The sequence below is a fragment of the Periplaneta americana genome, chromosome 1 (genome assembly GCF_040183065.1).
Source record: "Periplaneta americana isolate PAMFEO1 chromosome 1, P.americana_PAMFEO1_priV1, whole genome shotgun sequence".
NCBI lineage: Eukaryota > Metazoa > Arthropoda > Insecta > Blattodea > Blattidae > Periplaneta > Periplaneta americana.
The window spans coordinates 58,952,717-59,024,805 of NC_091117.1; the positions used below are offsets into that span (position 1 = coordinate 58,952,717).

The window sequence follows — 72,089 nt, forward strand, 5'->3', positions numbered from 1 at the left end:
TTTTCAAGAAAAATGTTTCAGTCTAATAATTTGTCCACGTCTGTACAACTGTAAATAGGTCTACATATACTGTGAGTAAATTCCATGAGCTTTAACACAGTCCAACTAGGTAAATAGCATTTAACTTGGTAGATAAATAATTATGATATCTCACAGCGTGAGGGAACTACTTACATAATATGTATCCACTTTTAGGCATTTTACTAGAGCAACTCGTTATTCTCCATCAAATCCATCCTTCATAGTCCGCCTGACGTTTCAATTCGTAATGTCGTTTTATATTGTACTTTTTAAAAAAGAAGTCTGTTTGCATACTAAGCATTGAATACGATTTGCTACAACCCTACATAAGAATCTCCCATTCTACGTACTGTAAACTGGGCTTACTTTGAACACAGAGAAAACTTTGAACATTTTTTCAGAATATTTAGGTTTCTACATGCTCCACTTGTTATAGATGGAGGTAAATTTGGTATGAGAATGATTTTTATAATTTACCTCCATGTATAACAAGTTGCAGCATGTAGAAACCTAAATATGATTTTCTGAAAAAAAAATGTTCGGCAGCTGCCACCAGTGGCCGAGCTTGACATAACCACCTTAAGGGGCTGTCAGACATTGACTGCGGTACTTTCGAAAATCGGTTGTCAAATATATTGCGTTTCGTCTCTAGTATTTTTAAGTGGATATTTAACGACTTAGTATCTTCTACTCGGTTATTTAGCGTTAATGCGATTGAGTGATTATGAGATGGCATTTGGCGAGATGAGACCTCGGATGCGCCATTGCTTACCTGACATTCGCCTTACGGTTGGGGAAAACCTCGGAAAAACTCAACCCGGTAATGAGTCCAAGTGGAAATGGAACCCACCCCGGATCGGCTGACCTTTCTTAAAATACAATTTTTGTAATAAGTTACATGATTTATATTTGTAATATGTTTTTCTCTATTGGATTAAACATTCCTTTCATCAACATTATTTTATTATTATTATTATTATTATTATTATTATTATTATTATTATTATTATTATTATTATTATTACTTACTTACTTACTTACTTACTTACTTACTTATAGCTTTTAAGGAACCCGCAGGTTCATTGCCGCCCTCATATAAGCCCGCCATCGGTCCTATCCTGTGCAAGATTAATCCAATCTCTACCATCATATCCCACCTACCTCAAATATATTTTAATATCTGTAGTGCTCGGGAAAAGTGGCACAAGTCAAAATTGTTAATTTTACAGGAGAAGGGGAAAAACTGTCTTCACTGTGGTTTGTGTCAATTTGACTTTCGTCTTTATAAATTATTGTAATGGGAGGAATACGTATGTCTCTTCTCCCAAGCGAGCAGATGTTCCATAAATTGTCAATAAATTAATAAAAAATGTTTGTGGAAACTGACTTATGCCACTTTTCCCAAGCACTGCAGATATTATCCTCCTATCTACGTCTCGGCCTCCCCAAATGTCTTTTTCCCTCCGGCCTCCCAAACTAACACTCTACATGCATTTCTGGATTCGCCCATACGTGCTAAATGCCTGCCTATCTCAAACGTCTGGATTTAATGTTCCTAATTATGTCAGGTGAAGAGTGCAATGCGTGCAGTTCTGCGTTGTATAACTTTCTCCATTCTCCTGTAACTTTATCACACTTAGCCCCAAAGATTTTCCTAAGAACCTTATTCTCAAACACCCTTAACTTCTGTTCCTCTTTCAAAGTGAGAGTCCAAGTTTCACAACCTTAAAGAGCAACCGGTAATATATCTGTTTTATAAATTCTAACTTTCAGATTTTTTGACAGCATAATAGATGACAAAATCTTCTCAACCGAATAATAACACATATTTCCCACATTTATTCTGCGTTTAATTTCCTCCCGAGTGTCATTTATATTTGTTATTGTTGCTCCAAGATATTATTATTATTATTATTATTATTATTATTATTATTATTATTATTATCATCATCATCATCATGTTCCTGTAATTTTTATATTTGCTGTGTGTTCTTATACCGATTCATTGGACGTGAAGACCTTATGGCCTGAACTCTTCCAGTAACAATTAATAAATAGATAGATAAATGGATTGATGGAGGGATAGATGGATGGATGGATGGATGGATGGATGGTTGGATGGATGGATGAGTAGATAAATGGATAGAAAAATGGATGGAAAATTTACCGGTATAGATATTGTCCAAATCATTTTGAGACATAAAATTGTCTTCAATAACAAAGAGATTTATTTTTAGTTTTTTTCTGTTACAGGTAAGCTGGCTGTTAAGATGTGACAAAGGAAATATTACAGTGCTGACTGATCAATCATTTTGTCGTACGTCAGTTGAGGTAACAAACTTTAATGATCTGTAGAATTATTACAGCGATATGGGTACTACCACAAACATGCAAGTAACATATACACACCATGAACAGAGTCACGCAATTGGTTGCATTGTGCCTAATTTCGACATCATGAAACATCTCTTCTCATCGTGTAACATAGTGAGAGATCAACTGTTCTTTGAGTTACGAAGTGCCTTTCAGATGCGAAACGCTGTACAGTGGCGTACATTGATCAATTAAGCCATCAGTTAGAAATATTTTGCATATTGTTATGGACGAAGAATTAAAAACATTAGGGTCCTACACATGTTCGGATCAAATTTCTGAACATTTAAAGGACAAAACTAAAATTCTTTCTGTAATAATAGGCCTATTATCACAATACACTGCTGCCTTAAACTGACTGACCATGTTGGGAATTAAATCAATGGCTTTTCCAAAAAAACGCTATGAAATATTTCATATGAAACAATTTTTATCTCGAAAAGGAAGCAAAAACGAGCAAAACTGTATCAAGCTTTTTTGTTTAAAATATCTCAGACAATAATCCCTGAAATAAATAAATCGAAATACCTTGCTTATTATTGATTTTTATGAAACATATTATATAACAAAAGTTTCTTTAAAAATGATTTCCGATAAGTTTTATTCTACGCAAAAGTTTGTTAGGAACGACATTTAACGAGATACACGTGTTTTAAAATAATAATGCGTTTTATCATAGCCACCTTAGACTAATAGGCTATAATGAAATGAAAACAAATGACTTGGACTGTAAGGGGCCTTGCACAACAACAAATGGAAGCTATTCATTTAACACCATTTTATACGAATATAATTGCATAATGGGAATATATAAAAATATGTTTATCAATATTAACATACAGAGAATGTTTTTGTGTTTGTATGAAGTAATCTCAGAAGCTACTTAACCGATTTGTATAATTATTATTTCAGCATTGCAAAGTATAGATTCTCTAGATGGACATAATGTTATTACTGTAACTCCTGAGTCAATCGAGGACAGGTAAGATTAAAATAGATTATTATGCACAGAAAACTTGATAGGCTATTCTGTATATCGTTTCTATATTTTTTAGAATAATATTTATGTACCACATTCATTTTCATCTCAGAGAATTAACGAAACATGAGAGTGTATTGATTTAGTATGCAGTAATAGTACGTTAGCTTAGGATTCCATTATTTTATAATCCAAATGTTAACTATCCACATTTGAATTGTGTTAAAATAGATCAAATGAATAAACTATGCAATAAATGCAATGCAAAAAATGGGGTAATGAGCCAAACGGATTATGTTGGGGCTGTTGTAAAAGTTGTTCCTCCTGATATTCACGAGCCCCCACAACCAATTAAAAACTTACTTATCGGAGTACATCCGTTATCAACACATTTTTTAAATAATATAACACAATACAACACCTTATTTCAAGTGGCATCGTTTAGTGCAGAAGAAATATATAAAGTCAATTCTACGCCATCATTTAAAGTTCAAGCACAGGTTTATCATTTAATTGTAAATTTTCTTCCAGCTGAGAGTAAGAGCCTTCAATTCTTACAAGTATATTTCATTTCAGATGCTGACCAATTGTCTATTATGTCTAATATAGTATCAATCTTAAAAGTAGAATTCACTGAACAACTACAGAAAGTATTGCATAGTAATAACTGTTAAATTCACAGGTTTAAATACAACTTTCAAAATGATTCAGGAGCAAACGACTTACAGCATACAAAAAGCTATTATTCACTAAGTAATTACAAAACTGTATTTAGATTTAAGTCAATATTTCTTTCTAACAAGTGCAGCGAAGCACACGGGTATGGCTAGTACGTAAATAAATCGAGTTACTTCACAAAGACAGTGGGTGTCTGCTAAAAAAACGCCAAATGGTGTTTCCTAAACGCCAAACGTTCTATAGGCCTTCAGCTGGGCATAAAATGGGTGCGACTTTATTTTTTACTTATTAATGTAAGAAATAATTCAACGTATTCGATTCTATAACTATAATAGTGTTCATTCACACAGTGTTCTGCCCAAATGCGAGTCTTTCACTGCAAATCTAGCTTTCTCCAATCTTTCCTATTTTCTGCCTTTCTCTTTGTCTCCTAATTTGATCCATATATCTTAATGTTGTCTATCATCTGATATCTTCTTCTGCCCCGAACTCTTCTCCCGTTCACCATTTCCTTCCAGTGCATCCTTCAGTAAGCAGTTTCTTCTTAGCCAGTGACCCATCTAATTCATTTTCTTCTTCCTGATATGTTTCAGTTTCATTTTTTCTTCACCCACTCTTTTCAACACAGTCTCATTTCTTATTCTGTCTGTTCACTTCACTCGTTTGCCATGTTTGCAGTTTTTCTTGGAAAAGATAAATGCGGTAGCTTTCCATTGCTTTCCGCACACCGCTCTCTCTTTCGCATCTTAAAAGATTATAACAGTGTAAGAAATTCTATTTTTACTAATTTTACATATTAGGACCCTACCTTATTTCTAACTTCAGTTATTCATTTAGAACTGTTTGAGTGATCAAACCGGTGAACTGCGCAACTGCTCCGCCATTCTAAACGAAATTCGTGCATTGCCCTTATATATTTCAATAATTTAAGCCTAATATTATTCATAAAACCAGAGAATGAAATCAGGGAGATCTTTCATGCTAAAACCATAAAAGAATTGTTTCTGCAATCGGTGCTGTTTTCTTGTAATGTGAGATACATACTATTTTGAAAGACAAAACCCATATGCATTCTATAGTGCAAAATATGATATTAAATTTTCATTAGCTTTGTCCATATCTTGATTTCAAGTATGATTAATAGAATAAATTTATCGTGACATATTATTTTGATTGTTACATACCTGGCTTTTCCCAATTACAATTCATCCTTTAATATTATTGTTGTACGTTTGACTTCAGTGAAATACGAAACTATGACGACCAAGAAACCCGTTTCCATGTAACTTCCAAAATAAATACAAAGAAGCAGATAAAATGTCCAGCAAAAAGCAAAACGAACACTGGACTCAAATGAGAAAGTGAGAAAACAAAATACAAATCGCTTTCGTCATCGAGAGTTCTCTTTTCGCTGGTGAGACGGGCTATGTGCTTTGTCTCTTCCCAAAATTTATCTACTATCCCACCTTCAATAGTTCGTCTAATGACAATATTCAGATGTGGGAGCAAAGGACTGCCTTTAGGCAATAAAGCAATGTTACCGAAAAATGCCAGTCTCCCTTTCAAGAAGCACACAGCCTTGTTGTCATCATTCACTCCCAAAGTGCTTGCAGTGTAGTGGGCAGCTATAGGCGCAGTTATCGTAGCGATATCTCTGTCAAGCATCACCCTTTTCATACACTTCGTCACATCACTGCAATCAACTCTTCGGGACTCTGGAAATTTGGTATTATCTCTGTAATCTGAGGTGCTCATTGCCATTTCTATTGAGTCAATATACCCGTATTTAAGGTTGGAGTTAAGAAGTTCGTCAAATGTCTCCAGATTCTTCTCGTATCCTGGTTCAACGAGGAAAGTCACAAAATATGCCTGGAAAATGATGCTTATAGCAAAGGAATAGCACACATAAATGAAGAATAGCATCCTGCGATTTGTTGTTTCCGGCATTTTAGGAACAGATACGCTCATGAAAACAGCCCAAACGTCGTAGAAAGAACGAGAGACGGTCATTCTATTGCCACTTGAATCTTTTGAGGTATAAATTGAAGAGGAAAACACCAGAGTTACTACTACTTTAACGCATATAATAAGCAACCAGACTGATAGTGTAAACAGTGACATAACCTTTTTCACTCTAGTGGAATGTGACGGACAAGGAACTAACCAATTCATTTCCGTAAAGTCATATTGTATTGTGGGTTCGAAATCTGATAGATGCACCATTGGAATTGATGGTATGATTCCAATGGTGATATCAGAATTTCCTTCTGAAATATATGACAATTCTCTTAAGTATTCGTCCGCATTTAAATCTTGGGTTGGCGGAAGGAATTTGATTTCTATATTCATTCTCTCTATGGAAATCACAACTATGTCAATAAGCAAGCCTCTTACTTTATACACTCTCGTATGGTCTTCTAATGTATAGTTCTCTACGACGGTTACATAAGGATCAAATCCCACTGTCCCCACTTTTATTGGACAACCTTTAAAGTCCGTAGGAATTTTTTCAGGAAATAAATCGGCGTTACGATGAAAGGCAGAATGTTCGCCAAAACAGAAGTCGATTAAAACCACATCCGTCACTTCTCCGCAACGTTCATCTCGGTATGGGAAATATGTGTATAAATCTGAAGTTGGAGTAGTCTTTTCAAGAACATCTTGAACGCCGTTGTGAGGTGAGCTTGAATGAACTTGTGCAACCAGAACGATAACATTCACTACCTTACTCAAGACCCATAACATCTGGAGGATGTTCTTAGCTAGCACCTGAGGCGATTCCTCGGCGTGATTGATAACAAGGACAATGAACTTGCCTCTAGGATTCCACGAAGTAAGTTCTTTGAATGTATTCAGCTGATCCTCAAGCACTTGATATATGTCCACTTCATCGTGTGGCCAAACGAAAATAACGTAATTGCAGTAATCGTACACGAAAAATGTGTCCAGAACTTCAATCTCTGAATACTGCTGAAACACAAGAGTTGACCACAGAGAGTTCTCACTCATCTTCTTCAACATTAGTTTCACTAACTGTGTAACGTCTATCTGATCATCAAGTGGCTGAAGGGACTTCCGGTTGTCAGTTAATCCGTTGTCTGGAATTGCAAGGACCAGGGTCTTTGTATATGAGAAATATCTGTGCATGATCTTCAAAACACATGTTAGGTGATTGCAATTGGTGCTTAAATGAGATTTCCAGATTTCTGTCCCTGTTGCCAGACAGGTTCCACACAAAAGAATTACGAAAACTGTGACCATTTTATTGAAAATGTTGCAGACCCTGAAACAATAATAAGTTATATTAAGAACATTGGTTCCTTGTCTCTAACATCTCATATTCTAATAATTTTGGTCGCTTTTGGAAAAGTATCGAGTAAACGAATCTAACCCTTCACAGAGGTATACAAATCGCGCAAAATTAAAACATCTTCCATAATTTAATGGAATTCTTCTCAGTTTATTTTAATTTTATAAGGGAGAGGAGGGTCAAATTTGCTTTTTTTTTCTAATAAACCCACAATTTTTATTCTCTATATGTAAAAATATCATATTTTAACAACTTAAATTCGAGATTAGTTTTTATTAAAGAGTTTTGTGGGCCAAATTTTGAAAACGTTCCTAGATACATTAATTCACTAAAATTGAAAACACAGCCATTTTTAAAGGTAAGGTCAAAACTTTCTATGACTTTTACACCTAAAAGCACGCACTTTAAAATGTCTGTAGCACAATTATTTTAATATTGGCTTTAAAATTTTCGAGATAAACAATTATGTTTAAATATTAAATACTAAAGGAATTATAATATGAATATGGAAGCGTATTTTTTCAAATGTAACATGATAACAACTTTCTATTTTACTACTGGCGGACACTTGACTATTCGCCGTTCACCCTTATGAAGTTAGTTGTATAGACTAATTTACTGACGGGGTTGTTGCCCACGGTGCATCGTAGGAGATCGGTGTACATCCGCGATGAGATGAGGTGATGATGGAGATTTCTTGGAGAACCAGAGCTCCAGGAGGAAACTCCTGTGTTACCTGGACCACGGGATTGCCGAATACAAGTTATACACAGGTGATCGAACCCGGCTCCACAGTATTTTAAGTTCTGCGCTCGAGCCACTATACGAGTATATTTTTACATATTTGCTCACATCTTGTACCATGTATGCATTAGGGATAAGTTATTGAGGTGAGTAATAAGTAAAAAACTAATTAATTGTAGTACTATGTTCATATCAAGTTTTTTTAATTATTGACCGGTACAAATTATACCTCTAGAATAATTGGCACCAATTTAAATATATGTATCAGTTTGGCTCTTTTGGAAATTATTTTTGCAACTATTTACACATGAAAAAGTAGTTTTACATAACGGTGTAAGTAATTAATCAGATGAACTTGTAATATCTTATGAAAGACTTGTATAATACATAACAGTGTAGGCCTATGTAATCGGATGAACTTGTAATATCTTATGAAAGGCTTATATAATACATAAGTGTATATAATCAATCGGATGAACCTGTAATGCTCGTATCTTATGAAAGAATTGTATAATACACAAGGTGTATATGATCAATCGGATGAACTTGTAATATCTTATGAAAGACTTGTATAATACACAACGGTGTATATGATCAATCGGATGAACTTGTAATATCTTATGAAAGGCTTGTATAATACATAAGTGTATTTAATCAATCGGATGAACATGTGATACTCGTATCTTATGAAAGACTTGTATAATACACAACGGTGTATATGATCAATCGGATGAACTTGTAATATCTTATGAAAGGCTTGTATAATACATAAGTGTATATAATCAATCGGATGACATGTGATACTCGTATCTTATGAAAGACTTGTATAATACACAACGGTGTATATAATCAATCGGATGAACTTGTAATATCTTATGAAAGGCTTGTATAATACATAAGTGTACATAATCAATCGGATGAACATGTGATACTCGTATCTTATGAAAGACTTGTATAATACACAACGGTTTATATGATCAATCGGATGAACCTGTAATATCTTATGAAAAGCTTGTATAATAAATAACAGTGTATATAATCAATCGGATGAACTTGTAATATCTTATGTAATAATTTTATAATACATATCAGATGACCTTGTAGTATCTTTTGAAAGACTTGTATGATTCACAACTTCTTTATGAGTATACTCAATAATGTTATAACAAGTAATAAGCGTTTTTAATAATATAGATTTATTAATGTTATATCATTATATCGTACTACACTGCTACGTTTTGGTAGAAGCGTTCTTCGTGACTTTCAGTATTTCCCAATAGACTGTTTATATAAATGTACTGTAAATATGCACAAACATAATTTATTAAGCCCTCACCTAGCGAACGATGATTAGAAGAAAACACGGAGTTACTTTCGAATCAAACGCCTTTATATCTGAATGTTTTACAACTACTGTACGAAGTAGTCCTGACGGTTGGAGTGCTCAATCTGTTGTTAGGTTTCTCGTTGCGTTCCAAACTGTTTACAAAGCGGAGGGAGCAAAAAATGCTTCCATCAATATGACCACACTGCTCGGCCTATCACGTTCTTCTGTACAGTAAATAATATGTTCACGGACATTGTTGCCATGCGAGTAAGTTACTACGCAGCTATAACTACTATCTAATAATAGATTGTGATAATATATTATCTTAATAATGATGATAATAATAATAATAATAATAATAATAATAATAATAATAATAATAATAATAATAATAACTTACAAATGACATTTAAGGAATCCGCAGGTTCATTGCCGCTCTCACATAAGCCCGCCATTGGTCCCTATCCTGTGCAAGATTAATTCAGTCTCTATAATCATATCCCACCTCACTCAAATCCATTTTAATATTATCCTTCCATCTATGTCTCGGCCTCCCCAAAGGCCTTTTTCCTTCCGGTCTCCCAACCAACACTCCATATGTATTTCTGGATTCGCCCGTTTGTGTCAGTGAAGTTTTATAGTTTCTAGTGGTAGAGCAAAGTATTTGAACAGTGAAATGTTTTTGAAGTAAGAGTTAAATCAGGATAGTATCAGTGAAATGTGTCGTAGTACCAGTGTAGTGAGTGAATTAACAGCGAAATGAGTGTAGTGCTATCATACTCGTAGGTTTTAGTTCGAACTTAGGGCTAAGATACAAATTAGATTTACTTTAAATGTTATTTTAAGTGAACGTGCTTCATTTAATTTAGGATGCTTCTTGTTAATTTTATTATAGTATTGTTATTATGTATTATTATTTATTATTATTAGCATTAATTATTAGTATCATTATTAATTTATTATTAATTATATTTATTATTAATTATCATTATTGAGTGTAATTAGTTACCACTGCCACCGGGTATTTACCCATTTGCAGTGTGAATAAATAAATAAATACATGCATACATACATACATACATACATACATACATACATACATACATACATACATACATACATACATACATACATACATACATACATACATACATACATACATACATATTTCACCAATTTATGTATTTATATTCTATTTTATGTTTGTTTTTTTGTCTATTTGTTTACATATTTCTTTCTTTATTTATTTTTACTGGCAAAGTTAAGAATATAAGGACTTCTCTTCCACTCATCAAGTATATAACCAAATACCAAGTAGCCTAATGGAGTTCGGAAGCATGTCATTAAATTTACATTAGTTTGTCTGCGAGCGGATATGTACATAATTTCAAATGTCTGAGGTAAGATTAAACACTGTGATAGCATTTAACTATAATCCTTTCGCAATTAGCAGCGAAAGTTTTCTCTTGCTAACAGAAAAATGTGCAAATTTTATGGCGAATATCATACTATATTTCTTGTTTTAAGTATGAATAGGTGCTCATGCATACTGTTTCTAACATGTTTCCCTTTCGTATAAATATTATATTATATTCCTAAAGCGTATGATAAAATACAGTAAAGCAAAGCTCACGAAAAAAAGTAATTAGGCCTATGCTGAGTCATTATTCGAAACTATTCCCTCTCATTTGTTTTTCCAGTAGCCCTACGTTCAGTATTGCAACTGAATGCATACCATAAAGGATTCATATAAATCATTTCAGTCTTTAGTATACAACTTAACACCATTAAGTGACTTTCATTTTCAAATAGCATTTAAGAGGGAAGTACAATTTTATTTTATGTAGATGAACCACCCTTTGAATGCGGGCATGTAAACTTGTCAATCCCAGACAAACAACAGAAGTCAACCAGCACGGACATATCATAAAACAAAGGTGTGTATCGGTAATGACATTCTGAGATTTCTTTATTAGTAATACTTTATAAGTGGATTAGTAAGGGACTAGTCGTGGCTTATATCGAAACTAAGCTGTGACGTTACCCGGAAACAGGAATTCGGCAGTGCTGTCCACAGCAAGGTATTTTAGGCAGACAATCAGTTGTTGGATTGTACATAAATTACTTGTCACATTTAACGTTTCAAGTGTAATGTGGGCCTATACTCACATACACAACGTTCTCTCAACGAGTTCTTCTCATTTCTTGGATTATTTAGGGTGCATTCTGAAAACTGGGAAAAGTATTTACTGCGGATTGGTTTTGATGGAATTAGGAAAGGCGAATGTTTAACAGATTAGATATCCATTCACTAGTCGAGTGCCCTTTTTTTTTAGCAATCCAACTGTTAGCTGCTGTTATTTCGTTGTGCATCTGAACACCTCTCTCACGCCGTGAAAGGGTCTCCTAGGATTCATATTCACGACACAGCAATTCTCGAAAATTTCGAATTGTACCTTTAGTAAAGTTGTCGGGAAAAGAAAAGCAGAGGGAATCACAAGACATTTGAGTTCAACGCGTAACTCTATCATCGTACATGCACGGATTATCTGCTCTGATTAATGATAGATGTTACAATGTTGAAGAAAAGCTTCCCACGAAGCGCGTATTAACTGAAGTCCTTTTAACTTTTTACTAGCATACAGCATCCTATTTGGAATAACAGTCTGGAGGAAAAGCATTTCTTTAACTTTACTTCGAAGGATCTTGTCAATATATTTTTCTAAAAATCTTCTAGATAATATGTAAAAGAAACATTTGAAGGGGATATATAAGCTTGAGACAGACTTTTGATTAAAAGTATTAAGCTTTTGATCAGACCGCAACATAGGTGTCGATACTGGAAGTTCAAGATCTTGACGAAGTTCTTCAGAATAAATTAAATTCATTACTGAGAGTTACTCCTAAATATTTTGTGTTTTCTGATTCAATGGCCTTAATATACGAGTCATAGTGAAGAAATAAATCCTTTTCAGGCAGTTTTCCCTTTATCAGTATTAATTAACTCCGATTTCTGAACACCGTACAATTCCTTTGCAGAACGAAAGTCACATTTGTAGGAGGAAATTTCTGTTTACTTAAAGGAAAAACTAAAATTCTTTCAATAATTTATTATCATAGTACACTGCAGTCTTAAATTGACTGAGCATATTAGAAATTAAATCAATGGCTTTCCCAAAACACGCTATGAAATGTTTAATATAAAACAGTTGTTATCTCGAAAAAGAAGTAAAAGGAGGAAAATTGTAATTTTTTTTTTGTTTCAAATATCGCAAAGAATAACTGGCTGAAATAAATGACATTACTTGCGATTTATCTTATATAACAATTCACATGTATATGATCTAGTATTCGATTATTTATTTTATTATTCAATTACTTCCACTAATGAAGAATTAGTACAACGAGTATATTATTATGTTTTCAGGTACACCAGTCAGAAAGATGAGAGGCACTGTGGAAATTCTTCTCTTATTTTCCCTGTTTGGGCAGTTCCAACCTGTGTATACTGAGAAGAAACAAATCAGATTGTCTAACAATATACAGCAACAGGAATTTGTGCCTTGTGTAGACAGTATTATAAATACGTATTTCTCCCACTTTCGTTCTGTGCTAGTGTCTATGCCAAGGAACAGAAGAGAGACGCTACAGCGAACACTGACAGACGGTTCAGTCAGTGAAGATGTAATTCATATTGTAACATTGTTGCTGCAGAAAATGAGTGCTAACTATGTACCATATCGTATTCTTCCACTAGACGAAAACTTTAATCCCACTGGCGAAACTGTGTGGGGATATATAACATTCCTGTGGCCAGACGAAGACGGTGCCGTTATAGACTCTCTTCGGAGTCAATTGGACTCGTTGAAAGAGAGTGAAAGCGCTCAATGGGAACCGAGGGCGAGATTTATTGTGGTTGTGGTTTATCCTGATAACCAAAATTCACAAGAACTAGCTCTGGATATATACAAGGAAATGTGGTCGTGTTACAGAATCATCAACATCATCATCATCATAACAAAACAAGATGAGGGTGACAAAATCATACTTGGGAATGAACTAAATAAAAATATAGCTGATGTGTACACTGGGTTTCCTTATGAAGCTGGTAACTGCGGGGAGGTGAAAGAAGTCATCTTGCTGGACCAATGCCAGGCGTATAAATATCCGGCGTTGTCACAAGAAGTTAATCTGTTCCCCACAAAGAATCCAGAGGACTACCTAGGATGTCCTCTCAAAGTGAGCAGCATTGGTGTTCATCCGTACATTTATCTGAAACAGAATTCTACACAAAACTACGAACCTATTTCCTTAAAAACAGAAGGAACTTCAATCCAGCAAGTTCTTCTTCCGATTGAGAAAATGAATTTGACGCCGGTTTTCTTGCCTCCTAAGTTATCCATTACTGTGGATGATTACGTTCAAGTGGTAGCAGAATTAACCAATGGAGTAAGTGACATAGTAACTGGACTCTGCCATTGATTTCTGCTTTAATATCTTCAGATTTCGAACCAACAATTCCTTTTGAATTTTCTTCAGCATCGTGGTTTGTTCCTTGTCCAGATTCATCACGAAGAATGGAGAAGGTAATTTCTACATACTCAATATCTGTGTGGTTAACAATGGCTGTGGTTTACGTTTCGACAAGTTCTGTGTTCTGGTATCTGGCGAATTTCAACAAAGCCCATATGACAACTGATTCTAATAATTACAAAAACTTCCACTTGAGTTTATACAACGCTTGGGCAGCTTTTCTAGGAGTGTCAGTTCCAGAAATGCCCAAAACATGGAAATTAAGATCCATATTTCTACTGTACGTATGTTACTGTTTCGTCATGAGCACAGTGTTTCAAGCTTTCTTCACTTCTTTCCTCGTTGCACCTGGTTACGAAAAGAAAATGGAAACAATAGACGAAGTAATAGAATCAGATCTTAAATTTGGTTACAACTCTGCTCTAGAAATAGTATCTGTGAGCGCGGATTACAGAGAATTTGAAAGAGTTCATTACACTCGACGTGTAGATTGCAATGACGTTGAAATGTGTGTAAAACGTATGATATATAAACGCGATCTAACGGGCGTCTTCATAGAAATGTATACGAATTATTTGGTAAATCGTCTTGGTTTTGGCGATGAAAACAAAGTGTTGTGTACACTGAATGTGAAATTGATGTCTGGAGGCATGATGTTTCTACTGCCCAAAGGAAGCGTATATTTGAATCAATTAAATTGTTTGATTAGACGTGGTATTGAAGGAGGTTTGTTTCGTCGTTACTGGGACTTGATGTCTTTTGAAACAAGATTAAAGAGTCGTAATAGAAACGAAGAGGATGCTGAGACAGATGCGTTATATTTTGTGTTTTCTATTTCCCATCTGATCCCAGCGTTCTTTGTGCTCTTTGTTGGGTATATTGCTGGTAGTGTGGTATTTATAGGGGAATGCATTTTTAATTTTTTAAATATTTAATCAGAAAGCTGTTCATGTGCAAACACGATATTGCAGGGCTCTATATTTTCAACATATTGGACGCCATCCTATAAGAAATTGAGGTTTCGTAAAGGAATCTGAAATGTTGTATGACGATATTTTTAGAGAAATATAATCTAACGATATAGCTACCCATTCTAGAGTACGTAAAACATTCTACCTGCTTGTAAATCTAAAGGACCATTTAATAAACAAAAGACTAATAAAATAATAGTACATTATGCAACGAGCCTATAATGGTAGTAATTAAGACGCGAGTATATGTTCATAATTTTCATACGAGCGTCTTAATTACCATTATAGGCAAGTTTCATACGACTTTTTATGCTCGACCATATTTCTAACTTGAAATTATTCATAAGTATTCATGTTATGGTTATGTAAGTGAGGAGCGGAACTGACCTAAATTGTGAGATGTGCGCAGACGCGAAAGTATTGATTTTTTCCGAGGAACGAATGTCATTGACCTTGATATAATCTAGAGAATAACATGAACATTAATATTGATATAACCTGGAAATTGATTTAGAATTGAAAAACGAGATGACAAATTGAATTTATTTGAATATTATTTACAATTAACGCTATTATTATAGTAACAGAACATAACCTTCTGCGACAGTATTGGATTTCCAGCCTCCGTGACGTTTCGCTAGTTGTCTTTCGATTGCATATCCGAGAATAATCGATACTTGCTGTTTTATAATGGTACAATGGCGATTTCTCATTGGCTGAACAACTGAACTATAATGAATAGGTGTACTTTAATGAGGTGCATTAAAGGGCTACTACCAGGTGTATAATTACTGCATTTCGGCATGGTCGAGCATAAAAATTATAATTATATGTATAATTAATTTCGAGACATGAAATAAATATAATATTATGTTGCATGAGGTGCAACCACCTTTATGTTATGGTTATCTTTTATTAAAGAAGTACGAAATACATTGAGGACATGGCTCGAATAAGGGTGTTTACCGCTATACGTCCCTTTTCCGATTATTGCTGAATCTGTAAATAGGGTATCTTCAGTACATTGTAGTAAAGTTTTGTATCTGTAGGTCCATTACACGCGACAGGAGACGTGTTTTGTCATAGTGCTGCGCGTGCGTCATTGAACTGGGAACTTCAGTTTGTTCTAAGTCCAAGAAGATTGTTCACGAGTGCGTCTCTTGTGTTACACGTTAACCATGTCTGAAAACAAAGGTGAAAAGAAAGCTGTGGACAAAAACAAGTGGAAAACAGGAGAACGGAAAACTAATAGAAATAGTGGTAAATTATACACGACTTCTAAAGGAACTCAAGTAGCAGGAAAATAATTTTGTTTCGATAAGAATGTGTTGTATTAAAACTTATTATCACAACATGTCTGAAGATGATTATTTTGGAATATGGGTGCTAAAATTCAACAAGATTTCTTTCTTGCTTTTTGTCTGCAAACGAGTGCTCTTCCAGTTGCATAAATACCAATAGCTTCTGTATAGTCCATCTGGCATAGTTTCAGCGTCAGAGTCATACTTATCGTCTTTCAAACATTTTAACGTCTGAAAGACTTCAGTGGAGTTGTTAGGGATTATGGGTTTGAATCCACCACAAATTAAACCAGTACCTATTAACCCCTCCAAGGAAACGGACGTAAAATGTCTTTATCTATTCTTGGAAGAAGAAGGAAAAGTATGGTAGGATACAGTGTTTCAGCAAATGACAACAGCATTAACAACAGTAGAAGACACATCTGATGACCAGGGAAAGGAAGTTCATAGTCTAAAAACGTGAAGAATATGTGTGCATTTATGCCTAAAAATATATAAATATGCTACAAAATCTGCACTATCAGTCTGGAATTATTTTAAGAGAATAATAAGGTATAGGTAACTTACGTTCAGTCTATGGATTTTGAAGTGCTTGCCTCATTGCTGAATGCTCCATTTATGCTGTTACAGTTCACAACTAAGCAGTGACGTATGTGTTCTGTTGTCATTCTTCGCCTGTTGTCTCTCAGCATAGCTTCGTAGCGCGAAAAACTTCGTTCTACGTCACAAGAAATAAGAGGAGCTTGCACAAAATCTGTGAGCTGTTTGTTTGTTTTTGGGGTGTTTTTCTTTCGAGAATATTTTGAATTTCTTTAAGTTGATAATAGCCAGGGTTTTTGGAACGAATATTTGCTGTTTTCTCGTTCACTTTATCTCCTACATTTCCTGGAACTGATGTTAAACTGGATATTGTTCTATCGAAATCTGCTAAAGACTGCAGTAAAGGAATACCAATTGCTAACTTGAGAGGCTCCCCATGAGGGCGTCATCATTACGTTCAAAATTCATAAACATAAATTAGTCGTGTTTACGAGGTTACACACTTTTAAAAATGAGGGACAGAGAAATAGACATACATAATATACAGCTTACCTGCATAAATGTTAAAATATGATGCTTTTATAAACAAAGGCAAAATGTGCACTTTTATGCAAAATAAAAGTAATATCATTGTATTCAGAAGTTTGTGATTCATGTAGATAATCTTTCAGCATATTCATACAATGATAGAGAACAATTATGCAAATGCATGAACTTCCTTTCCCTAATGATGACGCATGATAACAAAGAAAAGTAAAAAGAATAAACCTTATATGTTTATACTTACACATGTTTAAGTTATGTGTTCTCTAATTCCATTAGATGTGCAATTATTGAAGTACAATAAATTCAAAGAGGAGATATGATTTAAGAAATTGTGATATAACTGATGTAAACATATGTCCTTCAAAAGACCAGTTTTCTGTATGTTTACAAGTTTGTTAAGCTTGTTAATTATGCAAATAACGTTGTTGTCGGAAAAAGGGCGTATAAAAGTTTCACCATTTTTTTTATTACAGAACCGTGATGCCGTTTCTCAACAGTCTCTCTTATTACTATACATTTATTTCAGAATGAATTTAAATAAGGTTATGTTCCTGAATATTTTGTCGTTGTTCCTGCAATAACTCCTATGTGACATATTTATCGATTTTCAGATTTTTGCTCTGTTAAGGGGTTAGGTACAGTTTACAGTAGTAAAATTTTGGACATATTCAACATTGTTTTCTTCGATTACTGTACCTTGTATAATAATGAAAATTAGTATGTCTAAAACACTGCCCTTGTGCTAAATGAAAAAATATATATATATATATTTTTTACGATTTAAAAAAATTATTTACACTTTTGTTTTCAAAATTCACTTCACTGTACAGCGATGAAGCGCTTTCCACATAACTCAAATACTATCCAGCATTCTGTGATGAAATTTTTTGTGTGTATTTACGCATGTCATATCTACAATATGATCCAAGATCACTTCTCTGCCTTTGATAAAAAAATTAATTCATTTTAAAAGATGGTAAAATATCAGTATTTTCTTCTAACACAAAATAAAAAAAATGTATTTATTAAGGAATGTAGTTGAAAGAGCATGATTTTGTAAACATGAATTTCAGCAATAAAATAAAAGAGAGCGAACATGAATAAGTTAACAAGTGTTTGAGTTATGAGGGAAACTCTTCATCACTGCACAGTGAACTGCCATCATTTTGAATTTTGAAAATATATATATATATATATATATATATATATATATATATATATATATATAATTTTTAATCGCAAAAGTATTTTTTTTTCATATAGCAGAAGGACAGTATTTTTTCATGTAGCAGAAGGACAGTATTTTATACATACCAATTTTCATTATTGTACAAGGTACAATAATGGAGGAAAAAAAACTTGAATATTTCCAAAAATGTTACTGCTATAAGCTGTACCTAACCTCTTAAATAACTTAAATAATGATACAGCATATAATAAAATCTCCTATATGTAATTATGTTTCTTCGTTTCGAAAATGTAACAATTCACAGTCTCCTATGTACGGCGGCCATAGGATAAATAAACGTGTTTTTTCTTCCTACTGAAAATTTTTATATTTTGTACACAGCAGTTATTGCAGGAACAACGACGATTTGCTTAACTTGAATTCGATCGGCGTAGCTCTTTAACATGTAAACCACGTTTATCTGAAAACACCATTTTTTGTTATACGCCCTTGTTCGAGCCATGTCCTCAATTATCATTGTACAGTTGGTTGTGTAAAATGCCCAAGGAGTCTCTAAGAACTAGTAAGGTCATCTCCTGTACGCGAACACTGAGACAACAAAGCTTGAAATCGTTCCACGAGCACCAAGATCAATTCCTATGGCTTTCCAGGATTGAATGCCGTCCACCGCTAGTGGAGTAACATTTAGCATGCCTGACCTTGAAGTAATTGATCCTGGGTTCAAATCCTGGTGAGGTTTTTTCCGGGGGTTTTCCCAGAATCCATTAAAAGAGCGTATTCCGAATCTCAGCGCTGAGCAATCTGATGGCATCACGGTGTTCCGAATTTCACCTACGGGCTCGTGGGAAGGATCTTGTGTACATGAGTTTGTATAATTTATTATGCATGAATAAATGCACTTTATCTATGTATCTATCACTAATGCTCCACCGGTGTCGCACCGGTGTCATCAGCTTGTGGAGGTGGTGGCAGTCTCCATCAGCCGCCATCAGTGAATCTGATTGGTTCTTGTATAGGGCGGGAATTAGCAGACGAATGCATCGTGCACTGTTGTGTCATAGCGATGTGTTCTGCTTTAGTTCTGCTGTATTGTTTGTAGTGAGCACAACGTCAAAAAATATGTTAATGGCTTATGAGCGAACATGTCAACGGAACAGTTATTACTACCGGTTCAAGAAATAAATTGTTTATGCTCTCTTTTCTTTGAACGAGATGGCAGTACGGAAATTTCGCAAAATTTTGCTAGCGTAGCACAGACAACAACTACATTCGCCTTGACAGCCATCGATCCTTCCAGCAGTTTTGTTCCGATTTCGCTGCAGCGTGACGTCATTGTTGTCCACCGGTCCGGTGAGATTCGGAACACTCTGAAAGCGCTTGACCCTGTACTCATTTCGCTGGCATTATCACCTTCATCTCACTTAGACGCTAGACAACAATAGCAGTTGGTAAAGCGCCATAGAATAACTAGAGAAAAAGGATTGGATGTCGATTTTTTTGCCGTGTAACCTCAGTTATTCTTCTCAACGAAGGAAACATGTATAAAATGTATTTCATGTGTTTATAGTAGCGTTGAACACTACCAATTTTGTTACTTAAAGAATTAGAAGTTCTATCAACTGTAAAAAAAATTTTATATATATATATATATATATATATATATATATATATATATATATATATATAAAATTATACTTATTCCCTAAAAATGAAGTAGTTCTTATCATTTTTGTAAATATTACAGCTTGTAGAGTTTCCGTGTGAATTTGATTAGAAAAATTGCAATAACTGCTTACTACTAAATAATTTGATACACGTATTATATGCAGGAATTTTTTTCAGGAATTGAGTGAGTTATTATTATCCAATGGTTGCAATGTTGCAATTTGTTTGTAGACAATTAATTACTTTCCAAACTCCCTTCTACAGTATACACATGTACCTGTCGTCCAACGCATCTTTTAATCAATATATCGGGTGAACAAAGTTTCGCCCAATTTCTAATCATGCAAGCACTAAGTACTCAATAGCTCTTCCAGTTTAAACAGTACCAGTAAATTTCATATTGAAGGTATACCGATAAGCTATCACAATTTGACTATAATTATGTGTGTGTGTTCCGCCTTTGCTTATCATACAATTAAAATGGTGAAACTAATAAATCATATTTTCAGTAACGTTTTCGGTATCTATGTACCATCTTCAGATGTATATATAATGCTAATTGATAACCAAGCCTCTAGGTGCATGTGTCGTAAACTTAAATAATCAGTATTTTTGTGCGTGCTGTGTTGTTGTGGCACTTCACTTTCAACATAGCCATGTCAACGATACCACGTCTAGCTCAACGCCAATAAACAAGATCACCATAACTGCCGCATTCAACTTCACATCGGCAAACACCGCACAACAAGTGATCTCCAACTGCATATATTTAAAGTGATGCACAAACCATGTGTTTTTAAACAGTTTTAAATAGTGTTTTAAATATTGACTGAAACATTTAATTTTAATTTTAATTCTGATAGTATATTGCACCAACAAATATTATTCATTCAATTATGGCAACACTTCATCGATATAACGCAGCACGCACAAAAACACTGATTATTTAAGTTTACGACACATGCACCTAGAGGCTTGGTTATCAATTAGCATTATATATACATCTGAAGATGGTACATAGATACCGAAAACGTTAATGAAAATATGATTTATTAGTTTCACCATTTTAATTGTCTGATAAGCAAAGGCGGAACACACACACATAATTATAGTCAAATTACCAGTAAACATTCCTTGTGAAGATGAGAGAGAGATGGAACGGAGAAAAATTCTCTCCGGCGCCGGGATTTGAACCCGGGTTTTCAGCTCTCCGTGCTGATGCTTTAACCACTAAGCCACGCCGGATACAATCCCGACACCGTTGAGAATCGTCTCAGATTAAGCTCCATCTCTTGGGTTCCCTCTAGTGGCCGCCCTCTGCACTACGTCATAGATGTCTATGCACGCAGGACCGAAGTCCATACATGTGTAGAGGTGCACTCAGATGAGTGACTGGTTGGCCGGGGTCCGACGGTAGAGGGAACCCAAGAGATGGAGCTTAATCTGAGACGATTCTCAACGGTGTCGGGATTGTATCCGGCGTGGCTTAGTGGTTAAAGCATCAGCACGGAGAGCTGAAAACCCGGGTTCAAATCCCGGCGCCGGAGAGAATTTTTCTCCGTTCCATCTCTCTCTCATCATCTGAGAAAGCAGAATATCTGCATGGAAATATCATATGTACTTCGGTACATCAAAATAAAAAAAAAAAAAAAAAATTCCTTGTGAAGCTGATTGTGGATTTCGAGAAACATTTTTCTGCAACTAACACATAGAAAAAGTAACCAAATTTCTACATACTCATACCTTCTATACAACTGATGATTTTATTGTTTCTGCTTGTAAACTTAATTAATCTACTTGCTATGTATTGTACAATTTTCTATACCTAAACTAAAAGATGTTGGTAAATTGAATTAGTCTGCTCACTGTGTATTACAGGATGTTAAAAGATAACGTTTAAAACATTTCAGGGGTAATAGAGGAGGTAAAAAGAAATATATTTTGTAAGTGACAAAACTTTGGCAGATGCGCCGTTTATTGTGTACGTAAGTGTTAGTATAATCCATAAAGAACAAGACCATTGTCGTTTTAGATGTGGTGTTCAAACTGCCGTTCATTGAAGGCATTGCACAACTGGTACCTTCGTACTATGGAGTGTCTGCAACGCTAAAAAATGCCAACATTTTCTCTAATAACATGTGCAGCTTCAACAACGCGAGCAACTAAGTCTTCTCTGTATCGATCGGTGTCTCATACACAAAACATTTCACGTCTCCCCACAAAAATAAATCCAGTGGGGTTAGGTCCGGTGATCGAGGTGGCCACGGTACCGGCCCACCCCTGCCAATCCAGCGATCGGGGAATGTAGCATTTAGGTGGTTCCTGATACGATGATCAAAGTGTGGAGGGACACCGTCATGCTGAAACCATATTCGTTCTCTAATGTTCAATGGGATAATTTCTAAAAGTTTTGGTAGGACGTCGCGTAGAAAAACAAAATAATTATCACCATGGAGACTGTTAGGTAACAGACAAGGCCCTACAAGGTGGTCGTGCACAAACAGAACTAACCAGTATGTGTTGTGTTATGTTATGTCATCTATTCCTTCAGGCCATCTAGCGGCAAAACGGCGCATCTGCTAAAGTTTTGTCACTTAAAAAAGATATTTGTTTTCACTTCCTCTATCATCACTGAAAAGTTGTAAACGTTATTTCAGCACCCTGTATATTTTAGATAAACTAAAATATGTTTGTAAATTCAATTAATCTGTATTGTATATTTATGTATGGCTTAACTGATTAATTGTATACGCTTGTAAATTTAATATTAATCTGTTTGCTGTATATTGTATACTTTTATACAGGGTGTTAAAAAAAGTATCCAATATTTTAGGAGGTGCTAGTGTGCATAAAAACAAAAAAAAAATAATGTCTAATAAACATGGATCCTACAACACATATTTTCTGAGATGTGAACACTTGTTCATACGAGGTGCCCAATGTGACGTCCATTTATGGCAATGCATTTTTCTGTCCTACAATACAGCGACTACCAGATAATCATACCATAGTTAACACCCCTGGCATGGAATAATGATACGTTGCAAGGAATACTGAAAAGAAAAGTCTGATTGCGGATATGAGCGGGATTCAGCAGAGATGATTATGTGAATTTTCGTAATCAGCATGTGTACGCTGATGAAAATCCCCATGGAGTTGAAGAAACAAGGCATCAGTACCTCAATCAACTTATGGGCAGGCGTTCTTGGTGATAGGTTAATAGGGTCATACGTGCTACCACAGAGATTAACGGGGGATCGTTATCAGAACTTTCTTATTAACGTATTAAAACAAATTTCAGAGAGTGCGTGATTCCTTACGCCGAAGGGCAGAGGAATGCATTGCCATGAATGGACGTCTCCTATGAACAAGTGTTCAGATCTCAGAAAGTATGTGTTGTAGGACTCATGTTTATTAAACATTATTTTCTTGTTTTGATGCATACTAGCATCTCCTAAAATATTGGATACTTTTTTAACAATCTGTATAGATCACCTCATGAATTGTATATGCTTGTAAATAGAATATGAATCTACTTGCTATGTATTGCATATTATAATATAGCCCAACTGATGAATTTTGTTGCTTATGCTTGTAAATTTAATTAATCTGCATAATAAGTGTCATCTACAGAGTGTCCCAAATTAATGTATACACATTTTGAAACCCTATTTCTCAGCAAAGAGATGAGACAGAAATACGATTTTTGCGGTTTTATATTCCTTAAGCCCGTACATGTTCAAAATGACCCTCTTTCGCCACAGTACACTCCCACCAACGACGTAAAACAGAGCGACATACCAACTGGATTGTTGCTAATGGAATATCATTACAGGCATATTCAATCTGAACTCTCAGTTCCTCCAGTGTTTGTGGTTTTGTGGCGTACACTATCCTTTAGAGTTCCCTATAGGTAGAAGTCTGGAGGGGTTAAATCCGGAGATCGAGGCGGGAACTCCGCAGCACTTCCTTATCGTCCTATTCATCTTTGATTGACTGTGCGATCTAGAGAATTCATCACATTGACATGAAAAGTCGACCTGATTGGCTTAGTTGGTGTAGCACTGGCCTTCTATGCCCGAGGTTGCTGGTTCGATCCCGGGCCAGGTCGATGGCATTTACTGTAAGTGTGCTTATATACGACAGGCTTATGTCAGTAGATTTACTGGCATGTAAAAGAACTCCTGCGGGACAAAATTCCGGCACACCGGCGACGTTGGTATAACCTCGGCAGTTGCGAACGTCGTTAAATAAAACATAACATATTTTGACATGAAAGTGATCTGGAGCCCCGTCTTGTTGAAAGTAAAACCCTTTTTCATTCTCAAATAGGTCATTATAAGACGAGGAATCGTGGTTTCCAACATTTGCAGGTATTTCTCACCCGTGACAGTCTCTTCGAAGAAATGCCGCCCAATTATTCCTCTGGAAGACAGACCATACCACACTGTTACTCCTGGAATATTGACGTCCTTTTCTTGAAAGATGTGTGGGTTTTAGTTAGCTCAGTACACACAATTATGCCATTAAGTTTAAATGTGGCTTCAACTGACCAAACAATTAAGTCTTGAAATTCTTCCCTTTTATCACACATGTTCTAGAACCACTCACAAAATTCCAGTCGCCTATCTGGGTCGTCCTCATTTAGCGCGTGGACAAGACTCGGAATGTAAAGCTTCCATTTTTGAGCTCGCAAAATTCGATGAACACTGGATTTGCTAATACCAATCTCACGACAACATTACCTCATTGATTTCTTGGGGGATTGTGCAAAACCCTGCATGTCTGCATCAACACTCTCGATATCGGTGGAACTTCTCTGTCTTTCGCACCGTCCTTTCAACACATGGAATTTTGAAAAATTGCAACTCTTCCCACTAATTTCAAACTTTGTGCCTGAAATTTTGTCCGCACACCTGTCAGATCATTAAGAACGAAATTTTTTGTCAAGAGTTTCGTTCTATTTATTCAAAATAATAATAATAATAATAATAATAATAATAATAATAATAATAATAATAATATCATCATCATCATCATCAAATGCTTTCGGATTAGGCCGTTGTGCCTGTTCCGTCTCCTGGATTCAGCTGGTCCCTCCAACGCTCCTACGGTCTGCCGATGTTTCTCCTTGCTCTTGGTGTGTAGTTTAGGATATTTTGTGGTATTCTTTCTGGGGGCATTCTGATCACATGGTCGTATCAACTTCTTCTGTATGTATCTAGAATTGTAGTTATGTTTTGTATTTTTAATATGTTGTGAATGTCTTCGTTTCTTTGGTGATCAAGAAGTGTATAACCTGCTAGTGGCCTTAAGAGTCGCATCTCTGCTGCTTCTAGTCTTCTGATCTGCTGTGAGGTGAGTGTCCATGTTTCAGAACCTTATAATAGTGTTGGTACTATTACAGTTATGTAAAATTTTAAAACAGTCTCAGTTTTAACTTTCTTCAACAGTGTTCTTTTAATAGTACTTATGAGTTGCTGATATTCAACCATTTTATTGTCAAAATCCTTAGGAGAAATATGAGAGAGGTTGCAACCTAAATAATACGAGTTAACTTGTTCTAATATATGATTATCTAAAACTATTTTTGATATGATGCAATTTGACCCAAAGAATGCTAAAACCTTGGTTTCTTTTTTGAAATTCGTAATTCAGTTTCAGTCGACTGTGAGAGAGTGACGGGCTGCCTTCTTGCTCTCACGAAGACAGTTGTTGCGGGAAAAAGAAATGATCGTTGTTTGCTTCCCTGCTCCCTGGAAGCAGTCCCTGAAACTATGCTTACATCATTTCCAGTTCACACGTATGTAATGCTGAAGGATCAGATATGTAGAAATGTTCGTCTGTATTTTATAATGAAGAAAAGTTTCACTTTTATATGAAAGAAAGAGTAATTTTTCGTGCGAATTCTTCATGAAACCCGTTTTTTTTATTAAGATATCGTGATTATGAAGTAATTTCCTGAATTTATATCAATTTCGCCAATATTCGCTGATATATTTCACTTAATTTTGAACTTTCATTAAGGGATTTGCATTTTCCATATTTAAAATAAAGTTTTCAGCACAATTCGCGTATATCGTTAATATAAAAAATTACACCTCTAATTATAAGAAATGTCTACAGTATTATTTGGAAGTGTATTGAACAGTTTCACAGATTTATTCTCACACTATGTTATATCTTATTATACTTACATTTACAGAAGTATATAAATTATTAGAGTACTTACGTGTGGAAAAATCATGAATACAAAGAATTATTTATTTCCTCTAATATATTGAAAAGATAGTCTAAGAAAAACATTAATGTCAAAGTTGGAATTCCAAATTCGATAAATAAGGGTGTACAATGTATACGAAAATAAATATTACATACAATAATTTATAAGAACCATCTTTTGCATTTAGATTAAATTACACATATTTAGTTTCTTCTACTGTAACAGGTAATTGAACAGTTTTATGGGCATGAAAATTAGCGGAAGTTTATTTTTAGATCTTCACAAATTTTAATGATAAAAACTGCAAATCATATTATTTTACCAAAAAGACAAAATTTCCTCTCCGTGTGCCCTTAAATTGTAAATAATGTAATATATCTTCCACAAATGTTTTACGATCATTATTTTCTATACATCATGCTGTAACTATTTGAGGGAAATTATAATTCAACATTGAAGTCGTATTTTCTTATGTAGGACTTCTGACTTCATTACAGTGCTTAGATATTTACAAAATTATGAGTAACAAGAAAGCCATTTCCATGTAATTTCTAAAAGAAAAACAAATGAGCAAATTACAAGTCCAAAAATAAGCAAAATGAACACTGGACTCAAATGAGAAAGTGAGAAAACAAAATATAAATCATTTCCGTTCTCAGTAGATCTCTTTTCACTGGTAAGAAGGGCTATATGTTTCGTCTCCTCCCAAAGTTTATCTACCAGCCCACCTTCCAAAGTTCGTCTAATGAGGATATTCAGATGCGGGAGCAAAGGACTGCCTTTGGGCAATAAAGCGATGTTACCTGCAAATACCAGTCTCTCTTCCAAGAAGCACACAACTTTTCTTTCATCATCTACTCCCAAAATGCTTGCAATGTAATGTGATACTATTGGTGCACCTATTGTAGCGACGTCTCTCTTGAGTATCACTCTTTTCATACAATTAGTCACATCACTGCAATCAACTCTTCGCGACTGTGGAAATAGCTTATGTTCTGTATAATCTGTTGTAGATGCAGTTAATTCCATAATGTCGACATACCCGTATTTAAGGTTCGACCGAAAAAGTTCGTCAAATGTCTCCAGATTATTCTCGTAACCTGGTTCTACGAGATAAGTCACAAAATACGCCTGGAATATAATACTCATAGCGAAGCAGTAGCACACGTAAATGAAAAACACTATTCTTCGGTTTGTTGTTTTCGGCATTTTGGGAACAGATACATTCATGAATATAGCCCACACATCGTAGAAAGAACGAAACAGGGTTAGTTTATTACACGGTTGACTTGAATATTTTGAGGCGTAGTTAGAACACGAAAACACTAAAGTTGTTAATATTATTACACTTATTATAAGAACCCAGACTGGTAGTGAGAACACTGACATAATCTTTTGGAGTCTAGGGGCCTGAGGAGGACATGGAACAGCCCATTTCATTTCGGTAAACTCATATGGTATCGTTGGTTCTAAAGCTGATAAAAGGAAAGCAGGAGCTAATGGAACGAGTCCAATCAAAATGTCGGAATATCCTTCTGAAACATCTGCCAATTCTTTTAAATATCCGTTTATATTTATGTCTCGCGTTGGCGGGAGAAAATTGATTTCCATATTCAATTTCTGAATTGGGATCACAACTTTGTCAATGACCAAGCCTCCCACTTTATACATTCTCTTATGATCTTCTAATGTATAATTCTCTACAACGGACACAAAAGGATCAAATCCTACTGTTCCCACTTTTATTGGACAACCTTTGAAATTCGTGGGAATTTTTTGGGGAAATAAATTGACGTTACGATGTATTAAAGAATCATCGACGCATGAATATATTAAAACTACATCTTTCACTTCTCCGCATAGTTCATCTTGGTATGGAAAATATGTGTATAAGTGTGTTGGAGTTGTCTTTCCAAGAACACCTTGAGTGCCGGTGTGCTGTGAGCTTAGACCAACTTCTTCAACCATAACGATAACATTCATTATCTTACACAAGACTCACAAAATCTGGAAAATATTCTTAGCTAATATCTGAGGCGATTCGTCCATATGATTCACAACAACGACAATGAACCTACCTCTAGTATTCCACGAAGTAAGTTCTTTAAGTGTGTTCAATTGATCCTCAAGAACTTCGTATATGTCCGCTTCATCATATGACCAAATAAAAATAACATGATTGCAGTCAACATACATCAAGAATTTGTCCGGAATTTCAATGTCAGAATACTGCTGAAACACAAGTGTTGACCACACACAGTTCACATTTATCATCTTCAACATTAAATTCACTAAAAGTGCGTCTCTCTGAACACGAAGTGGCTGAAGGGACCTCTGGTTGTCATTTAATCCGTTGTCTGGAATTGAAAGAAGTAGAGTTTTCGTGTGTGAGAAATATCTGTGCATGATCTTCAACGCACATGAGGTTACGTGATGATGATTGGTACTGAACTCAGGTTCCCAGACTCCTGTTCCTGCTGCCAGTGAGTTTCCACAGAATAGAATTAGGAGCAGTGTTATCATTTCATTGACGATATTGTAGATCTGAAACAATAATACATTACTTTAAGATTATTGCTTTCCTGTTTCTTATACTTTAAACTCTAACCTTATAGCTAATTTGCGGCAAAGTGTTAAGATCGCCGTCATATTGCGTGTACTATATTGTTTTATTCGTATCTCTTTAAAGTAAGCGCTCACTTATCAGAGTGAATTCGTTCGGCGAGGTCGGATTTTTATTCTTTGGAGTATTTTAAATTGATCATCGCCAACTTGACCGTATCATCTCTATTCGCGTGACCCAATTCCGTTCAGAATTCCGGCCGGAGAAATTTAAACAGATTTCCATACGGGCAAAGATCGAAATAAAGAAAGTCATGATAATATATCGATTACAAGGCCTCTAGTCGCGATAATATTGAAGGCATAAATCAACTGGATGACGCGAAGCTTATTTTGTTAGTCTTCTTCCTATGCTAACGCAATCAAAAATACATCCTCTTCAGAACTACTCATGTTATTTCCACAATACTACAAGGAAGCAATGTTCTCACGGCAAATAACAGCACTATTAGATAATCAATTTGGAAATGCAGACAAGTGAGCGATTAAAATCAGGACGCAAGGAGGGAATTCGTTCCGCGAAGTGAGCGCCTAACTTACTTGTTAATTGTATGACTTGAGGCTTTCCCGGTGTTTGATGTAGAATAACTCTTCTCGGGTTCTCAGCCAGGTGAGTTTGAGATTTGCTTCCAAGCTTTCAATGGCTAGCTCTGACATCTTCTTCAGGGAATGAAGTGATGTGGGACAATGTCTAGTCGGTATATATGCAATAGTAGGGCTTCCCGCTGCAGGCCAATCAGGAGCTAGTTCCTAGTCCCGACCGCCAGGCGCATTCTGATTGGTGGAAACGGTAGCCAATCTGGAGCTAGTTGCTGGTTCCGACTGTCTGCCGTGTGCTGGTGGTCGAAGCGTAGTGATAGCAGGTTTCCATGCTGTACTCAGCTGTAGACTCCCGTCTCTGTTGAAATTATTGCTACATCGGGCAGACGTGACGTACCATTATGGAACGCTGCATGGAATATCAACGCAGCATAAGACTGTATTACCCCGATAACTCTGCAGTAGCCCAACACAGCCTAGAAACGGGTCACAAGATAGATTTCGGCTCCACCATCATCTTGGACAAGACATCAGGTTACTGGGACTTGGTTATCAAGGAAGCCATCGAAATCCAGCTAGATGGCAATAATTTCAACAGAGACGGGGTCTACAGCTGAGTACAGCATGTAAACCTGCCATCAATACGCTTAGACCACTAGCACACGGCAGACAGTCGGAACCAGCAACTAGCTCCTGATTGGCTACCGCTTCCACCAACCAGAATGCGCCTGGCGGTGGGGACTAGGAACTAGCTCCTGATTGGCCTGTAGCGGGAAGCTCTACTATTGCATATATATATATATATATATATATATATATATATATATATATATATATATATATATATATATATATATACCGGCTAGACATGGTCCCACATCACTTCATTCCCTGAAGAAGATGGCAGACCTAGCCATCGAAAGCTTGGAAGCAAATCTCCAGCTCACCTGGCTGAGAACCCGAGAAGAGTTATTCTACTTGTTAATTTGTTTTGGTGCCGGTAGTTCGTAAAATTGAAATAAAGTATTGAAAAATAATGTAGAGTATAATAATATGAACGTCAAGTTGGAAGTTCAATATTTGATAGAATTGGAACACCAAAATGGGGTGCGAACACTCGGCACTTCATTAACAACAAAATATAAAGCTGAAGTCTACGATATGTGCCAGATGTTTTCCCGTATAGATATCCAGAAGATGTGGTCATCGTGTCTGTTGTGGATTTTTGTAGCTCTAATAATAACAATTACAGTAATAAAAGCCGTCATGATGGTTTAGTGGCTAGAGCCCCGGACTTATAATCCTGAGGTCCCGGGTTTTATCCTCGATGTACCCTCGATTTATAACTTGTGTTGGGCAATCATGTGGTTCAGGTAGCACAGGGTTTTCGCCAGGAGCTCCGTTTCCCCTGTGGCATCCCAAAGAATCTCCATCATCATCTTATTACAGGTGTAGCGTTGACCAGCCTCTTATGGCGCTCCCTGGGCAACGTCTCTGTCAGTAAATAGGTCTACGTAACTGGCTTCATGTGTGTCAATGACTGAAAGTTAAGTACCCGCCATCAGTAAAAAATTAATAATCATAATTATGGTACTATGATAGATATATAAATTTACAGGATGGAAGGGAACCTATTACATTAATTCATATAGGTATTAGTTCAAATCAGTGGGGACAAGTCTTGACGAATAAGTTTTTTGATACGTCCAATAGTTTTGAGAGTATTAACTGTAACATGTTGCAACTCTGGAACGCTCCTTGAGGTCATTGCTCCGTAGTGGTAGTGAGTGTAGCTCCAAATATCAACTCTGCAAGACTTGCGAGAAAAACAAAAACGCCTCATCAGATACGTTCCGTACATTCGTAGCACGTAACACATTATTTAACATCACACAAACTTATTTTCTTTCCTAAATTGCTTTATTTTTAATTTCTTCAAAGATAATAACCTAAATGGAAATTCAGTTACATAAAATGTTAGGATTTTTTTAACGGTGTGCCGGAATTTTGTCCCGTAGGAGTTCTTTTACATGCTAGTAAATCTACTGACATGAGCCTTTCATTCTATCATTTCATGCTACTACTTTTAGTATCAAAGCACTACAACCCGGCACTGCGACCATAGCGATCTATTGCGCTAACCCTCAAGCGAGGCGCAATCTCAAAGCCACATCGGTTGACTACACTAAGGTTCTCTGCGTATACAGGTTTCGAGCAGAACATCTCCCTCGTCCCTAGGTCATCCTCTCCGTGCGTCACCTGCCGGCGTTCAGGGACTGCTGCAGTTATAACAAAATGGAGAAACGTTGACGAAATTAAGTAATGTCTAACATGGGGAAACGGGAGATCCATGAGAAAAACCAAGACTGCGACTTTGTCCGCCACAAGTGTCACTATGGAGTTTTCAATTAAATATCCCAGGTCTGACCGGTACTCGAATACGGGCCGCCTGCATCAGAGGCTGAAGGCCTGACCACTCAGCTACCGCAGGAGTCGAAATATTGGTTTACGTCACAAGTTCTATTTGTGATGACATCGCAGCTGCTAGGTACTCTAGTATGAACACCGATGAAAACCGGAATACACAATACAGGGGAGTCAAGCCGCACGTGCACGATAGGGGTGGGGTGGAAGACGTAGTTTCGTTGTGAATACGACTAAGAAACGAGACGGCATTAATCGAATCCAGTGTTCCAGAGTTTAGAGAATACAAAGCACAGTTCTGTAGCTGTCACCCCAACATACACATTATTATCCATGTCCTACAGAAAGTAATATAAAGTAAGGTTCATTAACCACCTGAGTCCGAGACGTTTGCTGTTTTATTTTTAAAGTTAACCTAAATATAAGCTTAATTCTACACTTCAAAAAAAATGTCACTGACATGAGGAAACATGCAAAAAAAAAGTCTGCAGATTACAGTTAGGGCATAAATGCAGGCATATTATGCTATACTTCGGGTCTCTGCACATACATCGTATATCTTAATCATGTATGAAGTCTAGTATACTATACTCTCAGGACTCAGAAAGTTAAAATAAGACAGCATAACACTCGACAAGTTATTCCTGATACCTTTTGTAAACACAGCACATCACCACTATAAAAGTAAACCACATCGACCTTATGGAGTAATTACCTTAAAATGTTGTGTTACCGTTTTCAACCAAGCACACTAACTTAAAAGACATTTTAAGCCTACAAAAATCTAACTTTGACAATAGAATAACATCTACTTGGTACAAATAGTAAAGCCTAAAACATTTCAAGATTTTTGGTAGATGACGCAGCCAACCTTCATTCGTTGTCTCCTGGGTGTAGAATGAAGAGAGTACGCGCAATCCGTGTGTACATTATAGTTAATACGGTGCGTAGTTGTGCCTAAACTGTAGTCACAGCCTCATTTTAATCTAATTGTGCCCAGTCGTTCGGCGACATCCAGTCTAGAAGTTCCCACTCTAATAGAAAAAATAGTAATTTCTAAATGCTTTAGACGTTTTCGTCTTATTATCATAATGGCTTATTTATGTAATTTTGTACATTAGCATGGTAGCAAACGCTACGCATTCCTGTATGAACTACTGTTCGTGTTCGGCTTTTGTGTGTCACTTAAAAGATTAAATGTATTGAAACGCTATTAATTCACTCCAATACGAAACCACTTTCTACGAGTAATTTTTTATTACTCAGAAATGACATACAGTATTGAAATTTTAAAACAACACTGGTTAGGATTTTTGTTTACGTTTTCTCCGAGGTTCTATCTTCTGCCATGGTTCTATTTCCTTCTATAGAGAATTCCACGTTAGGAAAAAATCATTTGATAGTTTAATAGTTTAAATTACATGTCTAAAAACAAAATGTATAAACAAGGTCAGTTAAATTATCAAAAAATTCGTCACGATTATAAAACGGATTTAAAATTAAACAACTAGAGGTGTAAAATTTGAGAGCAGCTCTGCTTAAATTAAAAATATGTGATGAAAGTTTATTTGCAACCTTCAATGACATTTGACAAATTTTTTGGGGGATTTAGCAAGTCTACATGTTATGATATTAAAATCATTTCCTTGTCTTGTGTCATGGGAATGAATATCATTTCTTAATGTTAAAGTTGGAAGATTATCTTTAACCTACAAAATTAACTCTAGAATATATCAATTAATTACAGTCATGATTTTGTTTTTCACAAATAATGGTTTACAATGTTCATTAAAAGCTGCATTTGATAAAATTCTTATGGCCCTTTTAAATGGCCATTGAATATATGGGGGCTGTTCCCATCAACTATTTATAAATGTTTTCTTGATAATTCGTAGTTAATTAGTTCCTTTTAATTAATTGAACACACTTTCATTGAGAACTAGAGCGATTTCATGTGCTATAATATTGTTAAACCTCTAAAATTACTATATATATCATGTGTGAATAACGGGGTAACAGCTAAATTGGTAGAATAGCCTTCCGCTTTCTTTCAAACATCTCCGCTGTGGATTTCAACGGACAAGTAGGGGCGGTACAGTTGAGGCCAAGATTTCACACTGTTAAAACACGTACAATATTGTCTGCGATATTTAGAAATATATGTATACTGCATGTAATGTGCTATAATTAGATCTCGGATTTTAGGCTAAATGCCTATTTTTTTGCAGGAATAAACTAACACTGCTGCAATAGCTGCACGTTTTACATAAAATGTTAACATTTGGTGTGGGCTTTATGGTGCGTAAAATATCAATTTTTCCTCATTATGAGTTATTTTAAAGTTTTAGAGTAAAAAATGCCTATTTCTGTTTTGTTAATATCTTTTTAATTTTTCGTGTAGCAGTAATAGCCTTTATTAAACATAAGTGTGTACAACTATCAGTCATTTTGTATTTGTTTTGGAGGACTGGCTCGGGACTCTTAGAATGAGGGTGTTGAAGTATATTGATGGAATGATGAGAGGAAACGGAAGAACCACGAGAGAAACTCCGCGAGCCCGCATTGTCCACCACAAATTTCTTCCTTACTCAGATGGAATCGAACCCGGGTCGCCACGTTGGAAAGCAGGGAGGCTAAGCAGTCCGGTACAGACTGTACGCTGCTTACGTTCAATTGTGTTCAATTAATTAAAGGGAACTAATTAATTACCAATTCTCAAGAAAACATTTATAAATAGATGATGGGCACAGCCCCATATATTCAATGCTTTTTTCCTAACGTGGAATCCTCTATAGAAGGAAATAGAACCATGACGGAAAATAGAACCTTGGAGGAAAACGTAAACAAAAATCCTAACCAGTGTTGTTTTAAAATTTCAGTACTGCATGCAGTACTGTAGTGTTCCTCAGGGCTCTATTCTTGGTCCAGTCTTGTTTCTTATTATGATAAATGACTTGCCGTACAATGTATCGGCTAAAACTATATTGTATGCTGACGATACAACTTTTGTTATCATGCATAATAATACTGCTGAGTTAGATTTTCAAAAATGAAAAGATTATGAAAGTCTACAATCTATATATTTTTGAACTTTTAATGTATGTAAACAAAAATATTACTAATTATACAAGTATAGTAGATCTGTATCGCTATGAAACCAGAAATAATGATCAATTAAACGTACCACTCGTCAGGTTGCAAAAAACACAATCAAGCTATGTAATTACTGCAATAAAAGTATATAATAAGATAAATGCAAATATAAAGGCACTTAATGAAGCTCAATTTAAACTTCAGATTAAGAGATGGCTACAAAATAATCCCTTTTATAATATTACTGAATTTTTTTTTTAATGATGTGGTATTTTAGTTAAATTTTATTATTTTTTTTAATCGTTTTAATATTTTAAATATTGATACATTTTATTTTATATTATTACATTGACGAGGCCTCTTGTACTTTTGTACCTTAAGGTAAATAAAGAATATGAATATATGAATATTTCTGAGTAACAAAAAAATTACTCGTAGAAAATAGTTTCGTATTGGAGTGAATTAATAGCGTTTCAATATATTTAATCTTTTAAGTGACACACTAAAGCCGAACACGAAGAGTAGCGTTTGATACCATATTGATATACAAAATTACATAAAAACCTATTGTGATAATAAGAGGAAAAGTTCTAAAACGTGTAGAAATTACTATTTGTTTGTATTAGAGTGGGAACTTCTAGACTAGACGTCGCCGCACGATTGGGCACAATTAAATTAAAACGAGGCTGTGACTAAACTTTATGCACAACTATGCACCGTATTAACTATAATGTACACAAGGATTGCGCATACTGTCTTCATTCTACACCCAGGAGTAAACGAGTGGAGGTTGGCTGCGTCATCTACCAAAAATCTTGAAGTGTTTTATGTTTTACTATTTGTAGCTGGTAGATATTATTCTATTGTCAAAGTTAGATTTTTTGTAGGCCTAAATTGTCTTTTAAGTTAGTTGGAAATTTATCTTTTGAAGAGGTGGAGAAGTTCAAATATCTTGGAGCAACAGTAACAATATAAATGATACTCGGGAGGAAATTAAACACAGAAGAAATATGGGAAATTCCTGTTATTATTCGGTTGAGAAGCTTTTATCATCCAGTTTGCTGTCAAAAAATGTGAAAGTTAGGATTTATAAAACAGTTATATTACCGGTTGTTCTTTATGGTTGTGAAACTTGGACGCTCACTTTGAGAGAGGAACATAGGTTAAGGGTGTTTGAGAATAAGGTGCGTAGGAAATATTTGGGGCTAAGAGGGATGAAGTTACAGGATAATGGAGAAAGTTACACAACATAGAGCTACACGCATTGTATTCTTCACCTGACATAATTAGGAACATTAAATCCAGACGTTTGAGATGGGCAGGGCATGTAGCACGTATGGGCGAATCCAGAAATGCGTATAGAGTGTTAGTTGGGAGGCCGGAGGGAAAAAGACCTTTAGGGAGGCCGAGACGTAGATGGGAAGATAATATTAAAATGGATTTGAGGGAGGTGGGATATGATGATAGAGAATGGATTAATCTATCTCAGGATAGGGACCAATGGCGGGCTTATGTGAGGGCGGCAATGAACCTCCGGGTTCCTTAAAAGCCAGTAAGTAAGTATTACTATTACTAGGCATTAAAATGGATTTGAGGGAGGTGGAATATGATGGTAGAGACTGGCTTAATCTTGCTCAGGATAGGGACCAATGGCGGGCTTATGTGAGGGCGGCAATGAACCTCCGGGTTCCTTAAAAGCCAGTAAGCAAGTAAATATTACTATTACTATGCATTAAAATGGATTTGAGGGAGGTGGGATATGATGGTAGAGACTGGATTAATCTTGCTCAGGATAGGGACCAATGGCGGGCTTATGTGAGGGCGGCAATGAACCTCCGGGTTCCTTAAAAGTCAGTAAGTAAGTAATTTCTTGAAAAAGGTAACACAACATTTTAAGGTAATTACTCCCTAAGGTGGATGTGTTTACTTTTATAGTGGTGATGTGCTGTGTTTGCAAAAGATATCAGGAATAATTTGTCCAGTGTTATGCTCTCTTATTTTAACCTTCTGAGTCCTGAGAGTATAGAATACTATACTATACATCATACATGATTATCATATAAGATGTATGTGCAGAGACACGAAGTATAGTTTAATATGCCTACATTTGTGCCTTAACTGTAACCTACAGAAATTTTTCAGCGTTTTTCCTCATGTCAGTGACATTTTTTTTTTTAAGTGTAGAATTAAGCTTATATTTAGGATAACTTTAAAAATAAAACAGCAAATATCTCGGACTCAGGTGGTTAATGAACCTTACTTTTATATTAGTTTCTATAGGACATACGTGCACAAACAGCGCTCAACGAGCGCGCGCGCTCCTTCGGAGCGAGAGAGCCGTGTTTACCGCTCGCCGAAACGGAGAGGAAGATACGTCAGAATAACATAGACTTGCTATAGGTAGTGGAGAGGGAAACGACCATTCAATCATCTAGAGTTATATAGTGGAGTGCAGTGTCTAGGCCTATTCTGAGTAACTGTTTCACGTTGCTTATCTACTGCCACAGTACAGTATGGAGGAATCTAAAAGACGGAACATACCATTTAACATTTAACGATTTACAGCTCGAACTTACCGAACTTCAATGTGACCTAAGAACTAAAGATCGTTTGAATAATACTACTAGCCTGGTTGAGTTTTACAAGACTAAACATTAGCAATAATATCCACGACTTCAGAGGTTGGCTGTGAAAATGATTGCTATGTTTGGCTCAACATTTATATTTGTGAGCTATAATTAACTTTAATAAAGGCAGACATCGAACATCTGTAACTGATGTTCCATTACGATCAGTAGGCTACTGTTCCTTTCAGCTGCCAACAGCATAAAACCTCGTTTTGATGTACTGATAAATAAAAATATAACAAAATGATATTGTTCATTTAAGTAGCTATAGAATTTCTATTATTTCTTTAAAATAAATATTTTTTTATTAATTAATAATAGTCAAAGACAGTTTTGCAAAAACTGAATGGGAATTCATTTCATAAACACTCGTAATGGTATTTCCTTTTGTGTATATTTGTACGAGATCACCCCTTCTTCCAGTCCACCCTTATACAGAGAGCAGCTAATATCTGCATTCCGCTCATGAGCTGTGAGCTGGCTTGGAGAGCGCAAACCTTGTGCAGGCCTGCTATATGACATGGATAATAATGTGTACGTTGGGGTGACAGCTATAGAAGTGTGCGTTGTACTCTCTAAACTCTGGAACACTGAATTCCATTAATGCCGTCTCGTTTCTTAGTCGTATTCACAACGAAACTACGTCTCCCACCACACCCCTGTCATGCACGTGCGGCTTGACTCCCCTGTATTGTGTATTCCGGCTTTCATCGGTGTTCATACTAGAGTACCTAGCAGCTGCGATGTCATCACAAATAGAACTTGTGACGTAAACCAATATTTCGACTCCTGCGGTGGCTGAGTGGTCAGACATTCAGCCTGTGACGCAGGCGATCCGGATTCGAGTCCCGGTCACCTGGGATATTTATTTCGTGTCGATAAATATAGAATTCGAGGGAGACGACCGTGTTAGTGTTTATAACAAACCATTAAACCCTGCAGAGTACCCAGAATCTCGAAAATTTGCGGCTCATTGTTTAAAAAGTTTCAGCAAAGCGTGTACGGTTTACGGCTTAAAAATATATCGTCGTTGTTCCTGCAATAACTCCTATGTGACATATTTATCGATTTTCAAATTTTTTAACTATTAAATAACTTAAATAGTGATATAGGAAATAATAAAATCTCCTATATATAATTACATTTTTTTGTTTCGAAAATGTAAGAATTCATAGTCTCCTATGTACGGCTGCCATATGATGAATAAATGTGTTTTTTCTTCCTACTGAAAATTTTTATATTTTGCACATAGGAGTTATTGAAGGAACAAAGACGATATATTGGCTTTCCGATCAAATTAAAAATACGAATTATTTAAGTTGCTTTGAAAGATTTATCGAAACATTTTAACAAACCTCTGTCCCTACAATTTATATGATATACGTGTGGGTTTACATTGGTGTTAATTAATGCAATTTCATGTTTTATATTGTTTCCTATTTTAATTATTGTTTTCCCTTTCTTTCTTTGACAAGTCCTATGGCTTTTAACTCTTTTATGGACAAATAAGAAAATAAGTAAATAAAATAAAATAAATGTTTTTTTTATTCGATAGTAAGTAGGTTATACGACCAGTAATTTTCAATAATGAAATTAACAAAGACTCGTATAAGATTAAGACTATCCGATGATAATAATGTATGGGTTACATTTCGTCTTGTCTTCGCAAATAACGTATTGCTAGACATAGCAAGGTTCGTTCTTGAACCCATTAGAATACGTTGTTTTGAATTCGAATAGGCTTCATCAAGCACAGATGATGATTTTGAAAAAGTATATTGCTGGATTAAACAGACAAAATTAATACTGCGTAAGTTTTATACAGTATATACAGTTCTGTAAATGGTATTCTTCTGTCACGATATTAATTGGGTATTGTAAAATTAATTCCGGATTCTGAAAAATACATGAAAATATAATTTCCCGTTCCAAATATCATAACGTACGACTACGCGATAAATAAAATAATTTTGAAATGCTGTCAAAACTGTTTTACTAAAACCCTTTGAAAATTAAATCGTAATTTGCTCACCCCTGTTTTGTGGCCGACGGAAGAAAATAACTCTAACCACGCAGCACACTGCTGCACGTTGTCGCAAGCATTTGCCCTTTCCTTCACATTCCAGGAGTACACCTTTCATTTGATATTCTGTTTTCAAATTTTTAATAAGTTTAACTTTCACAAAGTAGATACTAAATTTAAATCTTGTTGTAGAGTAGCCTGTACAGGGTGGAAGGGGATATATTACATTAATTCACAGCGGTAATAGATGGAGCCAATGCAAACAACTTTTGTCAAATAAGTTTTTTGATACGTCCAATAGTTTTGAGAATACGAAACGTAACGTGTTGCAACGCTGCAATGCTCCTTGACGTCGTTGCTCCGCAGTCATCCACTCCGCAAGACATGCGAGAGCAGAATGTAAACAAAATCGTCACAACAAATACGTTTCGATCAAATTACTGTAGCTGAAAACATAAATTATTGAATCAATTAATGATTCAAATTGTTTGGTTTTCAACATTCTTTATTACGCTACAACCTCTTTAACTCTAAATTCAAACAATTAAACTTATTTAACATCCACAGTATCTGCTGATTTCTTTGTTTTTTTACACAATTACAAAATAGTAAAGAATATGCATTCTTATACTACAAAACTATTTCCATTAAAGATTCCTTTACATAATATGATATAACCTCAAAAAAAAACATTATTACGAATACACATTCTGTAACTCAATCTTCATTTAGGTTATTATCTTTGAAGAAATGAAAAATAAACTAATTTAGAAAAGAAATTAAGTTTGAGTCATGTTAAATAATGTGTTACGTGCTACGAATATACGAAACGTATCTGATGAGTCTTTTTTGTTTTTCTCGCAAGTCTTGCAGAGTGGATGATTGCAGCTACACTCACTACCACTACGGAACAATGACGCAAGGAGCTTTACAGCGTTGCAACGCGTTACAGTTAGTATTATCAAGACTATTGGACGTATCAAAAAACTTATTTATCAAAATTTTTCCCCACTGACTTGATCTAATACCCCTAGCATGAATTAATGTAATAGGCTCCCTTCCATCATGTAGGCCTATATTTATATATCTATCATAGTACCATAAATGTGATTATTAACTTTTTTTTACTGATGGCGGCTATTTAACTTTCCGTCATTCACATAAATGAAGCCAGTTATGTAGATCTATTTACTGATAGAGACTTTGACCAGGGTGCGCCATAAGAGGCTGGTCAACGCTACACCTGTAATAAGATGATGATGGAGATTCTTTGGGATGCCACAGGGGAAACGGAGCTCCTGGCGAAAACCCTGTGTTACCTGAACCACTTGATTGCTCAACACAAGTTATAAATCGGGCGTATAAAACCCGGGACCTCAGGATTATAAGTCCAGCGCTGTAGCCACTAGACCACCGGTGGCTTTTATTACTCTCATTATTATGAGAGCTACAAAAATCCACAACAGACAAGATGATTATAACTTCTGCAGATCTACGCGGGAAAACATCTGACACATACCGTAGACTTCAGCATTATATTTTGTTGTTAATGAAGTGCCGAGTGTTCGTACCCCATTTCGGTGTTCCAGTTCTGTCAAATATTGAACTTACAACATGACGTTTACATTATTTTTCTGTGGTGCCCGGGTAAAGGGGTATAAGTCTTAAATTTAACTTTCGAGAAAATGGAAAAACAAAGTTTACAACAAATCTGTAAATCCCAGTGTGTTTCTTTTCACAATGTACTCTGGTTATTTTGTCCGTCACTTAATGCTTTTGAAGTTCTATTGCGAACATTTACTTATTTTTAATATTTTGATCATGTTTTTTATATTATAGTAAGTTTGGACAACTTATCCCCCTTTACACAAACTTACATACAACTTATCTCCTTTTACCCCAAAATATCTCTTACAGAATAAACACACAAAGCTCATATTATTACTATTAAAAATTGCACAAATGTTCCAAGATGGCTGAACAGCTGCATTAAAAAAATTAAGCAAAGTTTGAAAAGAAAGTAAATTTCACTGTTCATAACACCAATAGTACTAGACGTTTCAATGTCAATAAAATGTTATTTTCAAAATAGTCTCTGCCTCAGTGTACCTAAGGAATGACAAGATAACATTTTCAAACTATAGAAAATAAGAACTAATAAGCACTTTCTTTAACACTATCAAATTCACAAATCTTCATCGACTTCTTCGATTGTGTCAGGATGGATGTCTCGTACTGTTGAGGTTGCTGGAAGTGCATTGCAAAAGGAATGAAATACATTTGGAATGAGCGGCAGCAGGTCCAATAAATCTTTCTTCTTTTGACAAGAAATTCGTATAGGACCCTGATATGAAACAGGTAACTGGACTAGATTACGTGATTGTTCTCTTCGCCTGACATTCAGTGTCTTGAAATCTTGTGATGTATCAAGTGTTTCTTTAAACAATACCATGTCAACATCCTTTGTAAATTTTAACCACTTCACAATTTTCCAGAGAAATCTTTCACCTTGTTCTGTGGTTTTCTTCATTTCAAGAGCATCTTTGAATAAGTCAGAATACACTGGTCTATAAAAAAACTTCTTGTATGCTACTGAGAAAATTTCAAGTGTTCTACACTGACATTGATGCGCTGATTCCAGATGCGTAAACTGATTTATCACAGCACGTCAGGTTTTTGAGTTATGGGACTGTAACATTAATTTTAAATCTTACTATTCATTAAATATCTGTATCGTAAAGCCAGAGATATAAATTGAGCTTAGTTTATATATCCTTTGTAAATTGTTATATTACATTATTTTAAATACATTTATACGAACATATATACACTTACAATATGTAGTTAGCACTAAAATCTCTGTTAAAAGCACTTGAGACCTTTGCTTTTCCGCATGTGGTTGATCGCTGTAGGAATCAGCAGAAATCACCTATCATGCTCGGACTGTATTGACCCTGATATCTGGATTCCATCGTTGATATGTCCTGATGGAACCTCTCACCATGTTCGTCACTTACAGCGCTGAGATTTGATGGAAAAAAGTCGAAATGTGAATGAAGAAAGTGCAATTTTTAAAGACATGCAATAATCTAGATTCTGAAATGCTCTAAGCATGTCATATATTTGCTAAGCATAATTATCAGCTCGATAATTTCCTAAAAACCTAGCTTAACTAGTACAAATGTGCCCCAAGCTTCGAGTTCAAGAACACTCAGTTTTGACCTGGGCATAGTGTCAGACATCATAATTAAAAATTAGAAATGTTATTATTTTAAAATTATGACGTTATAGAAAAAACAGACATCAGATTTATAATCAGAACACTCACATTAGGGTTGGTACACTTGTGCTTGTTCAGTAGTAAAATCATAATAACATAAATAAAATGAACCTAAAAGTAATTAAAAATGTAAAAATTAAAAATGTTATTATTTTAAAATTGTAACATGATAGAAAAAACGGACTTCAGATCTGTAATCAGCACACTCAAATTAGAGTTGGTACATTTGTTTTTTTTTTAGTAGCAAAATGACAATAAAATAAATGAAATGGATCTAAATGTATTAAAATGTAAAATTTAAAAATGTTATTATTTTAAAATTGTGACGTGATAGGAAAAAACGGACTTCAGATCTGTAATCAGCACACCCAAATTAGGGTTGGTACATTTGTTTTTTTTTTTAGTAGCAAAATGACAATAAAATAAATGAAATGGATCTAAATGTATAAAAATGTAAAATTTAAAAATGTTATTATTTTAAAATTGTGACGTGATAGGAAAAAACGGACTTCAGATCTGTAAGCAGCACACTCGAATTATGGTTGGTATACTTGTTTTTGTTCAGTAGCAAAATCACTGTAGACCAGTGATATTGAACAGTGATATTGAAGCAAGACTGACTGATTCATTTCAGTCACTTTGACTGCCTCTTTGCTCATTGCAGCTGATTGTTAAAAGACTCAGTTGGAGGTATAATAATTCAAGATAAAAGAGGATTTCGCTCTCCTCCAAACAAGAGTTCACTACGAGAAAATGATGGGTAACTATCAGTGTTGAACTCCGTACTCAGTTCACCAGCATTATCACTTCCATTCAGATGTTAAATAACCTGAGATATTGATACAGCATCATAAAATAACCCACTGATTGCATATTTTTTTGCCTTAAGATTTTGCAAGATATGCTTTATCAGCCAGATCTTGATATTGCAATACGGACGCTTGTACTGCTGTCTTTCCATCTTCATTTTCAGGGTATCACATGACGTGTGATATGTATCTATGAGTATTTTGGGATGCTTGATTTTTAGATTCAGTTCATGAAATAATTGTTCATAGGCTGTGCGACTTACTGGCTTCGAATTTCCACAGTATCGATTTAGAAGGAAGAGATAGTCTCATAAAATGTTGCCAAGAAACACTTTTTACATACATGAACCACCTGTCCATCAATTCTCAATGGATACTTCGATATTAAACAATGTAGCTGTTATGCCATAATCTTGCATAATATTGGTACCGCACATGAATTATTCGAATGATATATGCAGCATCAAATATGCAAAAATATTGTTATTCTTGCTATGTGATATACAGTAGTATATTTGCCAAACTGCCAGTAAATTTTAAGTACGGTGTTACAGGTCTACACGTGTCTTCATCTAGAAGTTGTGTAAAAAGGTATAAGTTCAGTACCAAACATGTATGTACAATTCCAAATCGTGTAAATGGGTAAAAGTATACTTATCTTCCTTTACCCGAACAAACATTAGCTTTTTGGGATTAATACCCCTTTTCACATCTCTGTATATACTTTTCTGAGCCAGATGGACTTATGTCCTTTTACCTAATTATAGAATATGCCTTTCCGAACATCATGGAGTACGTAACTCATTTTTCGATTTTTTGGACTTATACCCCTTTACCCGGGTACCACAGTTTTCACTACTTTGTTTCAGTTTTATGAACTACCGGCACTAAAAAATTTAACAAGTAAGGTAGATGCTCACTTCGCGGAACGAATTCGCTCCTTGCGTCCTGATTTTAATCGCTCACTTGTCTGCATTTCCAAATTGATTATCTAATAGAGCTGTTATTTACCATGAAAACATTATTTTTTGTAGTATTGTGGACTAAACCTGGAAATAACATGAGTAGCTCTGAAGAGGATGAATTTTTATTGAGTTAGCTTAGGAAGAAGACTAACAAAATAAGTTTCGCGTCATCCAGTTGATTCATGCCTTCAATAGTATCGCCAGTAGAGGTCTTGAAATCGATATATTGTCATGACTATTTATTTCCATCTTTGTTACTAAGGAATTCTGTTTAAGTTTCTCCGGCTAGAATACAGTCAAGTTGGCGATGATCAATTTAAAATACTCTAAAGAATAAAAATCCGATCTCGCCTAACGAATCCACTCTGATAAGTGAGCGCTTACTTTAAAGAGATAGATAAAATAATATAGTGCATGCAATATGACGGCGATCTTAACACTTTGCCGCAAATTAACTATAGAGTTGGGGTTTAAGGTGTAAGAAACAGGAAAGCAATAATCTTAAAATAATATATTATTGTTTCAGATCTACTATATGTTCAATGAAATGATAACACTGCTCCTAATTCTTTTCTGTGGAAACTCACTGACAGCAGGGATAGGAGTCTGGGAACTTGCGTTCAGTACCAATCATCATCACGTAACCTCATGTGCGTTGAAGATCATGCACAGATATTTCTCACACAACAAAACTTTACTTCTTTCAATTCCAGACAACGGATTAAATGACAACCAGAGGTCCCTTCAGCCACTTCGTGTTCAGAGAGATGCACTTTTAGTAAATTTAATGTTGAAGATGATAAATGTGAACTGTGTGTGGTCAACACTTGTGTTTCAGCAGTATTCTGACATTGATATTCCGGACAAATTCTTGATGTATGTTGGCTGCAATTATGTTATTTTCATTTGGCCACATAATGAAGCGGACATATACGAAGTTCTTGAGGATCAGTTGAATACACTTAAAGAACTTACTTCGTGGAATCCTCGAGGTAGGTTCATTGTCGTTGTTGAGAATCATATGGACGAATCGCCTCAGATATTAGTTAAGAATATTTTTCAGATTTTGTGGGTCTTGAGTAAGATAGTGAACGTTATCGTTCTGGTTGAAGAAGTTGATCTAAGCTCACAGCACACCGGCACTCAAGGTGTTCTTGGAAAGACAACTCCGACACACTTATACACATATTTTCCATACCAAGATGAACTTTGTGGAGAAGTGAAAGATGTAGTTTTAATAGACTCATGCGTCGATGATTCTTTATTACATTGTAATGTCGATTTATTTCCCCAAAAAATTCCCACGAATTTCAAAGGTTGTCCAATAAAAGTGGGAACAGTAGGATTTGATCCTTTTGTGTCCGTTGTAGAGAATTATACATTAGAAGATCAAAAGAGAGTGTATAAAGTGGGAGGCTTGGTCATTGACAAAGTTGTGATTCCAATTCAGAAATTGAATATGGAAATCAATTTTCTCCCGCCAACGCGAGATATAAATATAAAAGGATATTTAAGAGAATTGTCAGATCTTTCAGACGGCTATTCCGACATTTGCATTGGTATCATTCCATTAGTTCCTAGTTTGCTTTTACCAGCTTTCGAACCCACGATACCATATGAGTTTACCGAAGTAAAATGGTTTGTTCCATGTCCTTCTCACGCCCCTAGACTGCAAAAGATTATGTCAGTGTTCTCACTACCAGTCTGGGTGCTTGTAATAAGTGTAATAATATTAACAACTATAGTGTTTTGGTGTTGTAAACACGCGTCAAAATATTCAAGTGAACCTTACAATAAACTGACCCCGTTTCGTTCTTTCTACGATGTGTGGGCTATATTCATGAATGTATCTGTTCCCAAAATGCCGAAAACAACAAACCGAAGAATAGTGTTTTTCATTTACGTGTGCTACTGCTTCGCTATGAGTATTATATTCCAGGCGTATTTTGTGACTTATCTCGTAGAACCAGGATACGAGAAGAATCTGGAGACATTTGATGAACTTCGTCGGTCGAACCTTAAATACGGGTAGTTGACGGTCTGGAATTAATTGCATCTACGGCAGATTACGAAGAATATAAGCTATTTCCACGGTCACGAAGAGTTGATTGCAGTGATATTACGAATTGTATGAAAAGAGTGATACTTGAGAGGGACGTCGCTACAATAGGTGCACCAATAACATCACATTACATTGCAAGCATTTTGGGAGAATATGATAAAAGGAAAGTTGTGTGCTTCTTGGAAGAGATACTGATATTCGCGAGTAACATCGCTTTATTGCCCAAAGGCAGTCCATTACTCCCACATCTGAATGTTCTCATTAGACGAACTTTGGAAGGTGGGCTGGTAGATAAACTTTGGGAAGAGACGAAACATATAGCCCTTCTTACAAGTGAAAAGAGATCTACTGAGAACGGAAATGATTTGTATTTTGTTTTCTCACTTTCTCATTTGAGTCCAGTGTTCATTTTGCTTATTGTTGGACTTGTGATTTGCTCATTTGTTTTTCTTTTAGAAATTACATGGAAATGGCTTTGTTGTTAGTCATAATTTTGTAAATATTTAAGCATTGTACTGAAATCAGAAGTCCCGCATAAGAAAATACAATTTCAATGTTGAATTGTAATTGCCCGAAACGAGCTACAGTATGACGTAAACAAAATAATGATCTTGAAACATTTTTTGAAAGATATATTACATTATTTACAATTTAAGGGCACACGGAGAGGAAATTTTATCTTTTTGGTAAAACAACATGATTTCAAGATTTTATCATTAAACATTTCTGAAGATCTACAATAACCCTCAGCTAATTTACATGCCCATAGAGCTGTTCAATCGCCTGTTTCAATAGAAGAAACTGAATATGTTTAATCTTGTCTAAGTGCAAAAGCTCTTATAATTATTATATGTGATATTTATTTTCGTATACATTGTACACCCTTATTTATCAAACTTGTAATTCTAACTTTGACATCAATGTTTGTCTTAGACTGTCTTTTCAATATACTGTATTAAGAGAAATAAATAACTTTATTATGTACTTCTTTTTATCCATAATTATTTTACACGTAAGAACTCTAATGAGTTGTAATATATTTTTATAAATATAAATATACTAGAATATAACACAGTTGTGAGAATATACTTTTGAAATTGTTCAATACACTCCAAAATAATGCTGTAGACATTCCTTTTAATTAGGTGTGTTTTTTTATATTAATGACAGACGCGAATTGTGTTGAAAACTTTATTTTCAGCATGGAAAATGCAAATCCCTTAATGAAAGTTCAAAATTAAGTGAAATATATCCGCTAATATTGGCGAAATTGATATAAATTCATGAAATTACTTCATAATCATGATATTTTCATCAAGGAATGGGATTAATGGAGAATTTGCACGAAAAATTATTTTTTCTTTCACATAAAAGTGAAAATAGTCTTCGTTATAAAATATGCATGCAAACTGCTGAGACTTTTATACCCGAACCCACATTTTCTGAAGTCGAAATTGCGATAGAAAATCTGAAAAAGTACAAGTCTCCAAGTATTGATCAAATACCTGCAGAATTAATACAAGAGTGTGGAAGCGCATTATCTAGCGAAATTTATAAGCTTCTATTTGCTATTTGAGAAAAGGAAATTGTACCAGAACAATGGAAGGAATCCATAATCGTACCTATTTTTAAGAAGGGGGACGAGACTAACTGTAGTAACTTTCGAGGAATATCACTTTTGTTGACGTCCTACAAAATTTTGTCGAATATTCTTTTGAGAAGATTAACTCCATAAGTAGATGAAATTATTGGGGATCATCAGTGTGGTTTTAGGTGTAACAGATCGACTATTGATCAGATTTTTTGTATTCGACAGATATTGGAGGAAAAAATGGGAGTATAAGGGTACAGTACATCAGTTATTCATAGATTTCAAAAAGGCATATGACTCTGTTAAAAGAGAAGTTTTATATAATACTCTTATTGAATTTGGTATTCCCAAGAAACTAGTTCGATTAATTACAATGTGTCTCAGTGAAACATACAGCAGAGTCCGTATAGGCTAATTACTATCTGATGCTTTTCAATTCACTGCGAGCTAAAGCAAGGAGATGCACTATCACCTTTGCTTTTTAACTTCGCTCTAGAATATGCCATTAGGAAAGTTCAGGATAACAGAGAGGGTTTGAAATTGAACGGGATACATCAGCTTCTTGTCTATGCGGATAACGTGACTATGTTAGGAGAAAATCCACAAGCGCTTAGAGAAAACACGGGAATTCTACATGAAGCAAGTAAAGCGACATGTTTGGAAGTAAATTCCGAAAAGACAAAGTATATGATTATGTCTCGTGACCAGAATATTGTACGAAATGGAACTATAAAAATTGGAGATTTATCCTTCGAAGAGGTGGAAAAATTCAAATATTTTTTGCAGGTTGTAGAGTTTTCCTATGAATTCATTAAGAAAATTTGCACTATACATTCAGCATTGAACATTTTGATACATTATATACAAACATTTTTGAAAAGAATTAAGCGAGTTTCTATAATATAACGTGTATACTGTTTGTATCAATGTAACTATATATGTAGATTATTGGGTAGTACCAATTTTACTACTTGAAGAATAATTAAAGTTATCAAAGCAAATCAGTTCAAGAGATCCTTTGAACTGTTAAAAAATTACTGTTTTAATATATTGTAGATTTACTTTAATTTGTTCATGTTTAAATACGCTAGAACCAACACAACTTTTGTCGACCTTAGAACTACACAAATTCCCACCTTATAAATGTGGCGAATCCGAATGTATTCTTTCGCGAAAAAAAAAAAAAAAAAAAAAGTATATTTTGTAAAGTTTACAGCTTGTAGAGTTATTTGGAAAATTGCACTCAGAATTCAATATTGAACATTTTGATACAAACATTATGTGCATTTTTTCAAGTATTGCGTTATATATCATTATTTATTAAGAGTTGTTGGATAAAATGTTCTATTATGCTAATAGATTTCTGAGTAGTGCCGGCTCTAGACACTGCTAAGATTCCCCATCCCCTCTCACAAGGAAAATAATTTATGAAACAAAGAAAGAAACTACATAGAAATAACTAGAGATTGTCGGCCTGTCGACAGAACTGTTGCTGGTGTACACGATCCCATCTGATTGCATTAGGCGCATCCTAGTCGTCAGATACACAAGTCGTCGCACTGTTGTAATCACTCCACGACTCTTTCAACAGCTCAGACACATTTTTGTCGCGTCGTTGCCTGTGTCACACGCTCATTCAAATTTACTGAACACACCGCAATGACAAAAATGCCATTCAACAATTTGTCGCCTGTATAGCCTACACATAGTCTAATAGTTTGTGGGTTTTCTCCTAACATATTCACGTCATCCGCATAGACAAACAGCTGATGTAACCCGTTCAATTTCAAACTCTGTCTGTTGTCCTAGACTTTCCGAATAGCATATTCTAGAGCGAAATTAAAAAGTAAAGGTGATAGTGCATCTCCTTGCTTTAGCCCGCAGTGAATTGGAAAAGCATCCGTCAGAAACTGACCTATACGGGCTCTGCTGCACGTTTCACTGAGACACATTTAATCGAACTAGTTTCTTGGGAATACCAAAATTCATTAAAAAGTATATAGTAATAGGCCTAGATATTAATATTAAAATGTAGGAAAGGTGGGTTCCTGGAAAACAGAAATGTAACAGGACCACCATTAACGAATGATAATTATACAAATTATATATAATTAAGATAACAATATATACAGTATATAACAGTGTTGAGTGTTGGCGTAGGCTTCCGCGGCTGGTGTACATGGTCTGTGGAGAAGCTTCCGGGCTTATTGCTCTGAGGATGACCACAACACAGCGGTCGAAAGGTCAGCCGCTAGCACCAAGATAACGCGGTATAAGCCCGGAAGTTTCTCCACAGACCATATAACAATGTTGTTTGTACAGTTGTAGTTTCTAAATAAAACGATAATTTATCGTATGAAAATATATACTTTAATTTATTTTATTTTATTATTTTATTTATTTTGCTAATAATTGTAACATAAAATATAATATATACAGAAAAACTTTATCTCGCCCCTGAAAGAGTAGATCTCGTGCTTAGGGATGGATTCCTGAATTGAAATTAAGAAGTATATATAGTGAAACTTCCCTTAACGGACACTTCCCAATAGCGGACTCCTCTTAATAGCGGACATTTTAAAATTTCCCTGCAAAATAACATTGGTCTTTATGATAAAATTCATCCAAATAGCGGACATTCTCAATAACGGACGTGGACACTGAAATGTATCTCCCAACAACAATTAAAACTTCCAAATAACGGACAGCGTGAAAGAAAAAAAAGAAAAAGACGGTTGTAAATTAAACGGAATTCTAACGGAATTCTTTGCAACAACCATTATCGTGCATTGAATGTTCTTGTACTTTATTTAAGATAAGCAGCACCAGTGTTGCCAATTTAGCGGTTTTCCCGCTAGATCTGGCTGCTTTCAGTGTTAGTTTAGCGGGTAAAATTTATGAAATTTGTATTACTACTATAGGGATTTAACCGATATTTTTAGCACTTACAGCGGCAAAATAATTTCATTTTACATTGACAACATAGCAATTTAGCGGTTTCTGCAGTGTTTCATAGCGGGTTTTTAAGAATCAAATTGGCAACACTGAGCAGCACAGTTGTTAGTTGTGATACTGTACGTGAGCAGTCCGTACTTTCTTAGTTTGTCAAGTTGAGTGTTCGGAAGTACGGTCACATTAAAAAGTCGCAAAAACCTAAACGTTTGTCACTAGAAGAGAAAGTGGATATTGTAAAGCATAGTGAGAAGGAGAAATTAAGTGTTCGTGAGCTGGCCACGAAGTTTAATGTGGGAAAACTCAGGTTAGTGAAATTTTGAAAGACAAGGATGTTATTTTAAAGTCAATAAGTCTAGATTTCTTTGTGTAAGGTGACGTGGTACAGTGACTGATGTACGATTTCTTTCTGGATGAAAACTGTAATCTCACAATCTCACTATATACTGTACTGTACTGTAAAATATAGTGTTGAATATGTATGAGAAATTTTAATGCACTGTATACATACTAACGATTTTCTAAATAGCGGACACTTCTCAATAACGGACATTTAATTTTTCCTCGGCGGTGTCCGCTATTGGGAAGTTTCACTGTAATACATTTTTTCTTATGTCTACTATGCAATAAGAATATATAAATTTAAATTTACCATTTTTCTATTTTTATAAAATCCATACCTAACTTTTTAAATTTAATACTAGAACTATTAGAATTGACAAGATTTGGATATTTAAATATAAATTTGTTATATATTCTTGGGCCTAAATTACTACTATGATTAAATACTGTAGCAGTGTTGCATTTTGGTTCAAACAATCTTAAAGAATTCATACCTTTTGTTTCATAACTATGGGAATACAATTCAAAATTATTTCGATTTGTATGTATGAATTTTATTAATACAATATAATACATTTGTCTTATGTTAAGAACATTAAAGTCTAAAAACAATTTTTGAGATGGAAAATCAATAAGTTTAAGAAGACATATTTTAATTATTTTCTTCTTTAATAAATATGAGAGAACTATTACACATGGACTTTGGAAAATATTAAAATCAAAAAATAAAATATAAACTTCTGAATGCATTAAACAAAACAAAATAAACAAAAAGATGTCCAATTTCTATGTAACAGTCTTGTTTGTACAGTTTGATTATTTTTGAGAAACAATATCTTGTATTACTGCTTAGCTTTTCCTTGTTATTAATTTTGCCAAGTTTTTACACTGTTCTGGTTTGAATTTAGCCCATTTTTCTCTCACTATACGTTTGAAATCCTTTATGGTTGTACACTTCTGCTTTCTCACACTTCTTTTCAAAACTTCCAACAAATGTTCCATGGGGTTTAAGTCTAGTGATTGAGGAGGAGGTGTTCGCAGTTTTTGGGCTATGTTCCATATGAGCCAGTCCTCATTGATTTGAGCGTATGTTTACTGTCATTGTCTTGTTGGAACATATGCACAAGTGACATCCACATTTTTTGTGCACTCTACTCAACATTTGATCTTAAAATATTATTGTATACATACTTATCCGTAATCCCTTCTTTGAACTCAATATTCCCCACACCAGTTGCAGACATACAGCCCCACAATAATATGCATCCACCCCCGTGTTTCAATGTGTTGTTTCTGTCGTTATCTGTGTTGGGCTTCCTCCATATCCTATGAATGCCATCGGAACCCTAAAGATTTATCTCCGTCTCATTTGACCAAATCACCCTGTTCCAAAATTCCTCATTCTTACCAACATGTTCTTTATGGAAGTCCAGTCTTCGAGCTTGATTTGTCTCACTAATGTACGGCCTCTTACGTGGTCTTCTGCCACAACACACGCCGGATAGTTTGATTACTGATCTTCGTGTTTGAAGACTCATCAATCATGACTCGAATTTGTGGAACACTTATTCTTGGTTTTTTGACAACTTGATTAATTATGATTCTCTCGTCACGTGCATTTAGCAATTTTTGCGTTGTTTTTCTTGCCAAGTTATTCCAAGTTCCATGATTTCAAAACTTTTCTACAATGTGTTGTACTGTAGAATTCATTCATTCATTCATTTATTTTATTCCATAGATCTTACATGAGCAATGAAGCTTTAAGATGTGGAACATGTCAACATTTTACAATATTACAATTACAATTTTTACAAATTTTTATAGTTTTACAATTTAGTAATTTTCTACAATTTTTACAATTTTGTACAATTTTTTTACATTTTGGCGAGATGTAGTGAGATGAGATGAGGTCCGAGGATTCGCCAAAATATTACCCGGCATTTGCCTTTTCGGTGGGGAAAACCTCGGAAAAACCCAACCAGGTAATCAAATCAAAGGGGGTAATCAAATCAAAGGGGTTGATGCCAAGGACTCGCCATAGACCATCCGGCTTCAGTCCATGGCTGGAGAAAACCTCCGAAGAAACCAAAGTCCAAAGGGGGATCCAACCCAAGCCCGAACGCAGCTCCGGATCAACAGCCCAGCGAGTCTGCCGACTGAGCTACATCGATGGCTCTACTAAAAGTATACAATACATAGCCAATCAGATTATTAAATTTACAAACGCAAACGATCATTCATAAGTTGAGCTATATTATAATACAAAACAATTTAATTAAATTTAAGGCATAAACAATTCAACCAGTTGTGATATACAGAAATTGATAATACATATCATGCAAACTACTTCAAATTACAAACACAAACAATTTATCAGTAGAGCTATATAGATTACTATTCAATTTAAAGCGTATACAATTCATCGGCCAAAACTATACAGATATATACAATACAAAGTAGCATACTTTCATTAAGCTATACAAATTTGTGCAATTAATATCAAGTAGATTAATTCAATTTATAATCATAAACAATTCATCAGTTGAGCTATACATATTACCATTCAATTTACAGTAGGTATATATACAATTCATCAGTAGAGCTACACAGACTAGTAATCATTTTAAGAACATATACAATTCATCAGCCAAACTATACAAACATATACAATCAAATTAGTTCAATTTACAAACTTATTTTCGTTAAGCTATACAATTCATATGAAGTAGATTTATTCAATTTATAAGCTTAAACAATTCATCAGTTGACCTATACAGTATATTATTCAATTTACAGTACATACAATTCATCAGTTATGCTAAACAAAAAATACAATACATAGTAAACAGATTAAGTCACTATAAAAACATATTTTAGTTGAGCTATATAAAATTGTACATGTCATTTAAGTAGAATAATTCAATTCACAAGCATAAACAATTCATCAATTGTGTAGAAGGTTTGAGTATGTAGAAATTTGGTTAATTCTTTTCTGAACCTTTTCTCGATGTTCCTCAAATCTTTAAGATAATTAGGCAGTGCATTGAAGACTGTTATACATGAATAGCGAACTCCTTTTTTAAAACAGCTTAGACTAACAGAGGTAGATGAAGATCTGATTTATGTCTTGTATTAAAATGATGAATGTCTTGATTAGTACTGAATTTATCTTGGTTCTTAATATACAGCATCATTAGGGAAAGAATGTATTCACAAGGTAAAGTCAAGATTTCTAAGTTTCGGAAAATATTTTTACATGAGGTCCTTTTATGCACACCGGCCATTATTCTCATAGCTTTCTTTTGTAAAACAAAAACGTGTTTAGCTTCAGACGAGTTACCCCAGAATATTAATCCATATTTCATTACAGAGTGATAATATGCAAAGTATGACATTTTAAGTAAAGTTAAAGTTATGTTTTATTTAACGACGCTCGCAACTGCAGAGGTTATATCAGCGTCGCCGGATGTGCCGGAATTTTGTCCCGCAGGAGTTCTTTTACATGCCAGTAAATCTACTGACATGAGCCTGTCGCATTTAAGCACACTTAAATGCCATCGACCTGGCCCGGGATCGAACCCGCAACCTTGGGCATAGAAGGCCAGCGCTATACCAACTTGCCAACCAGGTCGACTATTTTAAGTAAGTTTATATCACCAATAGTAGATAAGGATCTTAATGCATAACAGGCAGAGCTCAATTTACGAGTAATACATTCTATATGCGTTTTCCAGTTCAAGTGATTATCCAATTCTAAACCAAGAAACTTTGTGCTTATAGATTCTTTGAGATGAGTTCCATTTAATCGAATACTGTAATAAACCTGAGCACTATTGTGTGTACTAAATTTGACTGCACTGGTTTTATCAACATTAAGTGCTAGTTTATTTGCATGGAACCATTCATTCATTAGATTCAGCACTGTATTACAAGTGTTTATAAAATGATCGTATTATTTGCTTGAAATAATTACACTTGTATCATCTGCAAATAAAATTACATGGGATGAATTGTTTATGGTCAAGGCTAAATCATTAATATAAACTAGAAACAACAATGGACCTAAAATTGACCCCTGCGGAACACCATGTTTAATATTTCTAAATTCTGAATAAGTAACTTTATGACTATTTGGTACATTTATTTCTACTTTTTGTTTTCTATTTGATAAGTACGATGTAAACCAACCCAACATCTCATCTTTAATACCATAAAACTTCAATTTTTTTACTAATATACTATGGTCTACACAATCAAATGCTTTAGCCAAGTCACAAAAAATTCCACCTACATGTAGTTTCGAATTTAATGAATTTAGTATTTCATCCACCAAACTAAAAGCAGCATTCTCTGTCGATTTTTGTTTTCTAAATCCAAACTGTTCTAAAACTAATATATTGTTGGACTCCAGGTAATGATATAATCTATTATACATAACTTTCTCAAACACTTTTGAAAATGTTGTTAATAATGATATGGGTCTGTAATTAGAATAGTACATTTATCTCCCTTTTTGTATATTGGTTTTACTATTGAATATTTGAGTCTTTCTGGAAAAATACCACATTGCATTGACAAATTGCATAGATAGCTTAACGGAGGGGATAATATTTCAGAACAAGCTTTCAGAACTTTACTTGGAATTTCATCATATCCAGAGGAATATTTTGTTTTTAGTTGTTTTATCACATGCATGATTTCTGCTGCGGTAGTGGGAATAAATTTGAGACCTAAAAACTCAGTGTTAAATGCATCAGTTAGGTAACCAAGTGCAGCATCTTCTGCACAATCTTGAATGTTTAAGTTCTGAATAATATTTATATAGAAGTCGTTAAAATGATTTGCAATTGATTTTGGGTTATCTATTTTACTATCATTGATTTTAATGCAAGTAATATTTTCACTCTTTGAATATCGATTAGTTTCATTTTTAATAATATCCCAAATAGTTTTAATCTTATTATCTGAATTTTGTATTTTTTCATTCAGATACATTTTCTTTGCATCTTTTATAACTTTTGTCAAAGTTTTACAGTAATTCTTGTAGTAATTAAGAACATGAGGATCGTCACTATTCCTACTCATTAAATATAGGTTCCTTTTTCTAGCACATGATATTTTAATTCCCTGAGTTATCCACATGTTTTTACTTTTACATTTTTTCACCACCTTGACTGGAAAACATTCATTGAAATAAGTCGTAAATGTAGTGAAAAATGCATTAAATTTAGTATTAATATCAATGGTATCGGTACTATATACATTTTCCCAAGATTCATTTTGTAGACATGTATTTAAATGATGAAGAGATTCAGCATTTATAATCCTTTTTTTTTTTATTTTTAGATTAACACTTTGGAATTTTTCACTCATATTGAAAACACTTAAAATTTGTGCATCGTGATCAGACAGGCCATTGACTAATGGTACTGTTGAATAGGAATTCAATCTACTTTTATCTATAAATATATTATCAATGGCAGTACTACTTCCAGCTTGTGTTCTGGTTGGAAAACTTACTGTGTGACTAAGATTATAAGTTTCAAGAAGTGAGTTTAATTTTCTTTTACGTGAGCTTTCTGATAGATAATCTATGTTTATGTCACCACAGATTACAAATTCGGTATGTGGTTTATAAAGTCTTTTCAATAATGAATCTAAGTTAGTTGTAAATTTCTTATAATCTCCCATTGACGCCCTAGAAACACATAAGATAATTAAATTTGATATCTCATAACCAATTTGTATTCCACAGATTTCAATATCTTGTTCAAGGCAAAAATCAGATATATCAATTTTACTAAATAATAGATCCTCTCTGATAAAAATACAGGCACCCCCTTTTTGGAAGACATGTCTTATGTGTCTTATGCACTACTTTACCTACTTTTCTATAGGAATAACCTTTCAGAGACAGGCGAACAACCATACAATTACTTTCTTTAAATCGGAACTGAGCTCCTTACGACGCTCCATTGTACAGTAGTGCCAAAAAAACCGGACCGATCCTTGTAGCTGATTTCAGAGCCTTGTTTACTCCAGAGCACGATAGACTGGTAACTAAGACTTTCGTGGTTCGAATCCTGCCTGGGAAGGAAACATTTTTTCGTTCCTTATTCAAATTTATTCTCAATACTTTTCGATTCCTGGTAAAATTCATGTTCTGGGAATAATAAGTTAATTAAGTAGTAAAATATCGCTGCAATCGAAAAGTATTGGGAATAAATTAGAGTAAGGAACAAAAAAAAGTTTCCTTCTCAGGCAGGATTCGAACCACGGAAATCTTAGTTACCAGTCTATCGTGCTCTGAGTGAACAAGGCTCTGAAATCAGCTACAAGGGCGATCCGGTTTTTTTTTTTTTTTGCCACTACTGTACACAAATCTGAATGACAGAGTAACAGTATGTGACCTCCACTGAAAGACAACCCTGTGCGCATTGCACGCTTGTTTACTATGCATCTAAACGTAACTACCCCCTCTCCGTGGGGTAAGTGTACGAACAAGAGTGTTACATGAATTTCACGGAATATGTAGCTTTAAATTTTTATGTAAATAACAGGTATATGTAAATTAATTTTATTCATGGAGACAAAGATTGTAGTTTGGAGAATATTTATACGTTATCAATAAAATAGTCTTTATTGATGTATAGTAAATGAGGCGTCGTATTGCCCGTCTGCCAGACCGCTATGAGAATCCATCCTTGTGTATCCTTCATATCTTGGTAAAGAAAAGTCCAAATATGACTTGGCGTTCGTCCTTCTAGAGGGGAATGAAAAACCGTAAGGAAAATTAATTATGTACTAATCGCACCATCAGTTTCTATTCGCATTTCCGACTTCTTTGGTCTGTATTCATCACCGAACTCCACTATATAATTTTTTATTATGTAAGTACACACCTTTCCTAGGTGTTAATCGTCACACACCTTAGTAATTGTTTCAGATCAGTTAACAAAACACACCACCAAGATGTCACGCAATACACCCATTATGATACAAATCACAATCGTTACTTGAATTGCTGGCACAGATGTTCGAAGAGAATAACCTATTTGAAGTGTGTACGTAAAAAACATAAATGATATCTCTCCGACAGGCTTGTATGACATATGCACCGTACTAAGATAAATAAAACCACAATACACTTGAATCACAGTAACGACTTCTGACTTCCCAAAATATATTACAGGTAATCACTGTATACATGCCTGTGCCTGCACAATGTTATCTACAGGGTGTCTCCAAATTAGACCGACAAACTTTGGCATCGAACAAATAACTTCTTTTAAACATTTTTTGTTAAGGAAAAAATGAGCTGCAATGCTTCTTTTTCAATACTACAGGACTTAATCAGTAGAGCTCGCATTTTTAGGTGCTAAACATTAAGGATGACAATGAATGTAGATGAATAGATGTGGTGCCCGTGAGGAGAGTTTTAAGCCTAGTTCACAAGAGTCCGATATGTAATAATAGACAACAGAGTCACAAGGACTGGACAATGGATCTTGTGAACCGTGCGGTAATTTGTAGCCTAAGTGGTGGTTAAGAGAATTAAAGACTTTTAACGGTACCAAAAGAAAAATACTGAATGACAAGAATGATATTTAAAAGAAGTAGGGACATGGCTTCTATTTGTAAACTATAGCGAGGAACAATATTAACTTTTAGCACCTAAAATTCCGGGCTCTATTAATCAGTCATTTGAAAATTAATACACGAGTTTAATAAACAAGTGGTGCAATGTAAAAAGACTTGGGACAAACAAATATCGTAATACTGCCGCTACTTTAAAACCAGATTGTGTACTTAGAGAAGTACAAAGAAAGATGTCCTGATCATGTTCGATGTATTAAATGTACAGTGACGTAAAGACAACAGCAATCATTTTTACTTATAGCACAATTTGTATATCTGCCGAGTGAAACAATTTCAAAAAAATGTTAATTTCACTGTGTTGGCATTTAAATGTGTGAATAGAGCCATAATAAAGTATTTCTACGTGGATGCGTCTCTCGTACAGGAAAGCATTTACTTTATTATCGATTGTACAGATCAATGGCAGCGTTTCAGGTGATGTCATATCGTATTATGTCCGATTACTATGTATTACTTTACTCGAATATAAAACTATACAATATTCCAAATTATGTCGCTTATCTTAAATAACGCTACATACGAGTATACGTAAGATTATTTATTTATTTATTTATTTATTTATTTATTTATTTATTTATTTATTTTTGTTTTTGTTTGTTGTTTATTTATTTACTTACCTGTATATTTAGTTATTTATTTATTTATGTATTTGTTTATTTATTTATTTAGTTATTTATTGATGTATTTAATTAATTATTTATTTATTTATTTACTCATTAATTATTTATTCATGCATTTACTTATTTATTTATTATTTGCTTATTTATTTATGAATTTACTTTTTATTTATTTATGTATTTACTTTTTTATTTATTTGCTTACTTTTTTATTTATTTGTTTGTTTGTTTATTTATTTGTTTATTTATTTACTTGTTTATTTATTTATTTACTTATCTATTTATTTATTGCTTATTTTTTATTTATTTACATACTTAATTATTTATTTATTACTTATTTATTTATATATTATCTATTTATTTATTGCTTATTTTTTTAATTACTTAATTATTTATATAGTTATTTATTTATTTATTTACTTATTTATATATTTATTGCTTATTCTTTTATTTATTTACTTAATTATTTAATTATTTATTTATTTATTTATTTATTTATTTATTTATTTATTTATTTATTTAATTATTTATTTATTTATTTATTTATTTATTTATTTATTGCTTATTTTTTTATTTATTTACTTAATTTATTTATTTATGTATTATTTATTTATCTATTTATTTACTTAATTATCGGTCTGTCTTTCTGTCTATCTATCTATCTATCTATCTATCTATCTATCTATCTATCTATCTATCTATCTATCTATCTATCTATCTATCTATCTATCTATCTATCTATCTATCTATCTATCTATCTACCTACCTATCTATCTATCTACCTATCTATCTATCAATCTATTTATCTATCTATCTAGCTATCTATCGAATTACCTATTTATCTATCTCGGCGGTTCTCAACCTTTTTAATGGTGTATCACTGTTTTTAACTTAGGAAATTTTCACTGACCAAATTTATTGTGGGAAAGCGTCATGTATCGCTACCAGGGTCATAATAAACATTTCTGTGGTCCAATACCAATAATTGATTGCTTTATTCAGGCGTGATTAATTAAGAAGCAGATACTCTTTGAATTTATTCAATGGAGTATTCCAAAAAATATACAGAAGACAGCTGTATATATAGTATATACCTGTATTATATTTAATGATTTATATTTTTATTTTAATTTTTCATTACCACCAGCAGTGGCTCGCGTACCAAACGTTGGGAACCGCTGGTCTATCTGTCTAGTACATTGCGTCGTGTTCCTTAGGAATATCTCAAAGTTTTAATTCGATAATCCTCCTTGGCCCCCCCTCCACTCCGGACTAAATTTAAGTTTTCTATCTGCGCGACACACGTTCTGTAGCGCGGCTCTCTGCCTACAAAGGGAGGTGCTCACGTCAACACTATGACGTCATTCAAACGTGATGACATATAAAGCATTGTAATTCCATGGCCTCTAATTAACACCGAAAACAGAATCGCTATACGGACAACATGCCAGAAATATGTCAAGTTAGAGCAAATTTTACTACGTAAATTTTTCACTTGAAAGTCCTGCGGGACAAAAATTCAGTTATTGCAAAACAATAGATATGTACTTCAAGATTAATACCTTATTTTATCTCCATGTCTTCTACAGAGTATCTTTGCATAATGGTGCTAAAAGTATATAGATGTTAGGGAGCCTTCCTTTTCCATCTCATTAGTAGAGTAAGATCGAAAAGAGCCTTTGCAGTGGCTGAGTGGTCTAGACCTTCGGTCTGTCACACAGATAACACCGTTCTGCATGGATTTTGTTATTTTGAAATAAATGAGCGTTTCTGAATCACAATTTCACACTGATTGCAAAACTGAAATGCGTTTTCGCGTACCACGTCAGAATTTTTTTACAATTTGAAATTTTATGTTTTCAATATTTTTCGTGATATAGTAATATTATAGTGTGCTTTTCATTTGTTAAAAAGGCACGACAGATTATAATTTAAAATTTATTACTGAAAATGTGACATAATATATTTGATTATGTTTGTATTTGATATTTATTAAAATCTACTAACTATATCCGCCTATGAGGGATGTACAAAATTGTATCCTCCGCCTTAAAATGAATTGAGGTTAAGACATCCGTTGTTTATTCTTGGAGATTTTTATCTGTTTGCAACCAACGTTATCTATAAACAGGAAGTTGAAATGTTTAGTGTCTCAGGCCATAAAAAATTATGAAGGAAATATTTACTCTCAGAGATTGCTATTAAAACTAACAATGAATTAGAGAAATGACAGAGGGCCCCCTTATATATATTTATTTATGGAAGTGCAATCCAGCTTATGAGGCTACAGATTTCTTTACTGAGATAATAAACCTATCTCCTTTTAAAAGTTGTTTTAAAATTAGAGGTTCAGTTTTGTGTTGTTGGTTGTCGTGTAAAAGTGAAGTGTGTGAGTTGTCATTTTTATGCGAGAGTACAACTTAATAGTGTTGTTTCATAGAAATGTCGAAACGTGGTTGTGTAAATGATCCAAATTTGTTTTGCTATGTATGTGGGTCATAAACGTTGGTAAAACAGAGACAGAATACAACAGCTTTTGTAAAGAATACTTACTTTCAATATTTTGGCATTACGTTAGGAGGCCAGGACAAATCCTGGTGCCCCCATAAAGTGAGTCGTAGTTGTGTTAAAGAGTTGAGGAGTTGGAAAAATGGAAAAAGGAAATGATTGTCCTTTGGTATCCCTATGATTTGGAGGGAACCTACAAATCATGGAGACGATTGTTATTTTTGTGTAGTTAAGGTAGCTGGATATACTGCTAAAAACAAGAAAGATATTTCATATCATAATATTCCCTCTGCCATTCGGCCCGTACCTCATGGTCCCGATATTCCCGTTCTGGTACACCCTGAATCAGATACATTGCCATCTGCATCCAGTAGCACTGAAACTGAATCTCCAGTGGATCATACTTATGAACCAGACAGTACTGGCGATGATAGATGTTTCAATCAAAATGAGCTTAATGATTTAGTGACGGATTTAAATTTGCCTAAAGAATGAGCAGAAGTATTAGGTTCTAGGTTAAAAGAAAAGAAAGTATTGGCTGAGGATAGGCTACATATTTTTCATGGTACAGGCATCGTGAGAAGGAACCTGTCCATTTTTTTTGCTGAAGAAGAAAATTTAATGTATTGCCAAGATTTCCTTGCCGTCTTAAAATTTTATAAGATAAGCAATAATTCCAAAGAGTGGAGGTTCTTCATAGATTCTTCTCAGAAAAGTCAAAGGTGTTTTGCTTCATAATGGAAACACTGCGGACTATTGCTGGATGTTAAAAAGGGACTGCTCTGAAAAACATGCGAGGAGGTCAAAGAGGAGAAAATTTGAAATGCAATATTGAGGTAATGTTATGAAAGTGTTTATAATTATTAATTAATATTAATTAATGATTAATTAGTGGCAAACAACAAATTGTGGCCTCGCTTTTCTCACAAAATTCTTGTTAAAAATAATTTTTATGACGTTTCACAAAGCTATAATTTCATTTCTGGTTATTCATGAATTGTCTGAAAACCTGACGTGATGGGGTAAAACGGAGATTATTTTCGAATTCAGGACAAAAAATCCGTTTGGAATCGCCTATCAGATTGAAAACAACAAAAAAATAAATTTTGAAATGCAAAACGGTGTAATAAGGTTTCGAATCCAGACGAGACTTGATATTTTTCATTAAAAGTCAATAATGACAACTGTGACGGAGAAATTCATAGATGAAGGCTAGTACTGCTACACGAAAAATTAAAAACATATTAACAAAACAGAAATAGGAATTTTTTACTCTAAAACTTTAAAATAACTCATAATGAGGAAAAATAGGTATTTACGCACCATAAAACCCATACCAAATATTAAAATTTTATGTAAAACTTGCAGCTATTTCAGCAATGTTAGTTTATTCCTGCAAAAAATAGACATTTAGCCTAAAATCCGAGATCTAATTATAGCACATTACATACAGTATACATATATTTCTAAATAACGCAGACAATGTTATACGTGTTTTTTAGTGTGAAATCTTGGCCTCAACTGTACCGCCCCTGCATGTCTGTTGAAATCCACAGCGGTGATGTTTGACAATAAAGCGGAAGGCTATTCTACCAATTTAACTGTCACCCCGTTATTCACAAATTATATATATATATATATATATATATATATATATATATATATATCCTAATTTTAGAGGTTTAACAATATTATAGCACATGAAATCGCTCAAGTTCTCAATGAAATTGTGTTCAATTAATTAAAAGGAACTAATTAATTACCAATTCTCAAGAAAACATTTATAAATAGTTAATGGGAACAGCCCCCATATATTCAATTCTTTTTTACTAACATGGAATCCTCTATAGATGGAAATAGAACCATGGCGGAAGATAGAACCTTGGAGGAAAACGTAAACAAAAATCCTAACAAGTGTTGTTTTAAAATTTCAGTACTGCATGTCATTTCTAATAAAAAAAATTACTCGTATAAAATGGTTTCGTATTGGAGTGAATTAACAGCGTTTCAATGCATTTCATCTTTTAACTGAGACACAAAAGCCGAACACGAACAGTAGCGTTTGATACCATATTAATATACAAAATTACATAAAAACCTATTGTGATAATAAGAGGAAAACGTCTAAAGCATTTAGAAATTACTATTTTTTGTATTAGAGTGAGAGCTTCTAGACCGGGCGTCGCCGCACGATTGGACACAATTAGATTAAAACGAGGCTGTGACTATAGTTTAGGCACAACTACGCACCGTATTAAGTATAACATACACAAGGCTTGCGCGTACTGTCTCATTCTACACCCAGGAGTCAACGAGTGGAGGTTGGCTGCGTCATCTACCAAAAATCTTGAAATGTTTTAGGCTTTACTATTTGTAGCCGGTAGATATTATTCTACTGTCAAAGTTAGTTCTTTTTGTAGGCCTAAGATCTCTTTTAAGTTAGTGTGCTTGCTTGAAAACGGTAACACAATATTTTAAGGTAATTACTCCATAAGATCGATGTTGTTTAGTTTTATAATGGTGATGTGCTGTGTTTGCAAATAGTATCAGCAATAATTTGTCGAGTGTTATGCTGTCTTATTTTAACCCCCTATACTATACTTCATACATGATTATGATGTAAGATGTATGTGCAGAGACCCGAAGTACAGTATAATATACCTGCTTTTGCACCGTAACTGTAACCTGAAGAATTTTTTCAGCATTTTTCCTCATTTCAGTGACTTTTTTTTTTAACTGTAGTATTAAGCTTATATTTAGGTTAACTTTAAAAAAAAAAACAACAAATGTCTCAGGACTCAGGTGGTTAATGAACCTTACTTTATATTACTTTCTGTATGACGTGGATAATAATGTGTACGTTGGGGTGACCGCTATAGAAGTGTGCGTTGTACTCTAAACTCTGGAACACTGGATTCCATTAATGCCGTCTTGTTTCTTTGTCTTACATACAACGAAACGTCTTCCACCCCATCCCTGTCGTGCACGTGCGGCTTGACTCCCCTGTATTGTGTATTCCGGTTTTCATCGGTGTTTATACTAGAGTATGTAGCAGCTGCGATATCATCACAAAGTAGAACTTGTGATGTAAGCCAATATTTCAACTCCTGCGGTGGCTAAGTGGTCAGACCAGCGAATAGATTATAAAGAATGGACACTTCGCGTCGGTACCTTTGATGTAGCCGGACTGATTTCAATGACCTTCAAGCCAGCTAAAGCGTCAGATTCTGCTTTCTCCCTAGAGTTGGCGCTGACATCACACCAGCTAACAGTCGACACAGCGGAAATATAACACACAATTAATACATCTAGGTACATTATGTACTCAAATAAAGAAAATTGGATCCATAAAATAATAAATCCGTCATTAACTGCAATGCTTAGACTCTAGAGTTCCTTTATAATGAGAGTTGAGACGTTGACCCCAACAACAATTAAAATATGTAATGATTTGATAGCACTGAGAATGGAAAAACAAAACTCTTACGAGAAGTAAAACCATATATACGTATATTATATTATTATACAAATACTAAACGAATTCGATACTTAATTTTATAAGGTATTATATTATTTTATAATATAATGTATTATATCTCAAATATAAAATATTATTATTACAACTAGTTTGTCACTGAGAAATAAGGAAAAGCTGTTAACTTGAATTTATTTGAAGCAAAGCGTTACTGGATTACGCAATAAGGTAGGCGATGTTTGGATCCTGTGCCTCAACTCTATTCTCAATTAACTTAGCGTATGCTCGATTACACTACCTCTAGCACTTGAAAGTGGAACTAACCGCTGGCGCACAGAGAAACAAAACACAGGAAAATTCGCTCATTGTCCATTCTTTATAATCCCTATTCGCTGGTCAGACCTTCAGTCTGTGACGCAGGCGGTCCGGATTCGAGTCCCGGTCAGACCTAGGATATTGACACTTGTGTCGGACAAAGTCACAGTTGTGGTTTTTTTCTCGTGGATCTCCCGTTTCCCCATATTAGATATCTACTTAATTTCGTCAACGTTTCTCCATTTCGTTATCATTGCAGCATTTCCCGAACGCCGGTTTGCGACGCACGGAGGGGATGGCCTAGGGACGAGGGAGATGTCCTGCTCGAAACCTGGGTACCCAGAGCACCTTAGTGTAGTCAACCGATGTGGATTTGGGAATGCACCTCGCTTGACGATTAGCTAAGGTAGTAGTATTAAATGACAGAATGAAATATTTATTTCATGTCGATAAATAGAGAATTCCAGGGAGACGATATGTTAGTTTTTATAACAAATCATTAAATCCTGCAGAGTACCCAGCATCTCGAAAATTTGCGGCTCATCGTTTAACAAGTTTCAACAAAGCGAGTATGGTTTACGGCTTAAAAATATATCGTAGTTGTTCCTGCAATAACTCCTATGACATATTTATCGATTTTCAGATTTTTGTTCTATTAAATAACTTAAATAGTGATACGGCAAACAATAAAATCTCCTGTATATAATTATATTTCTTTGTTTCGAAAATATAAGAATTTACAGTCTCCTATGTACGGCTGCCATAGGATGAATAAATGTGTTTTTTCTTCCTACTGAAAAAATTTATATTTCGCACATAGGAGTTATTGAAGGAACAAAGACGATATATTGGCTTGCCGATCAAATTAAAAATACGAATTATTTAAGTTGCTTTAAGAGATATATCAAAACATTTTAACAAACCTCTTTCCCTACAATTTATATGAAATATGTGTGGATTTACATTGGTGTTAATTAATTACAATTTCATCTGATTTATATTGTTTTCCCTTTCGTTCTTTGACAAGTCCTATGGTCTTTTTATGGACAAATTAGAAAATAAATAAATAAAATAATTGTCTCTTTTATTCGATAGTAAGTAGGTTGGTTATACGAGCAGTAATTTTCAATAACGAAATTAACAAAGTCACATATAAGATCAAGACTATCTGATGATAATATGGGTTACATTTCGTCTTGTCTTTATACTAGACATAGCAAGGTTCGTTCCTGAACCCATTAGAATACGTTGTTTTGAATTCGAATAGGTTTCATCATGTACAGGTGATGATTTTGAAAAAGCATATTGCTGGATTATTAAACATATTTAATACTGCATAAGTTTTATACTGTATGTGTAGTTCTGCAAATGGTATTCTTCTGTCACGATATTAATTGGGTAGTCTACTGTAAAATTAATTCCGGATTCTGAAAAACACATGAAAATATAATTTCCCATTCTAAATATCATAACGTACGACTACACGATAAATAAAATAATTTTAAAATGCTGTCAAAACTGTTTTACTACAAAGCGTTGAAAATTAAATCGTAATTTGCTCACCCCTGTTTTGGGTTCTTTGTGGCCGACGGAAAAGGACAACTCTAGCCAGGCAGCGCACTGCTGCACGTTGTCGTACGCATGTGCTCTTTCCTTGACATTCTAGGAGTAGCCTACACCTTTCATTTGATACTATTTTTTTCAAATTTTTAATAAGTTTCCTTAAATAACTTTTACAAAGTAGGTACTAACATTAAAATCTTGTAGTAGAGTAGCCTATACAGGGTGGAAGGAGAGATATGATATTAGTTCGCAGAGGTAATACATGGAGCCAATGCGAACAAGTTTTGTCAAATAAGTTTTTTGATACGTCCAATAGTTTTGAGAATTCGAAACGTAACATGTTGTAGCGCTGCAATGCTCCTTGAGGTCGTTGCTCCGCAGTGGGGGTGAGTGTAAAGGCTGGTTCACAATAAACCGGGAACGGAAACGACAACGAGAACGAGAACGGAAATAATGTTTAAATGAAAGTATTTATATGCGAGAATTCACAATTAATTATTGTGAATGCTCACATTTAAATACATTTATTTTAGCATTATTTCCGTTCTCGTTCTCGTTGTCGGTTCCCTGTTTATTGTGCACCAGCCTTAACTGCAATCATCCACTCCGCAAGACTTGCGAGAGGAGAATGTAAACAAAAACGTCACAACAAATATGTTTCGATCAAATTACTGTAGCTGAAAACACAAAGTACTGAATCAATTAATTACTCCAATTGTTTGGTTTTCAACGTTCTTAATTATGCTACAACCTCTTTAACTCTAAATTTAATACAATGAAACTTATTTAACATCCACAGTATCTGTTGATTTCTTTGTTTTTTACACAATTACAAAATAGTAAAGACTATGCATTCTTTTACAACAAAATTATTTCCATTAAATAACATTATTACGGATACACATTATATAACTGAATCTCCAATTACGTTATTATCTTTGAAGAATTTAAAAATAAACTAATTTAGGAAAGAAATTAAGTTTGAGTAATGTTAAATATATATATATATATATATATATGGTTTATTTAACGACGCTCGCAACTGCAGAGGTTGTATCAGCGTGGCCGGTGTGCTACAGTTTTGTCCCGCAGGAGTTCTTTTACATGCCAGTAAATATACTGAAATGAGCCTGTAGCATTTAAGCACATTTAAATGGCACCGACCGTAGCCGGGATCGAACCCGCAATCTCGAGCATAGAAGACTAGCGCTATACCAACTACGCTACCGAGAACGACGAATAAAGGCTGGTTCACAATAAATCGGGAATGGAAACGACAACGAAAACGGAAATAATGTTAAAATGAATGTATTTAAATGAGAGTTAATTTAATAGTTAATTATGAATGATCACATTTAAATACATTTATTTTAACATTACTTCCGGTCTCGTTCTCTTTGTCGTTTCCGTTTCCGGTTTATTGTGAACCAGCCTTAATGTTAAGTAATGTGTTACGTGCTACGAATGTACGAAACGTATCTCATGAGGCGTTTTTGTTTTTCTCGCAAGTCTTGCAGAGTGGATGATTGCAGCTACGCTCACTACCACTACGGAACAATGACCTCAAGGATCTTTGCAGCGTTGCGACGTGTTACAGTTAATATTCTCAAAACTATTGGATGTATCAAAAACTTATTTGTCAAAACTTTTCCCCACTGACATCATCTAATACCTCTAGGATGAATTAATGTAGTAGGTTCCCTTCCATTCTATATAATTATATATCTATCATACTACCATAAGTATGATTATTAACTTTACTTTACTGATGGCGGGTACTTAACTTTCCATCATTGACACACATGAAGCCAGTTGTGTAGACCTATTTACTGACAGAGAAGTTGCTCAGGGTACGCCATAAGAGGCTGGTCAACGCTACACCTGTAATAAGATGATGATGGAGATTCTTTTGGATCCCACAGGGAAAACGGAGCTAATGGCGAAAACCCCTGTGTTACCTGAACCACGGGATTGCCCAACACAAGTTATAAATCGAGGGCATACCGAGGATAGAACCCGGGTCTTCAGGATTATAAGTCCAGCGCTTTAGCCACTAGACCACCGTGGCGGCTTTTATTACTGTCATTGTTATTATTACAACTACAAAAATCCACAACAGATAAGATGATATAACGTCTGCAGATCTATGCGGGACAACATCTGACACATACCGTAGACTTCAGCCTTATATTTTGATGTTAATGAAGTGCCGAGTGTTCATTCCCCAATTCAGTGTTCCAATTCTATCAAATATTAATCTTGCAACTTGACGCTTACATTATTTTTTTTTTTGTTTCAGTTTTATGAACTACCGGCATTAAAAAATTCAACAATTACGGTAGGCCCTCACTTCGCGGAACGAATTCGCTCCTTTCGTACTGATTTTAATCACTCACTTGTCTGCATTTCCAAATTGATTATCTAATAGTGCTGTTATTTACCATGAAACCATTACTTCTTATAGTATTGTGGACTAAACCTGGAAATAACATGAGTAGCTCTGAAGAGGATGGATTTTTTTATTGCATTAGCTTAGGAAGAAGACTTATAAAATAAGTTTCGCGGTATCCAGTTGATTTATGCCTTCAATATTATCGCCACTAGAGGCCTTACAATCGATATATTGTCATGACTTTCTTTATTTCGATCTTTGACCGTATAGAAATCTGTTTAAATTTGTCCGGCCAGAATGCGGTCAAATTGGCGATAATCAATTTAAAATACTCAAAAGAATAAAAATCCGACCTCGCCGAACGAATCCACTCCGATAAGTGAGCGCCTACTTTAAAGAGATACGAATAAAACAATATAGTACACGCAATATGATGGCGATCTTAACACTTTGCCGCAAAGTAGCTATAAGGTTAGGGCTTAAGGTATAAGAAACAGGAAAGCAATAATCATAAAATAATATATTATTTTTTCAGATCTGCAATATTTTCAATGAAATGATAACACTGCTCCTAATTCTATTCTGTGGAAACTCACTGGCAGCAGGGACAGGAGTCTGGGAACCTCAGTTCAGTACCAATCATCATCACGTAACCTCATGTGTGTTGAAGATCATGCACAGATATTTCTCACATACCAAAACTCTACTTCTTTCAACTCCAGGCAACGAATTAAATGTTAACCAGAGGTCCCTTCAGCCACTTCGTGTTCAGAGAGACGCACTTTTAGTGAATTTAATGTTGAAGATGATAAATGTGAACTGTGTGTGGTCAACACTTGTGTTTCAGCAGTATTCTGAGATTGAAATTCCGGACAAATTCGTGGTGTATGTTGACTGCAATTATGTTATTTTCATTTGGACACACGATGAAGCGGACATATACGAAGTTCTTGAGGATCAGTTGAATACACTTAAAGAACTTACTTCGTGGAACCCTCGAGGTAGGTTCATTGTCGTTGTTGTGAATCATATGGACGAATCGTCTCAGATATTAGTTAAGAATATTTTCCAGATTTTGTGGGTCTTGAGTAAGATAGTGAACGTTATCGTTGTGGTCGAAGACGTTTACCTAAGCTCGCAGCACACCGGCAGTCATGGTGTTCTTGGAAAGACAACTCCGACACACTTATACACATATTTTCCATACCAAGATGAACTTTGCGGAGAAGTGAAAGATGTAGTTTTAATAGACACATGCGTTGACGATTCTTTATTACATCGTAACGTCGATTTATTTCCCGAAAAGATTCCGACTAATTTCAAAGGTTGTACAATAAAAGTGGGAACAATAGGATTTGATCCTTTTGTGTCCGTCGTAGAGAACTATACATTAGAAGACCACACGAGAGTGTATAAGGTGGGAGGCATGCTTGTTGACAAAGTTGTGATTCCAATTCAGAAATTGAATGCGGAAATAAATTTTCTCCCGCCAACGCGAGACACAAATACAAAAGGATATTTAAAAGAATTGGCAGATGTTTCAGAAGGATATTCCGACATTTTGATTGGACTCGTTCCATTAGCTCCTGCTTTGCTTTTTTCAGCTTTAGAACCCACGATACCATATGAATTTACCGAAATGAAATGGGTTGTTCCATGTCCTCCTCAGGCCCCTAGACTCCAAAAGATTATGTCAGTGTTCTCACTACCAGTCTGGGTTCTTATAATAAGTGTAATAATATTAACAGCTTTAGTGTTTTCGTGTTCTAACCACGCGTCAAAATATTCAAGTGAACCCTGCAATAAACTGACTCCGTTTCGTTCTTTCTA

At 34.7% G+C, this 72,089-nt stretch overlaps 2 non-coding genes across 2 annotated transcripts; one reads left to right on the forward strand and one right to left on the reverse strand.

The window, feature by feature from the left end:
- Positions 1-21,350: 21,350 nt before the first annotated feature.
- On the reverse strand, positions 21,351-21,422 carry TRNAS-GGA (transfer RNA serine (anticodon GGA)). Its single transcript has one exon. It is a non-coding gene; the product is annotated as a tRNA-Ser (tRNA).
- Positions 21,423-21,652: 230 nt separating this feature from the next.
- On the forward strand, positions 21,653-21,724 carry TRNAS-GGA (transfer RNA serine (anticodon GGA)). Its single transcript has one exon. It is a non-coding gene; the product is annotated as a tRNA-Ser (tRNA).
- Positions 21,725-72,089: the final 50,365 nt, after the last annotated feature.